At 42.4% G+C, this 72,089-nt stretch overlaps 1 protein-coding gene across 3 annotated transcripts; it reads left to right on the top strand.

Moving 5' to 3' along the window:
- Nucleotides 1-34,535: 34,535 nt before the first annotated feature.
- LOC147887774 (phosphatidylinositol-glycan biosynthesis class X-like protein) lies at nucleotides 34,536-66,725 on the top strand. Of its 3 annotated transcripts, none has more exons than XM_087393680.1 (6): nucleotides 34,536-34,668; nucleotides 34,800-35,151; nucleotides 36,372-36,614; nucleotides 43,743-44,196; nucleotides 60,132-60,304; nucleotides 66,240-66,725. In XM_087393680.1, exons 3-6 carry the CDS (start codon nucleotides 36,468-36,470, stop codon nucleotides 66,543-66,545), a joined length of 1,080 nt encoding a protein of 359 aa, XP_087249806.1. In that variant the 5' UTR covers nucleotides 34,536-34,668; nucleotides 34,800-35,151; nucleotides 36,372-36,467; the 3' UTR covers nucleotides 66,546-66,725. The 3 variants fall into 3 exon arrangements, with proteins under 3 accessions (XP_087249806.1, XP_087249807.1, XP_087249808.1); XM_087393681.1 differs by having other exon boundaries at nucleotides 34,542-34,668; nucleotides 34,773-35,151; XM_087393682.1 differs by lacking the exon at nucleotides 34,800-35,151 and having other exon boundaries at nucleotides 34,542-34,668.
- Nucleotides 66,726-72,089: the final 5,364 nt, after the last annotated feature.

Raw genomic sequence — 72,089 nt, 5'->3', positions numbered from 1 at the left:
AAGTCCATATCGACTTGCCATTAAACATATGTGGCATGTCTATATGGCCCTTTCCCCCCTAAAGGGGACCCCTTTGAATCTCTTCTTCACCAAATGATTAATATTGACATCGTTGTCCAATGAGAACTTGAACATTTATTCTTCAACATGATATGTGCCAACCTCAAGTGCTCTGAGTTCCCATATAAGCCAAAGAGTTGGCCCTCCATGTTAGGGAATTCTTTCGGTGATCCTCTTACAGTCTCAAATATTTCCTTTTCAGTTTTCCCAGTAAACACCATATCAATTAAACTTGATGGGAAGACTATGGCCTTCCCTACTATAGCACTAACTTCCAATCCAAGTGCAATCATCTCTTCATCCTTCTCCTTCGGCATCTATAAAAAAATACAAAAGCTTGTGAGATTGATGGATTATTGTTAAATACAATGCTTATAAAAGAAAAGTAAATCGTGATACCGGGATATACGTCCGCTGTTTCTTTGCGTAATCTTGTGAGCCATGAAGATCATCCATGCCATCATCTGCAATCATCTCTATATCATTACCTACATCCTCTTCATCATTATCTTTGTACTCTTTATCTTGGGATCCATCAAGATCATCCATGTCCTTTTATCCAATCCTCTTATAACCACCTCTTTCTAATAGTCGATAGTTAGATCAGCTTGCAAGTGAAAGCCATGCAAGCCTTTCTTTCAATAATATTGGTGGAATATCCTTTTTTGAGAATATGTTCAAAAAGATATCCCATCCACAATAAGGTGACCTCCCAATTAGGCACTTGCAAGTATTCTAACATAGTAATAAAAGATTTCCACTTTTGCTGGACATTCGTAGATTTTGGAGTGCTTAAGATCATGAGAGGACCTACAGATTTCTTGCTCTTCTAGCATGAGACAAACTCTTGGAAGTCCCTCTTACGTTATCCTATAGTGAGTGGTCAGGATATGGAATCCGCATGCATAATAGGAATGATTTGAGGAATTGGATCTTTAATCCACATTCTCTCTTGGTTATCTTTTTTGCATAAACACCATTGTAGATCTTGAAATCACAGGCATAGACTTTTTCCATAGTGCTATGCATCTCTTCCTTGTTTTCCTTAGTAATCAAAATGACAATACTGTAGATTCCCACTCTAGTAATGGTGGTATATAGTATTCTATTGATGAATTCAACAATATCTTTGGAAGAAACCTCATCGATGAAGAATACTTGGGGCTTATCCCAACTTGATTCATCAAGTAGAAAGTCCTCATCTAAAACTTTCCTATACACTACAACCTTTCTAGATTCTAAAGTGATCTTCACATTGAATTGAAAGCCATGGTTGACATTCCTTGGTATTCTCATTTGGTGCTCATTCACTAGCTTCTCAACATACACAATCACCTATGGTGGGATATGGGCTCTTATGAACAAGATAACTACTTTGGACCCATCTCCCTAGTTCTTCATCCATTTATGTGCTTATGCCTTTTCCTTAGCTGTGGATAAAGCGGCTATAAGCTTCATGATACTAGGGTCAATATTCATTGACAAATAGGGATATATCTTTTTGTGAGAAAATATCTTATCGCACTATCCACTGCATCATGTTTCACCTGTACATTGATGCACTCCTCCTACATTGATGACAAAAAACCATTCTTTCTTGAGGAGTTTCTCCACTGCCATGGTTACATAGGTGTCCGAAAAATATTTTACAGGCCTTCACATTCTTGTTGTCACCTCTTTTTTCTCAACATTTGACTTTTGTGATAGAAACAAAGGACCTTCATGGGTCACGTCACCCTTCTCGTATGCATAGTAGACCGCGACAATTTGTTGAAACACCTCATCGGCAAAAAAGTAATACTTGTGTAGTCTGCATACCTATCTCTTGCTACCTTGAAGCTTGTGAGAGATTCTTTCCTTTCTTGACTTTCCCTTGGTACAACTACACTTAAACATGTATAAAATTGGACAATGTGTCTGCATTTGCTTTTGTGGCAGTTTTCTTCAAATGTGTTGCTAGAGGTGTCATCCATAAACACCTCACGTTCATTAGGATTTCCAATGTCGAGGTTATCCTATGCTTTGCAAAAATATCATGATTCAGTCTTTCAGACTCAATCAAATATTTTGTTGGGTGCTTAAACATACATATTGTGGCTATATAAAAATTAAAGGGAAGAGCCTTTGAAATTTCCCATGGAGTCAAATTCTAGAGTCCTTTTCTTGTCTAGTGAGTTCATTGCAAGCATACAACACTGACCATCAATCAAATCAAATTTACAATGCAGTAAGAAATTTTTCTTTGTCTCTTTTAAAATTCTCTCAGATTTGCTTCTTCACCCTATTTTTGTGGGATTTGTCAAAGGTATTGTGTGAAGAATCGGGTGAATGTCTCCTCAAAATGTGTAGGTGCTTCAAAGATAACTCCATTGTCATGGTTGCCTATCTTTGGACAATACATCATTGGACCCACGACTACATTAAAGACCACCGGTTTCTTGCCATCCACCAAAGCCTTGAATATTAGCATAGCATAAGATTTATCAAGATTCCCATTGTTGGTAAAAATGCTTGCTACCTCTACATCTCGAGCATTTACAGCATAGGGCTTTTGTCCCCCATATACATCCCACATCATCTGCTGTGATTGTCTCATTAAAACATAGATTGAGGTTCTTTATTGACATGATCTCATCTTTATTTTCCTCATCCCCTTGATTTGACCTTAATTCCTCTTTCTCTGCTCTGTTCTGTTCCACTTTCACCTATAGTTTCTTGTTGATGGAGGAACGTTGTCTTTTTTTGGAGGTAGCCTTTGGAACTATGGCCCTTGCAGTACTAATATTTTGCCTTTCTTTTCCATTGACAGGCTGCACCAACATGGCCATAGCTTGTCCTTCCTCTTCTTCCATCTTTTGTAGTTGTCTTGCACTCAAGGGTTGTGTTGCTTCTTCATTTTCTATCCAATTGAAGCATTTGCTTCTGCTTCTATCTCAAAGAGTTTGCATGTAGACCCTTGATGTGGGACTCCTTGACTAGGATAATTCTAAACCAAAATAGCATTCCTCTAATCCTGCTTGTGCCCTCCCTGGTCCATAACTAAATTTGTATTCTATCTCATGTGGAGATCTCTTAAAGTACTCAGCCATAATATTTTGATATAGCCTACTTTCCTCTACACTCATAAATTTGCTTCATTCATCCATGAAAGCCTCTAATGGAGCTTGTAATTTTGTAAAGTTCAATGGTGTAGGAGGTGGCATTGTGAATCTCCTTACATCTCTTGATAAAATAAACTGATACCGCCAAATGTTAGGTTGTGAAGACTTCACAAAAATATCTAAGAATGGTTTCTTTAGCTCCATAGTGATTCCCACTACCATGCTAGAAGTTATATCTTTCTTGGAGAAGCTTGCATTCCATGACTCCTCATTTTGCTCGATATCTTTCCTCGACATCGTAAGATGTAGCTCAATTTTTCTTTGAAGAAGAAACCAAACTTTTCTTCCCATGTCCATGTGAGTCCACTTCTCTTAAATGTTACAGCGGCATCTCTTCCCATTGAAATGTAAGGTGGTGGTAGAGACAAATGCTCTAATCTCTTCAATGTGCTCCATAATAGTTTCAAATCCTACATGCAAAAATAGTGAAGATTTTAGATAGATACAAGGTATCAATAAAAATAGCCAATAAGGCTTTACAATGAAGTTATGTAAAGTGTAAAATGAAAGACAATGCATTTTGACCATCATACAACCGGTGCCAACTACAATAATATCTATAATGTGCCGACCGTTACAATTTTATGTGCCCACTTAACAAAAACTTTGAAAACTCTATAGTGGATGGTTGCAAAAATAGCCTTGAAGGATTTACAAGCCTCATATATGTACATAAATTCAAAAAATATAGCCAAACTCTACTCAATGGTTCAACAACAATCTATCAACTAAAACTTTGAGCATAGGGTTATGTTATGAGTGTGAAACTGCATATGAGCACAGGATTGACTCCGATTAGGAACTAGTCTGGAATCTTTTAGAATGTCTTTGCTTGGTTACTTATTAGGAGTTCTCTCCTCTATGCCCTCTCTCCTATACTGCATCTCCTCCTCTCCTCTCCCTCTCCCGCTGCAACTGCGGCTGCCTCTCCCTCCTCCTCCTTCATCCCACAGTCCCCTTCTATGCCCTCCTACACTGTTCTGCCATGTTCCCTCTCTCCCTCTCTTTTGTGTCCTCTCTCTTGTGCTATGTCTCCCTCTCTCCTGGTGGTTAGGCCAACCTTCCCTCCTTCTCCATCTATCTCTCCTCTCGTCTCTCTCAATTTCTCTCACTTAATTTTTTACAAAAATTAAACATGAACTTATGTCTTCATACCTCTCTAAAGGTTTGTAAATGGGAAGTAGACTCTCTCTCCCTGGCCTTCCTTGCTCTCCTTGCTCCTCCTTGATCCAATTGATTTAGTGAAGAATGAATGAAGGGAAGGAGGTCTTTTAATACTTTTATAGGGCAAATTAGGATTTTCCTTTCCCCATCTTCCTTGTGATTTGCTATTCCTTTCCTTTCTCTCTTCTCTTTCCTTCCCAAATATACTCCACAAAATAACCTAATAACAAAAACTGCCCAAAAATATGTTCCATACAATTTATAAATAGGCTCCACAGATAGCCTAATAAGAGCAATTGTTCATGATAGCCATCTATCCATCAATCCCATAAATTATGAGAATTGTACCAACCAATTGGTTTAAATCGCCGCCATTAAATATGAGCAAATCATGCCTTTTTGTAGCCGTTGGATCTAAAGAAGATCTATGAGTTTGCAAATGGAGCCTATTTTAGTAGTAACAAATAGATCTTCCTCATAAGGGTTTCTATAAAACCACCATGATCATGTAAAAAAGCACATTACTTACACCCTTAGATCCATTTTCAAATTATATGGACCGTTTAATTGGTGACAACTGTCCCTGCCTCCCCACCGGTCGCCTTTTCTAATTCTATGAATTGCTCGATGGGTGACAAGTGTCATGCTTCCCCCAAGCCAAAATTATTTACTTGGAGATGCTATGCTTTATAATGTTTTCAACAAATCATTTATTGCATGGGATAGAGATCAGTCTTATCCAGCACATGTCATCGAGAATACAAAGTGCATCTCTTTGGATTTTAGAGTGGGAGATATTTTACAAATGATATCATTTTCATATAAGAATGTAGTGGAAGGTCAAGTGTTGGGGTCTGAACAAGTGGATCAGTGGTCATTTGTGTAGATGAGGATTGTGAAAGTTACTAATGATGATATGGATGATAATGCAGCCTCATTGGATGGTGTCTATTATGAGGAAGAAAAGGATTTGAGATGGAGCATGCAACTTTTGAAGATTAAAAAGACACATGTGAGTTTCAATGATAAAGATAGGGTATGCTAGAATTTCAAAGGACTTAAAGAAAATGCCAACGAGCTAAGATTTGCCCCTTCATACATGGATGATTTCAATGTACTCAGCTATAGAAGTGACATCTTATCAGGAGTGTATGACTTCATTGATCCAAGAAAGCAAAAGATTTTAGAAGCGATGCCTTATCCTTGCCTTATTAGGAATGGATGCATATTGAGAAGGGCATAGATTTCAAAAGTGTTGTCCCTTGAAACAAGATGCTTTCAATGCACTTAACTATAGAAGTGATATCTTATTAGGAGTGGTGGATGAGTTGATTGGTACAAAGACAGCAAAAGGTTTCAAAAGTGATGTCTTATCTGAAATGGATGAATTCACACACATCAACAAGAGCAAAGATTTCAAAATTGTTGGCTTATCAGTCATGGATGACATGGATATTAATTTGAATGGCCCTACGATTTTATCAAAGGAAAGGATGAGATAAAAAAAGTATTGTTTGGTATTTGATTTTGATTGTGATAAGATCAAGGATGCAACATCCCATGAATACAAAGTGATAGATAAATCTGATAAATAGGTGCACAAATACAAATAAGAATATACAAAAGAAAAAAGAATGTGCATACAAATGCATAAAGAGAAAGCGAGTCCAGGTAGATCCAGAAAAGCAACCAAAGAGAATAAGAGTGATAAATGAAGATGTTATGCTAAAAGCAATGTGACTTACATGTTATAAGCATTGATATATACGCTCCATCAACTTACATGACATCAAGGGATGTAGAGAGTATGTGTAGCAAAGGAAAGGGAGCAAAAGAAATGAATGCCTACTCATGAGACTCTCTTGCTTTCTTCTAAATGACACAAAAACACCAAGTTCAAGACCAAAGATAAGGCCTCTTATAAATGGAAAAAGTATTTTCCATAATGCATATCGCATTATTACAGGATAATAACATGGCACATATGGGGATTTGTCTAATAAAATCAAAGGATGGAGTAAAATTTAGCATTCATGGTAGCACAGGTTGGACCAAAACAAGAGCCTCAACTGTTGTAGCAACAGCAATTTGTTTTTAGCACACTCTCAAGAGAGCTAAAACACAAGGACATGGAGACAATGGATGACTTGATAAGAAAATATGGGAGGAAAGTTGGTGGCCCCAAGGAAGGTACATTATGCTCCATGGTAGAAAGAATGTATGATTGAAAGAGCTTTATTATAAAAAGGTGGTGATGCCCTAATAGGTCATAGCAATCCACACTACTTTTGCTTTTTCTTAAAGGATGAAAAACCAATGATGTAGTGGCAACACTACTCTCATGATACAACATGGGAACTTGAAGAACCTTACAGTCTCATAACTTCTGAGCAAGGAAATATATCCAAAATGGGCTCCTATAAAGAATTCAGCAAGAAATCCAAGTGTGAAAAATCTTTTATTATATACAAAGAGGAAATTCTTCATAGATTAGCTAATTGAAGTGGCTGCTCATCCCCCTCTACTCTTTTTCCCTCCATTCCTAGCTACGACACCTCTTGAAGCTGCTACTCATCCCCGTCTTCTCTTTCTCCCTCCATTCCTAGCTACAACACCTCTTGGAGATTCTCTCCACCTTCAGTTGCACCCTCTATACCTTCCCCCCCTCTTCCTCTCTCTCCCTATATATCGGCCCTCTTCTCTCTCCCTCCAAGCTACACTATCAAGTCTGCTATTGCTATTGTTGTGACCTCTGTACAAGCATGGTGAGGAGACCATACATGTCCTATGTGTCCCATAGGAGCAAAAATGCACTTGGTCTTGCACCTACAACTTGAATGATTGGATATTCATGAGAGGATCTACCAAGGGTCCACATAAGCTTCACAAGAGCAAGAGAGGTGATCCTTTGCATGAATCCAAAGGGCCGCATCATGAAGTTCAAGCTTGGGAAGAAAGGATGACTTGCAAAGGTGCAACACATCTACATGGGGAAGGACATGCGCCTTCCTCCATCAAGCAATCAATAGACATACCATCGCATTGTAAGTTTGCATTTTGTGTAAGATTTCTAAGTGTAATGAGTCAATTTGAAATTGTATTTTGAAATAGCACTTGTGCATAGCATATGTATTTCCTTCATACTTTGAGGAGTGGGAACCAATTGAGTGCTTCTTAGGTAAGTTTACTGCCATTCATGAGGATTTAGGAAGGCAAATGCATGCTGGAGAGAAGTCCTCTTGTTTGAAATACAAAAATATCTATTGGTATAATGCCAAGTACATTACTCTTAGGACGACGTCCGGCTATGGTCATCTTCACAACTTGAAGACATGGATTGCAACATGGTGGACACAAGAACATTGCAATCATACAAGGAAAAGATTGCAAAGGATGTGGGCATGGCCATGAAGTTTACATTTGGCTCTAAATGGGTAACGTTGTCTTGGTTTATACCTCTGCACATTTTTGCTTCTTGTTTTCACAATATCCAGATGCACAGCACGTGGTCATGCAAGTGCAGACATGAGAATTCCCTTGAGGAATTTCTTGGGGTGAATTGGGGAAGCAGGTCAGGTGAACAAATGGGTGATCTGTTTCAATGCCTTGTATTTAAGGACAATGTGGTTGTCAAGTGTACCACATCTTCCACCAAATGTTCTATTTTGCTTTCCAATATAGGCGCTGGAATAAAACAGGTAGCAATTGGCTCCCCCTTGACTTTAATGATGATGATAATACAAGGCTAAGTTTATGTATTGATTCTCATTTAGGAGATGTCAAGAATGTGATCGTCACGTCACAATGTACTCTCAAGGACGTGCGGGAACACCTATTGGTCATGGAGGATGGCATGTCTAAGTCCTTTCACTTTACCTTAAATGGTGAAAAGGTAGGAAAGCATGCAAAGAAGCGCATGCATAGTGCCACTTTTATCCCTTCTGCAATATTGAAGATGGTAAACAATGTGGGGTGAAACAATTGTGGATTTTGACATTTTCCAATTCATAGTGGTGCAATTAATTTTAATGTTTTTAATGGTTTTGTTTCATGCCAATGTCAAGTTTTGCCCAAAAATATATAATTAGTTTTATTATTTATATTTAGAACATTTGGGTATATATAGGTTATAAAGTTACTGTAGTTTCAAAGTTTCACTATCATAGCCATAGTTCTCCTAGCTAACAAACTACCATGGATTTTGCTAGGTCTACCTTCCATGATTTCATCTCCCATACTCCATTGGTTGATAGAGAGGATGAGTTATTTTTAGTCTTTGATAAGGGCATAGATGTCCTAGAGGCACCTACTTGGGAGCCCGAGACGATTTTGAAGACCTCATCAAGTACATGCAAGACCACATCACGAGTTTTGCATATCAACTTGATGAGTCTACAAAAAGATGGGTCCCCATTGATTATTTGAAGTACTTGTTCAATCAAGAACCCAAGTTCATGAAGCATTTAGATCTCTTTCAAGCCTAGCTCAACCCCTAGGGTTTAGGGAGGTGGACACTGATGACCTCCTAGCCTGTGGGGATGTCAGAAACATAGGAAATATGTTCCTATCCTGGGAAATGGCCTTTATTTTCCTTCTCCAAGAGGGACAAATGGAAGAGGAGGCCTTGACCTCAAGACCTGACCCTGCCCCTGCCCTTTCCAATCTTCTTCTTATTTCTGTAGATGATCCCAATATCTACAATGAAGAGCCCATTGATAAAGAAGCTAAGGAGGGGAAGCTACGTTAGCCTTGAAAGTGCTCCAGAGACCTTCTAAACCCCATTCTACTTCTCAAATTCTATCCACATCGGGCACTACCTCTATTGACCCCACAATAGTGATATAGTTTCTTGCTCCCCTTCTTGTCGATGTAGAACAATACCTCTTTCTCCATGACATCGAGGTTATGTTTGGTCTCCAGGAGGATGAAGCTCGTGGAGTTCTATGTGGATACGAGGTGGACATGACATGAAAGAACCTAAGTCTTTGGGATAAGATGATTCAACAAAATAGGTTCTTGCTTTAAAACTGGCTAAAATCAAAAATGCAGACAAATCGATCTACTCTGACTTATTTGATGTTCCAGAAGAAGCCTCCACATCTCACTCTGGACAGTAGGAGGCCTCTGGATCCATCCTCATTGACAAAGAGGAAGGGATTGATCATGATGACTCCATAGTGGGTTATAGCCTCCCATTGCCCTATACTTGGACGCGCTGCAAAATTGTATGGCCTCCACTAGGCCTGCCCATGGCATGGAAGAGGTGCCAGCGGCGAAGGATGTTGTCTCTTGAGGGCTAGTGAAGACTGAGACAAAGGGCATAGTGGGGGTTGTCGGCATAGTTTTGGCTCCCGTATGGAGAATTATTTCGACGATGTCATCACCTTGGAGGTCTTCAATGAGAATAGGCCCTCCTTGCACCTGTTTTCCCTTATCTTGAGGACTTGCCCGACTGTAGGTGTAGTTGTAGTTGCATGAATTCATGCAATTGGTGGTCCTCATATTGGTCGAGTGGCTTGTTTCCAGTTGCACTTGAGTGATAGGAGTGGCACTTGGCGTTGTCCTTGCTCTCTTGGGCCTTGTTTCAGTCTCTTCTTGCTCGGTCTATACTAGACCAGTGGTGGATTTTTTGATGAGGGCGAAGACAACTGGCAGATGTTGCAAGTGATAGAGGACCAGCATGTACAACATGGGATTGCCAATGACATCCCTGTGGGTGTAAGATCATCTCTCATCTAGTTGCAGTAGTGGTCGGCCTAGCTCGTCTCTTGGAAGTTCACCATTCTCAGTAAGATATTGGGCAAAACAGACTGATGATGGTTCATGTGCTTCACTTGAGTGAGCCATTGAAAGGCTCTTGCTGGGCGCTCTACTTTGGGCTTGTGGATGGTGGTGAACTATATGCGGCCCCTGCACTTGTGGTGATCGTAGTGACAAACCGTCCTGAGGGCATCAAGCTTCTTTTTCTGCTTAGAGTATTTCTCCCCAACCACTGGCAAGTTGAACATTGGCCGCACCATGTTCTGATTGATCTGGTAGTGGTGGGGATTGCCTGCTGCATCATGCAAGACACCAATGTTGGTGTTGTCATATGTCTTGAGGAATTTTGCTAGCAGAGTCATGTGTAGGTGGCATGGGAGACGAGTGGCTATCATGCCCAAGCCTACAAAATTGAGTGCCTCCATGACTGTTGGGTCCTGGAGAGCGGTGTATGCTGCTGCTGTGTGGTAGTGGAGGGTGTAGTCATGGCCCTTGTAGGTGAAGTGCGAGTGGATTATGAAAGCATCTAGCTCTTGGAGCCACGCTTCTCTAAGTGGCGAGTGTGCTTGTGATTGCACGATCTTATACTCACCTACAGTTGGTGTTGGGGTGCGCTTTCGTGTCTTCGAGGGAGGCGTGCCTGCTGTAATTGGCTCTTCTTGAGTGGCCTGCCTAGAAGTTTCTTCGTCCTATAGGTCTTCCACGAGTATCTCGATCGGCATGCGGATTGTGGCAGAAGGGGTGCTTTGGGAATCCAATGGGCCAGTGGCCTCTAGGTTAGGCAAGGGCGAAGACCTAGGTCAGCTTCGAAGTCGAAGAAGTCGTGTTCGAAATCCATCGCAAACAGGAGTGGAAGCTAAGTGACGAGGGAATCAGTAGATGAGGAAGAGTGGGAGGACATAAAATTGATGTTGGAATGTAGTGGGGGGGGCTAGAAACTATCAAATTTTTGGGTAAATTTTGACAGAGTTTTGGGGCAATAGCTATGGCGACAATCCAATGGGGTAGTCCTGCTTTTATAGATTTCCTATCCCCTCGACCAACGGGATACTGGTATGGTGACGGTCGGTGGTGAAACTCTTTTGGCAACGGTCGACACTGAACTTTAATGGTGATGGTCGACGGGATGTGGCCAAGGCCGCGACTAGCGTGGTACTCGAATGGCGATGGGGCGGTGCGATTTGGGATGGCGACGAGCAGCGATGCTTAGCTTTGGCATCAACTGATGGGATATCGAGCTCGCGATGGTCGGCATTGAGTTTTTGGTGACAGTCAACATTGTGCTTTGATGGCCACAGTTGGCATTGAACTTTTTTGGCGACGGTCGGAGGTGTACTAGTTTGGCGATGATCGGTGTGGTAGTGACTATGTAAAAGAGAGAAAAGGAAGGAAGGAGTGGGTTGGGGGGAAAGGGTGATGGAGCAGAGTGCACTAGTGTGGTGCAACGTGAGGGTGAGGTCAGTGTGCAAGAGAATGTACACTTTTAAAAATGCAAGAATGGACTCTAATCACTTAGTGCTGATCGTGTTTACACGTGCAGTGTGTTTGGCAAGGACTAGTGGAGTATGAGTCCAGCTTGTTCTTTACCTTAGATGCTAGGGGTACAGATGTGTTGGACTTCGTTGTTGTTGCTAGGTTCATCCTCTTGGGGGAAGCGAGCTATCATGAGTCTACCTGTGGGACCGACCCTTTCATCCATGAGTAAGACGGTGCCATTACCTTCAAGTGTTCATCCCCAGGGGGAGGTTCTTATGTAACTCTTCATGGTGTGGCTTGCAGAAGGAAGAGCTTTGGCTATCTAATGGTTATTGATTATTGTGGCAATACTTGTGTGAAGTAGGACCGCCCGTGGCACTAGTGCGTATTCGGTACCTTGAGGCTAGCCTACTGTGTTTGGTTCGTTGTTGGCAGGTTCTTGTGGTGCTATATCTCAGGAAGACAGGTTCTTGTGGTGTTGCCTTCAGGGTTTGAACTACCAATCTCTGGGACCCACGCGACTTTCTTGCCTTGGCTACCCAAGCGGGGGGTGTTGCTCAAAGTGTTGGTGGTCGATGAGGTGGAAACGGTGGGTGCGACTTTCTCCAAGTAGATGGGTTCGGAGGAAGCTTTCTTGGGGTGACTGGGGTTGCCATCGCAATTTTACCATTCTCTGAATGTCGGTCGTGATCAAAGTGACATTGGGTACAGAGGATAGCATCTTGTACCTATAGCTCTCGGATCTCTTAGGCGGAGGATGGTGGCATCGGTCATGTGGGCAATGGCATTGGTTTACCACTGCGGCAACGAGCTTGCTTCTCCTTTCGAGCTGGGCCCTTAAGTGGAGTGCTAGTGGTGGCTGGGGATTTTGGTTGGCATTGTTGCATTGCCTCATTGTCGTGGGTTGGCGAGGTCGGGGCCAAAGGGATAGGGCTTGGTCCACAAAGCAAGACTACCACCATTTGGCCACCATTGGTAAGCGAAGTAGTTCGGGCATGCCAGTCAATCTGACAATTGATGATGTAGCACCAGGTTCTTCCAATAATAATCTGTTCTTCGGAGGCCTTTGTAGGGAGAACATAAAAGAGTATATCCACAGCTTGGCTGAACAACCATTAGACTTAAGTTTACATAACCCAAAGTTTGTAGAAGTTGGCTGTTTATAGCCCTTATTGAGGCAACAATGAGGGTTAGGGGTACTTGTATCTTCTACCATACCTCTCGGGAGATGAAGTTGTGGCTTGCTCCTAGATCCACGAGTGCCTTGATGCGCATGCACGGTACCTATAGCTAAACAAGCAACCTGGCTGGATCTACTGTTAGCTCATCTATTAGTTACATCTACTCAATCGTTGCCTTAAGCAGGGTCATTTGTCTATGCTGTCGGATCTTAGCATTACGAATTCTGGCTTCCTCGATGGCCTGGCGCTTCATCCTTAGGCTAGGGTAACAATGTGTTGCCACTTTGTAGGAGGTCCTGTAGACCCATAATGTTGCTACTATGAGCTTATGCTCCCAGTCGGTATGACTGGCTTCTACCGTACATGTGATGATCTTATAGCATGTCTTGTTGGAGCTCTCAGCCAAGCCATTTGCTCTAGGGTAGTATGGCATTCACTTTCTATGAATGATCATAAATTTGCTTGTCAAGATTGCTATGATTTCGTTCAAGAAGTGAGTTCCTCGGTCACTGACTAACTCCAACGGGCATCCAAACCACGTAATGACTTATTCATATAAGAATTTGGCGGTGGATCTTGCATCATCCTTTACCATGGCTCTTCCTTCTACCCACTTAGTGAAGTAGTCGATGGCTAGGATGATGTATCATGCCTCAATCCCCTTTGCTACTGCTGGGCTTATGGGACTAATGAAATCGATGCCCCATTCTTCGAAGGGTTGGTCGGCTAGAATTCTGGTCAAGGGCATCATGTCTGCCCTGTGCAGGATTTGGATACGTTGGCAGGGGTCACATCATTTGATGAATTTGACCACGTCTCTGAAGAGTGTTGGTCACCAGAGACTATCTTGCAGCACTTTACATGTTGTAACATCAGTAGCAAAATGACCTCCTATGATTCTTGAGTGCCCAAGCACCTCGATGTATTCATGTTCACACATGCATCTTCGCATTATACCATCCTTGCCCATGCAATATAGTTGGCTTGCAATCAGCTGGATAGGGTGCAGCATCCTTAATAAGTTTAGGGCTCTATCTTTTTTGAGGTCCTGGCCTAGGGGTAATCCTTTGGCCAAGTAGTGGCTAATTGCGGTGGCCCATTCAAGAATGATGTCGAGGAAGAAGAGGGAAGTGTCAGGGAGATCATGATCTACTCCCGTCGGAGCCTCACCGTTCGGGATCCTCTAGGTGGTCGGCTAGAACATGGGTTTTGCCTTTACGTACAGAGACTGTGAAGTCGAATTCTAGTAGGATCAACATCCATCTAGTGATGCATCCCGTCATGCAGGGTTTATTGACCAAATATAGCAATGTTTGATGGTTCACGAAGAGGACAAACTTGTTAGCTAACAAGTAGTGCCTGAACTTCCTTACTGCATAGACCATGGGGAGACCTCTCTCTCGGTGGTAGTGTAGTTAACCTCGGCCTCATTTAGTTGTTAACAGCTCGCAAAGTATACTAGGTAATCCAAATTATGCTCCCCAGGTTGGGCTAACACACATCCAATGGCCAAGTTAGAGGCATCAATGTGGATGTGGAATATTAAATTCTAGTCGGGTGACCTCAACACTGGTGCGGTGGCTAGAGCTAGTTTGAGGGTTTCGAAGGATGTTCGGAATTCTTCGGGCCACTCAAAGGATACTAGTAGCTTGTATAATGGGCGGGCTATGTTCACATAGAACAAGATAAATCTCTGGTAATAGCCCGTATGGCTAGTAAATCGTTGGACTCCCTTGGCATTGGTGGGGGGCCGGTAACTCCAAGATGAGTTTGATTTTATTGTGGTCCATCAAGATTCCATTTCGGGACATTATGTGACCCAGGATGACACCATGTTTAACCCAAAATTGGCACTTAAGGGGGTTGAGGGATAGGCAGTATAAGTAGCACTTCTTGAGGATGAGCCTGAGATATTTTAGGTGGTCATCCCATTTCGAGTTCACACAGATATCGTCTAAGAAGACTTCCACAAAGTCCCTCAGATATTCCTTGAATACCATAATCATACATTGGAAGGTAGCAGGGGCATTGGTTAATCCAAATAGAATCACCCTGGATGCATATACACCCCATTCAGTTGCGAAGGTGGTTTTGTGTTGATCTTGGGGGGCAATCTACACTTGGTTGTAACCTAAAAATCCATCTAGGAAGCTATATGCTTCCCTTCTGGCTACCCTTTCTAGAACATGTTCCATGAATGGCAGGGGGTAGTGGTCATGCCTCGTGGCAGCATTCACCTTCTTCAAATCCACACATACTCTAATTTTTCCATTTTTCTTTAGGACTATCACAATGGGTGATACCCAGTCTGTATGCTCGATCTCATAGATGAATCTTGCATCTATGAGTTTCTGGATTTCTTCCCTCACTATGAGTACGTATTTAGGTTTCAAAGGGTACGAGCGTTGCCATACTGGCCTGACATCATCCATCATGGGGATTGCATGCTGCACCATGGCAGCAGGTACCCCTTTCATGTCCGTGTATTTATAGGCCATGCAGTCCTTATATTCCCATAGGAGAGCTATTAGGGCATTCTCCTCGTTGGGAGTGAGGTCATCAGTGACAAATACGAGTCGTGGGTCCTACCCTTCCGGGGCTAGGATTACTTCCTTAGCCGGCCCATCATCCCTTGAGAACAACCATCCTCTTGAGTTCTTTTGGCCTATTGGTATAAGATCTTGCGATCCTAAATAGTATAGGCCTTGTAGTGGGTTGGTACCTGTCATAGGTCTTCTTTATCCTCAATCTCCTCCTCTTTTTTTACTGGAGCAGTGTACTTTTGGGCCTTATCCTTGCCTTTGGATGCAGGGGATTTGGGACCTGAAGGGGGCTCTTCCATTGTACTTATAGAGCCGGCAAGGCTAGTTACCCTACTTACCTTGTTTCCCCAATTGAGGGAGAACTCGTGGTGAGTAGTCATGGTGCCTACATAGGTCAGCCAGTGAAGATCTGATTTTACCCTTACGGTTCCCTTGCTTACCTATCGGGGTTTGAGCATGTTAAACATCCTTAGGGGAACTACTAGGGTCATACCCTCGAGCTCTGGAGTGGTGATCTGGAACCCTACCCTTTCCGGGACATCTATGTGGCTAAGATGTGCATCCAGTTCTATGAGAACTCTGACTCGGGGAGAGGTGCATACCAGAAATCATTAGACTCCTTCTCATCCTCTTCCTTATCATAGGGTTTTACGGAGGTGGTTTGGGCGGTGGTGTTAGACTCTATGGCAAAAAGGTGTCCTGACAATGGGTGGGCCTTGTAGGTGTGCAGGTCTACTCTCATGGTCTGCTCCTCATGCATAAGTAGATATTATCATTGCGCCAGTCACGCACGAGTCCAGACATTCGCAAGAAGGGTCAACCTAGGATAGCTTCATAACTTGGATGTCGAGTGAAGTCCATGACCACGAACTTGACAGGGTATGTGAATCCAAACACCTTAATGTTTATGCCACTCAGCACTCCCAGGGGTTCAGCGGTTCCTCGATTGGCTAGCTTTACTCTACCAGATGGGTCTGCTCGAGTGCGGGTTTTCCCCATTTCTCCAACATTCCTTGGTGTAGACACTCACTCCTGCTCCCCCATCTAGGATGGCTTCCACCTTCCTCCCACCTTCTAGTTTTGGTAGACTATGGGGATAGAGGCATTTGTGTCGTCACCCTCAAAATACTGGCCTAGCTTGTCGATGGGAATCTTGGGTAGGTTTTGCCCCTTTTCTAGCATTGATTGGTTGGGCTTCGGGCTCTGGCCAGGGTCGGAGGTAGGAACGGCCTGTTCATCCAATTGGACAGAGCACACCATAAGATGGGATTTCCTCTTAACAGAGACGCGATTAGAATTTTCACATCTATCGATAGGAAAGCAACCATCCTGGCGCTGTTGTAGGGTTCTGGTGAAGCTTCTTCCTCCATGGACAACATGTCATTGAAGCTGTACAGGTCTCCTTTATCTTGGAGGTTATGTAGAACTAGTTCTTCTTGGAACATCTTCTACATCAACTCTGGAGCTTCTGATTGCTCCAAGCTGAGGTGTTCCTCTTCCTCCACCCTTTCTGGCACCCTGAGCGATTTCGCTCCTCAGTGTCCCATCAGGTGGGCTGGATGGATAGTATCTGACCCCCTACTAGCCTTCAGTCGATGCTTGAACTTATCTTGGAAATCCTACACCAAGTTTTGGGCATCCTTTATGTATTGCTTTTCTAAGTCAGCGGTCTCTTTATAGGTGGGTGCAGGTGCCAAGTCCTAAGCCTACACTGGTTTGTTCACTTCTGGAATCAGGGGTACCTCAAGATCACCCTAGATGGAAGACTGTTCGGAAGCAAGGAGGTGGCAAGGGTAGTTGTTTTCTCATCGGGGATGAGCACCTAGTCAGACCACCGTCCCCTACTCAAATGGCCTTCTTAGATCGAGTTAGAGGATGTGGGGAAATCTCAGGACCGGGAAACGGGGATACCTTCCCCTTATTTTTGAACTTCCTCATTGCCTTGCTTAGTGCTTTGGCTTGCATCCTCATAATGACTTGTAGTGGCACTGCAACTACATGGCCTTGTTCGATGCTAAGCAGATTTAGGCTGGTGCTCTTTGGCGGGGTGAGTGGAGTGGTTGGTCTTCTCATGGGATAGTCCTAGAATAGATGCTCCGTTCCACATCCCACACACAAAGGGGTGGGGTTGGTTGTGGTCGGGGCGGTGGGCGTATGATCCCTGTAAGGACAATCCTTCAAAAAGTGTGGGCCCTGGCATTTGAAATAGGACACCAGAGGGTTTGAAGTGCCTCGTTAGGTGCATTCACTTGCTCTATGGGGACCCTAGCATGTATAACATTGGAGCGGGGGTCTCTGAGCAATCACATTTAGATCTCTTGCTCTTGCATTTACGGGGGCAGTCTGGAATACGGGGACTTGTTGATCCTCTGGCGGAGGGTAGTGGATCAAGGCACCACTTCCCTCCTCGTAGGGGTAATAATCATGAGGTCCATGATCAAGATCCGTTTCCTCCCAATCTTTGGGCAATTCTTCAACCAACACTTGATTGACTCGGGTGATGCGAGGTAGCAAGGGTTGTGGACCTAATATGGGTGGTGGAAGCAGGGCTGGGTACTGACTAGAGCTAGCCCAGGGCCACCTTGTGAGATCTGGGTGTTAGGTGGGGCTGTTAGGGCTAAGGGGGTTGCATTTGATACATGGGTTGGGGAAGGGACCTCGAAAATCAACATTGGGAGTTATCATGGTTTACCCACCTATGGCAGTGTGCACAGTAGAGTGCCGGCCTTGCCCTTAGGCACGGGCTCTCATTGGAAGGGTGGTTGCTATTGCATACCCCACACCAGACGTTGTCTCTCCATGGAAACAAGTGGGGGTTGCTTGGCACCTCCTTGGAGGTTCATGTCCTCCATTGTTGGCCTAGTTGATCCAATAGAGTGGAGGCCAACTCACTCACATCCAAGCTCTTAGGCTCGTTAGCCTCCTTCTTGCTTGACTCTACACTCGAGGACCTAATCGATGGGGGACCTGAGGCCTTGTCCAAATCCACCTTGTCCATCATGTTGTCACATATACGGATGGCCACCTTGTTGCATAGACCAAAGGAGGTGGGGTTCATCACCATGAGGTGGTCATGCAGCTTCAGATCTGCTAATCCGATAAGGAAGTGAGGCAATAGTCATTCATCACTCATCCGCTCATAAGGCTCACAGCGGGCATTGCGGTGCTTAATCCTCGCAATGTAATCCCTCAGGGATTCCTTGTCATTCTATTTTGCCCCATACAATTGGTTGATTGGAGCTCCATTTATGGCCGTTGGGGGCAAATCCCATGATAAATGCCTTTCTCAATGTCTCCCAGTTGATCTTTTCTTCTTATACCACTGGCCTGCCTTGCCATCCAGGCTGAGGCCGAATGCATTGGCCATCTCGAGGTCACCTAACGCACCAAAGGCTTCATAAATCTGCTCGAACCGTTCCACGTGGGAGACCGGGTCTCCTTCTCTGAGGAACTTGGTCATCCTTGGAAATGGCTATGGGATGGCTTCTTGAGGGATTTGCCATCCCTGCAGGGAACACTGGGGCAAGTCGAGGTGGTGTTGCCCCCCTTCCTAGACTGTTCAAAACCAAAATACACATTGCCTCATCGATCAACATCATTTGAGCAACTGGCAGGGGTGGTATGGCTGTGGGCTTGACGGGTCGCAAGGCTAGCCTTAGGCCTAGCCTAGGCGATGGTATCCATGTAGTTGCTGGTGTCAGCATTGGGACGGAAGTACTCATGCTTGCATTCATTGGCGCAATCGGTATAGACAGGAAGGGATGGACCCTCAGAGGTGGTGGGTCCTAGGGCATGGTAGCGCTGGTTCCATGCAGTGGGCGGTAGGGTGGGAAATGAGGTGCCCCATAGTTGACGAAGGCTAGTGGTGTTGGGGCTATTAGGGGATCATAAGGCATTCCACCTTGAAAGTTCCTAGTATCTCCTCGACTTAGATCTTGTCTACGAGATTCCCTCATCCATGGATCTTCATCATCCATGTTCTCCCACTGAGGGGGTCTGGCATAGGCAGAGGGACTTGGATTGGCAAAGGTAGTTTATGTCCCAGTCTGGCCTCAGGAGCTATTTGCTGTTGGCCTTCCCTTCCTCTGAACATGCCGACAAAGAGGTTTTCCATGTTCGTCGACTCTGTTCATCCTAAGCGGCTGAACATGTTAGAGAACGTACCTCTAAGCTTGGATACAATCGAAGGTGCAGGAGAGTTGGGAGAGGCTACACTTGCGAATGGGGCTTCCGAGGCCCTTGGACCCAAGGGGTCTTGCATCCCTCCTTCAAGGCTTTCTGTTTCATCTGAACTAGATGGAGTTTCTAGATAGGGACCTACAAATAAGTGGAGGCTCAGAATCAAGCTTTCAGACTCCCAGCTAGGATGGAGGGTGGGTTGAGCATAGCTTGAAGTGCTTTCTTCTGGCACAAGACCCTTTGGCAAAATCCTTCCGGACCTCAAGTGCATGTGGGATGCCTCTAGCTGGGGACACCCAAGCTAAACTGAGGTTCTAGAATTTTCTTTTAATTCCTTAGCTACCCCAGAGGTATCGCACCGGTCGACGGGATAACTCTATAGCACCAATCGATGGGCTATGGATATAGTAACGGGCGGTGTAATATGGTTTTGGCAATGAGAGGTGGTGCAACCTTTCAGTGACAATCAACGAAATAAGAATATAGCACCGATCGATGGGATAGATGTATCGTGACGACGATTGGTGGGATAATGATTGCCACGTGGTCGGTGTAGATGATCGGAATGTATATCCCCACAGGCGTAGGGATACCAGATACCAACAGGCTGCAGGATAGGGAATCAACGAGATCTTACTAACTCACTGATTGATGAGATAGTATAGCGATGGGCGTGGGGATCAAAACAGTCGATGATAATCATTGGGATATGCATATAGCAACGAAGGTGGGGTAAGTGTAAAACATTGGACGATGGGATCAAATAGCAATGGGCGGTGTGATGGGAGTAACATGATAGGCAGAGAGGAACGATTATAACCACGGATGTGGGGGTGGGTTCACCACACCGGCGGCGGGGTAGTAGAATAGCAATGGTCGATGGGGAACAACTATAACATCAGTCAACGGCTATTAGATCAGTGTAGAAGTAACCTTAACATGTATTAACTCTAGGCAATGGGGTAAACTATAGTCAGAGGTTAGGTCGACGGGGAAGCACTACAGCACTGGGTCAATGAAGGTTGACCGATGGGATATGGCTAATGCGTCTGTCGATGGGAAAATTGCTCGGTGCCATACGACTACAGTGCCGACTCAGCGAGATAGTCATACACAATTTTGCCGACTGAGATTTGATGATTCCTAATGATTTTGCAGTTTTTGTTCATGATTTTTTGTGATGGGGGGATGCTACACTACCTAATCTACCTACTCAATGAAAAAAAACTTGGAAACAAACAACTTTTTGAAAGCTAAAATGCAAAAACTCAAAAAAGGCGAGTTTTAAAACATAAAACTACTTCAAAACTTGACAAAATTCCTTACTTTTATTGTTTTTTGGGGTGATTTGGTCTTTTATACATGTCACCTTTTGAAGGGAGGGCCAACCCTTTTCTTTTTTAGCACTCTCCCTAACATTACAACCAAGGGCTCTTGGGCCCGTAGGGTGCCAAGGCATATTGCTATTCTTACCGACTCTCCCTACTAGTGGAACTAGCGCTTGTGTTAACCATATTAAAGCACTTGGGAAAAGCCTGGCATTAGGAGGTGGTCCTAATCGGTTCCCAAATAGCGCTTGTGTTAGCCTCGCACCTCCTAGGCTCGGGTGATTTGGGGCTCAAACTCCCTGAGCGCCCGAGTCTCACTTGCGGCTTTCTCACATACACAATGGGGGAATACACATACAGGTGGAGGCTGAAAATAGTTTTCCTCTTCTTAGTTGTGAAAGCCAAAAGAACTCTAGTACAAAGAAATAGAAGAACCCTATATGTGGGTCTCAAACCAAACTCAACTAACTAAGGTGGCATACTAACTGAGCCACGAACTAGAGTAGATAAGGATAGCTGTCATCCAGCTATTATTCATGGGCGGTGTACCAACCGCATCTGCAGCTAACAAGTCGGTGACATAAATGCACAACAGTCACCCTGGCATATCGTGAGTGGAGCTCGATATCTCAACACTCCCCCTCGAGCTAAATCCCAATTCCTGCACACCAAGCAGGTCTCTGAACTTGCGCAGCTTCTCTGCGCCTAATGCCTTCATGAATATGTTAGCTACCTGATCCTCTGTGCTGACATAAACTAGATCAATAAGACCTAGTAAAACCTTCTCCTGCACAGAGTGATAATGCACCTCAATGTGCTTTGTTCTAGCATGATAGACTGGGTTATTTGCCAAGTGTATACTGCTCATGTTGTCATAATAAATGACAACTAGCCCATCTATAGACTGATGCATATCATAAAGTAGCTTATGCAACCAAGCTACCTCACATGAAGCCATTGTTGCACCCCTGTACTCAGCCTCTGTGCTTGACAAGGCAACTGTAGGCTGTTTCTTGCTGCTCCAGGTGACTGCAGCACTCCCAAAAGAGAACACATATCCACTGGTAGATCGTCTATCAGAAGTACTACCAGCCCAATCAGCATCAGTGTATCCATGCAACTGTATCTGAACCCCAGCCTCATAAAATAGTCCATACTGCAATGTGGACTTCACATACCTGAGTATGCATCTAGCCGCATCCAAATGCAATTTCCTTGGAGCCTGTATAAACTGACTTACCAATCCAACAACATAGCTTAAATCTGGCCTGCTGGAGTCACTTGGAGCAGCAAGAAACAGCCTATAGTTGCCTTGTCAAGTACAGAGGCTGAGTACAGGGGTGCAGCAATGGCTACATGTGAGGTAGCTTGGTTGCATAAGCTACTTTATGATATGCATCAGTCTACAGATGGGCCAGTTGTCATTTATTGTGGCTTAGGGTTTAAGGGTTTAGGAATTAGGGATTAGGGTATAGAATTTAGGGTTTATAAATTAGGGTTTAGGGTTTAGGAATTAGGGTTTATGGTTTCAAGGGTCGAATTAGGGTTTAGGGTTTGGGGGTTAGGATTTAGGGCTTAGGGTTTAGGGTTTGATTAAATTTCTAAACAAGATCTAGATTTTTAAATCATTAATAAAGTAGATTATTGAGAAGAGACTAATGTTCTTTATAATGGTTATTACAGCTTGTTTACAAAGGAAACTCACAAAGGAGATGGCTACAAAATTTATTCAAGAGATGGAGGTGATTCTATGTTGCAAAAGAGAAGTAGTTGCATTTGCTACAATCCATGAAAGTGATCCAAATTCTATTTGTCACTTTAGAAGACTTGGCGAAGATAAGGTGGCAGTTATCGTATCAAGGATTCTTAGTGCACATGTTGAGCTAAAGCATAAGTGTGGGGATATGGAAATCCTTGGAGATGTTATGCCCTATAATACTTCCAACAAAGCATTTATTGCATGGGACAGAGATGAGACTTATCCAACACATGTCATCAGGAATACAAAGTGCATATCTTTGGATTTTAGAGTGGGAGATATTTTACAAATGTTATCATTTGCAAATAAGAATGTAGCAGAAGGTCAAGTCTTGGCATTTGAACAAGTGGAACACTGGACATTTGCGCAGATGAGAATTCAAAAAGTTACTGATGATGGTATGGATGATAACTCAATGTCATTGGATGGTCCCTACTATGAGATAGGTAAGGATTTGAGATGGAGCATGCAATTTTTAAAGATTGGAAAGACTCGGCATGTGGTTTTTAATGATAAACATAATGTATACTACAACATCAAAGAATTGAAAGGATATGCCAATGTACCAAGCTCTACTCCTTCAAAGATGGATGATTCCAATGCACTCAACTATAGCACTAACGTCTTATCAGAAGTCGATGAGTTCATTGGTACCGAGAAAGAAAAATATTTCACAAGTGATGCCTTATCCGGGGTGGATGAGTTCATGCACATTGAGAACTTGGGCAAAGATGTCAAAAGTGATATATTTTCAAGCATGGATGGCTTCATGGATACTGATAAAGTTCTTGGAGTCAAACCAAGTAACTATGGAATTATGGAAATCATGCACGATAGTATAATCAGTGATGTTCTCTCTGGAGTAGAGGAGTTTCAAGACTATGGAGTTATGAAATCCATAGAAAGTGCATCAATGAGTGATGTTCTATCAGGAATAGATAAGTTTGAAGATCATTCTGGACACTCTATCACCACTGACTATGGAGTTATGAAATCCATAGAAAGTGCATCAATGAGTGATGTTCTCTCAGCAATAGATGAGTTTGAAGATCATTCGGGACACTCTAATGCCATTGTGACAAGTGGTTCTACGATTGTATCAAAAGTAGCGATGAGATCAACAAAGGACTATTTGGTATTCGACTTTGATTGTGAAATAGTTAATGTTACAAATGGTTTGACGAATGTATCAAAAGCAAGGATGACATCAACAAAGGAATATTCAGTATTTGACTATCAGAGTGATAAGATCAAGGATGCAACATCTCATGAAAAAAACGTGACAAATAAATCTTACAAGGAGAACTACACAAATCCAAATAAGAATGTACAGAAGGTCCAAAAACGGACATACAGATGCATGAAAAGACAACGAGTCCAGGTAGATCTAGAAAAGAAACCAAAGAGAATAAGAGTAATGAATGAAGATGTTATGCTAAAAGCAATGCGATCTACATGCTGTAAGCGTACATGTATGCGATCCATTAACTTACATGACATCAAGGGTTGTAGAAGACATGTCTGGCAAAGGAAAGGAAGCAGAAGAAATGAATACCTACTCACGAGATTGTCTTGCTTTCTTGTAAATGATAAGAGAAGGCGAAGTTCAGGACAGCAGATAAGGCCTCTTATAAATGGAAAAAGTATTTGCAATAATACATATCGCATTATTACAGGATTATCACATGGCACATATTGGAATTTGGCTAATAAAGCAAAGTATGGAGTTAAATTTAACATTCATGGAAACATAGGAAGGCCCAAAACAAGAGCCTCAACGGTTGCGGCAACAGCAATTTTGAAAGATTACATTAATGAAAATACTTTATCGCAACCCCACCTATCAGAAATGCATCTTCCGATAGGTTTGACCAAAAAAGAAGTATTTAACTTTATTGGAGAAACACAGAGGCAAAGAGGGCATGCACCGGCATCTTTTCATACTTTGTATACTCTTTGGAAAAAAAGCTTTGGACATGTTAAAATCCCAATGAAGCAAAAAATGTCAAAGTGCAACGACTGTGATGATCTAAAGCGAGCACTTGAGAGTCCAACATCTCCAGAACAAAAAGAAGCTTACAAAAAAAAGAGAGAATTTCATCATGGACTTGTTCGACATTCTAGAATAAAATATGCATTTTGGAAGGAGCAAGCTATTTCTCACCCAAATGAGTACATGTGCGTTATTGTAGATGCTATGGATCAAAATACAACAACATTACCTCGATTTGTTAACACTCCACCTAAGCTACAAGGCAAATACTTTTTAAAGACACATCTATGTGGAGTGTTAGTGCACAGATTTAAGTTTTTTGCAGACATATGGATTGATTCCTTGCATCTACATGATAGCAATCAAGTTGTAACATCCGTTATGAAGGCAATTCACAATGTACATAGAAAAGGACACCTACCAGCAACTTTGAGAGTACAAGCAGACAATTACGGACGAAAGAATAAGAATGTACTCTTCTTTGCATTTTGCTCAATGCTGATCGCTCATAGAATCTTCAATGAGATTGAAGTTGGGTTTTTGTTGGTTGGGCACACACATGAGGATATCGATCAGGTATTCAGCATAGTTTCAAGAGAACTAAAACACAAGGACATGGAGACGATGGATGACTTGATAAGAAAATGTGGGAGGCAAGTTGGTGGTCGTAAGGAAGAAACAATATGCTCAATGGTTGAGAGGATGTATGATTGGAAGAGCTTTATTCTACCTTTCATACAAAAAGGTGGTGATGCCCTGATAGGTCATAGCGCTCCACACTATTTTTACTTTTTCTTAAAGGATGAAAAACCAGTGATGCAATGGCAACACTATTCTCTTGATACAAAATGGGAACTTGAAGAACCTTACTCTCTCTTAACTTCAATCCCGAGCAAAGAAATACATCCAACATGGGCTCCTATAAAAGAATTCAGCGAGAAATCCAAAGGTGAAATAGAAGGCTTAAAAGCTTTTATTACATACAAAGAGGAAATGCTCTCGAGATTTCCTGATTGGAAGCCCTCTTGGAAGGAACACACTACTGTTGTAATTAGCAAGACCTACCAATTGATAAAGGACCTTGCAGAAATGCGAGAAGATGATATTAAGGTAGAACGGCCTTTATTTTGGCCAAATGTTGGTAATGACTTGCGTCCAGCATGTGGTCTCTTTGAAAATGAGTTTGAATCGTTGCTCCCACGTCCATATTATGGACCCAAGAAGAGAGAGTTTATGCCACAAATAGACATAGATGTCTATTGTTTTGTTGCACTTCGACCATCGGCGGATGATGAACACGAGAACGTGAAGTTTTGGGTTGCGAAAGTAGTTGACGTAAGCATGGATGACCGGGGGAGAGCTACAACATTTACAGCGGTATGGTATGAGCCAAGGGGTAGGAAGGAGAACCAAGATAACAGTACATTGTATAGTAGTTGTCTGAAAAAGGAATGGGTCCCAAACCATGATGCAATTTCAAGACTTTCCACAGAGACAGTCATAGTATCCTGGAAATCAAGGTCAAAGAAAACAAAGAAGCACATGGGGTATGATGTAGAAGACAAAATAAAATTACCGCAACCAATTATTACGCACATTACAGAGTTCATAAAGATGCTCGCCCAGGAGGAAGTAGAAGGAGATAGCGCAAATGAAGAATGCCCATGATAACACCATTCAAATATCAAGAAAGAGTGAAGGTGGTGGTGGTAGTCAGATGAGAGTGAATGAAGATGGCACCCAAGCGACAAGTGACGACAGAAAGGACATTCTGAACAAGCAAATGTTTGGATCGCTCATTTCTGTGATAAAAGGACATTCAAACAAGCAAATGTTTGGATCGCCCATTTGTACTAAACTCATTGTAAAGGAAAAATTAAATTATTGAAAAGGCCACAGGAGATCCTTTGTACAAAGACTCATCCAGAGCAATATTTGTTGTAAAACTTATGACATGATAATGTAAAATTGCAAGCATAGCTATTGCTATTTTTTGGAGTACAAAAGAGGCTTCCATCATGTCTCATGTCTATATAAACCTTTTAATTCCTTGAATATTCAAGAGTGTTATAGTTTTCTACATTGAAAGTAAAAAGAGTCTTACAGGTCTCTTATGTATACATTTTTAAAATGTTGTGAATCCTCAATAGCATGGTTTTTCATGGATTTAAACTAATAACTCGGATTTTTTATTTTAAGAATATGATTCTTATAAACAAGAAATACAAATTTAGGATTTAATAGTAGTTTTTGCATTATTTGTACAACATTGTAGAGAGATATTTTGAAATGTATTATGTGAAAATGATAGTGCCAGAAAGTAAACTTTTGATTCTCGAATGACAGTTTCATAAAGTAAACTTTTCATTTGGGAAGGATTTTAAGGAATAGTCCAAAAGTAGACATATGAGTCCAAAATTAATGAAATAAGTGTTAAACCTACAAATTCACCAGAAGAGGATAGCAAAATTAGATAAAAGCAGTGGAGCAGGGATTGAATGTGGTGAGTGTGGGTGAAGAGGCCTTTTATAGATTTAGCACAAATTTCACACACGATAAGTCATGCGGTAAAGCAATTAATCACGAGATACCATGTGTTAAAATCTACCACGTGGAAGACAGGCAAGAGCCATCCAAGCAATAGGGTAACTGCATTTAGATACCATGTGGTATATCCAAATCATCTTGTAGCATCTTGAGAACACCCCATGGTATATATTGAAGATATCACATGCTGTTCTCAAGATTGTAGGCAGTGTATCACCAAAGTTAACCTCTTTCTTACAGTTGGTGCAAAAATTTTAGTTTTTGTATTTAAAACTTTTAAATGATATAAAACAAAAAACCATATATTTTTAAATAAAAAGTGTACCTTGAAAATCCCAATTTTCAATTGTTTTGAACATTATGTTAGTTTTTTTGCCTAATGAGTTTGTGAGCTTAGGTTTTTTATTTTGAAGATTATTATGCTTCAGATCACATCTTGATATGTAGCTTTTAAATCAACCCAAGGTCAATTGTTGTCAATGTCTTTTAATGTCTTAGTGATAACCACATGATAATGAATTTCAAATCAAACCAAGATCGATTCGCATACCTTAGAATGTGTATGTGCGTGTTAGGATGTGTGTGCCTTAGAATGTGTGTGTGTGTGTGTGTGTTAGAATGTGCGGATCATCACCAAATGATAATAGTTTTCAAATCAGCCCAAGATTGATTTGATAATCTTTGTGTGTGTGTTTACAATAAGTGTGCAAACCAAATCTCTATATCGTTGAGCTTTAATTCAACATATTGATTCAATACAAATCAAATTCTAAGCATTACTTTGTAAAATATTATAATGCTTCACATTGTCATGCGATAATTCAATTGATTAGTAAATTTCCTTTTCTAGTGTTGCTTTTATAGAAATTTCCAAAAGTCTAAATATCAATCAAAATAATGTGTTTGATATAAATACCCCCAGTATAATTGTCGAACCTTGTGAACTTTGTCATCATTAATTGAAGGAAGATCGTAACCTACCACCATCTAACACAGCATTTTGTTAGAACAATATATGCTATGATGGGAAGTATACATGTGTGTGTGTGTGTGTGGCCCATCCCCAACCCAGAGGATAAGACCACATAGTGGGGAGTAAGCCCACCATGTGGAACTTACTCCCCACCTATTGATAATAAGTGAATAAAAGTAGGTCTATATGATAAGTGTCAAAATGAAAAAATGATGCCAATAGTAAATGCATAAACCACTTCTGCAAAATAGATACAAAAATTAGTAAAAAACAAGGTAGATCACAAAATGACTAGGGATTATCCATGCTAAATAATTATCCAATGGATGTGAATTAATTGTATAGCACTAGCCCGACCAAAGGCTAGTTGTGAAATCAAAGTGTGGGTTTAAATTAAAAAGTCCCATCCATAATTGAGCCATATAATTCATTCCATTAATTGGATAAAAAGTTAAAAAAAAACATATAAGGAAAGAATGTTTGAGACATCCAAGTTGAAAAATGCAACAACTAGAGTTTGCAAAAATTTCCACCAAAATTAAGAAGTTTTAATAATATTGAGTTTGACAAACACAATATTAAAAAATGATGTCAAATCCTCAGGCAATAGTCCAAGTTTCGATGTGAGGGTCCACTTACCTGCCACCATCCAAACAAATTAGGTGTTAGAACATCATAGTTACGTTTGGGTAGACATGTTATGCATGTTTTCCCTGGCTTGTTATCGCTTTACCTAGGAATATAGACAACCATATGGATTCTTAGATAATTTAAAAACCGTTTAAGTCAAAAGTGGAGTAAGGAGCAAATGAGAGCATGGGTTGAGAAGGGATTAGTGGAGGTATGGGAGGATTAGTGTGCTTGGTGTGTACACACACAATTGATGAATCCTTTCGGAAGTCCGACATCCGAGGTCGGGGTCAACTTACCTGCCACCATCCAAGAGAAAATAAGTGTGAGAACAAAGTAGCTTCTAATGGGTAGACAGGTAATGCCTGCTTACCTTGGCTTGTTATCGCTTTTACCAAAGATCCACCCTACCATCCTGATTCAAAAGTTGAAAGTGAAATGTGTACGAAGTAAAATATGTGCTTACGTAGTCAATAGTATAAGTGTAAAATCTTATCCATTTATTTGCTATCACAAATAAATGTACCTAATGAGGTAGCACCCCTAGGTTAGAAAAAGATATACCATTTACATAATAATATAGTTAGACTATACTAATGAAAGCATACGTACACAATTATACTTTGAAATCCTTAAGTAAGAATTCCAAAACAAGTGCTCAAAGATGACTTTAATATAGAAGGAATGCATTTACTACACTCATAGAAGGAATGCATTTACTACATTCATAAAAGGAAAAAATTAAGGGAGTGCAAGAATTATCGAGGCCAACAACGAATTAAAGGAAAATAATTCATTAATTGAATTCCAAACCTAAACTTGATTAAAGGGAGTGCAATAATTATTGAGGCAGACAACTAATTAAAGGAAAATAATTCATTAATTGAATTCCAAACTTAAGCTTGAGGTGTGTGGAGTAAGCCTTGAAGATTGAAAACATATTATAAGAAATTGAACAATCAATTAATCTTAACAAGTGCACTGGTAAAGAAGAAATAAAAGGGGTTTAGAGAAGAGTTTAATGTATATGTAAAGATACATATAGGCCTATCCTGATCAGCATTTTCCATGATATATCCCATAAAATTATGCCAACCTAAATGTTATTATGAAAAAATGTAGCTATATATATAAATTCTCTAGAAAGCTGAGACAAAGAAGACTGGCAGCAAAAACTATTAGACACATAAGAGCGGTTTGTCTAACTTGAAGGAGTATTACAGCTCAAGCATCACGCAACCTTGAGGTGACTAGGAGGAAAAGCCAAAGAGCCCACAATATAGTATAGAGACCATTATGATGTACACAAGAAAAGATACTCTGTGAAACATTACACAGATAATTGAATGTACAGACAAAGTATATCTCTATAGTAGCCAATTAGCTTGATGTCGCACCAATAACCCGCTTCTTCCATCATTTGAAGCACAGAACTTGTAGCCACAAATAGCAAAGAGAATCAATACTTGCAGAGTCAAGTAGACAGAGATCCTGCAAGTCCATGCAATGGAAACATGCAACGTAGTAGCCCGTGAAGGCAGTAACCGGGTCAGCAATAGATGCCACCATGCTACCGCCAAGCATTAGAGGCAGTAATAAAATACTAGACACTCTCATACAACAAGGTAGTACGCCCCTGCAATTGTGAGTGAATGCCAACGTAGGCAACTACCAGCATGTACACGAGTGTCTCATGGGCCTCTATCTAATCTCCTCTAATGAATTAATCATACATTCAGTCGGACACCATGCCCACAGGTAGGTAACATAAAAGAGAAGTGACAGTACGATAGGTGAATTGTCGGAGCCACAAAATTGACTGAGCAGATGGAGACAAAAACGAGTCGGGAGTAGGGGTCCGAAGAGGAGGGAGTCTCAGTAAAATGAAGCGAGGCGTCATGCACAGTATCCATGAAAGCAAAACTTCGTAATGTAAAGCAAGGTGCAGCCAAGTCAAAGAATCAAAAGCTCCACAAAGTAGCAGCTAAGGTGCAACTTAGCAATGGCGGTGCTGCCAGCAGCGACTCCGGGTAAGACAATGACGGTGCTGCTAGCAACTCCGGGTAAGACAATGTGAAGAAAACCAAAAGTAAATCACGTGAGAAAATGGAACAAAAGCAATGGACCGCCAGTGCCAAAGCTTCCAAAGTGGAATCTGTGCATGTCGCAATTCCCAGTACGTGTTCCTATGAAGACGTAAGGGCTCATATTCCCGCTACAAGACTACCAACGTAGAACCAAGTCGTGGAAAAAGTTGGAACAGTGAACAAACAAGCCATGCAAGTAGGTAAAGGAAGAGAGCTTTGATGACGACAAAAAAACTGCAAGGCAAAGAAAATCACAAGTGCGTAGAGTGGAGAGTGGAGCTGCCCAGACTGATAAGCAACGTGGGGGCAAGCTCACTGTAATGACGACAAGGTAAGAACGACCGAATAAAACGTAAGGCAATGCTAGAAGAGGTAGCAAAGTAAAGCCCATGCATTACCAAAAAATCACGATTGTGACCTGTCGTCAAGCCATCCATCCATCTAAAATAACAAGAATGTGTGAGACATATAGTGAGGTTCCAGCCGAGATCACAGAGTAGTGAAAACATTGTATGCTAAACAAAAAATCAATGGAATCAAGTGGAATCGAAGGCCTTAACTAAAAAGAGGTTGGCGATACCACTCGCATTATTACGAGATTACATAAAAGAAATAAAGTATCAGAGAAAACAAACACGCATGGAGGTTGAAAAACAAGACCAGTGGCATAACGATAAAGCGCACAGAACCAGCATATGAATAGGTGAGTATAAGAGAAGCTAGTGCAACATAAACACAGTCAAAGCAGCCGCCTACCTGTGACAACGCCATAACGTAGTGTTGGGTTGAAGAGGAAGCGTAAGTCACACCAAAAGCCCAGGGAGACAAAGCCAATAGCAGCGAGCAACCGTATCAGTGGAGCAAGTATGACAAGGACGAAAGGCTAGGGTAGTCACCAAGCAAAGAAGAGAGGGAGATGCTCAAGGGCCGTGGCTCGTAGGTAGCATCCACCATCACCTACTAATCACAGTGATACCCACCTATCTCCAAGGAGTTTTCATGTGCATTCCATAGCACCAAGCCTTATCCAACCCCACTCAAATCAGTAGTAAGGTCCCTATATTAATCTATAAAGCTCATTAAATAAATCTAATAATATCATTTGCTAATGTGACACCCCACTCTATATAGGACACAATATATTTGTATGTGAGAACCAATAAAAGGACCGAATAATATGCCAAGAAATTATGACACAAGAGATAATTTTATCCAAAATAAGTTGATTTAACCACACAAAAGAAAAGGATTTTATTACATAACCGTTCATGCAACATGCCTCAAAGATTTGTTATAAAGGCTGAGTTTGCACCAAAACCACATAAAACTTATGCCATTAGTCTAATCACAGCATCATAGGATGTCATATAGTTGATATAGAAAGAAACAACCATACTAAACAAAGCAAATTTTCATAAATGTTCCATGCCACAATCAAGCTGATAGCCCAGCCTTATCAAAGTAAAATCCCTCCGTTAGTTATTCATCCTTCAAATTGCAAGTGTCCACAAAACTCCCGAAGTAGCGTCCTCAAGGAGTAATTACAAAACTCAAGCTTTCATCAAAGATCAAAACCATCATATATCCTTATAATAAGGGATGCTCCAAGGGTTTCTTGTAGTAGCAAAAACATTTATTATAAAATCAAACCACTCATACATCCATAGCTTGCCCATGAGCTAACTAATAGTTGAACAATCCAAACAAATCCAAGGCAAGTGTATCTAAAATATCCATGTAACAATCCTAGTGATAGACACCTTTCCTCAAGTAGGATCATCTGATAGATACCTCATCATGCACAGTGATGGTAGCTTGCAAAGAACGTAAAAGGCACACCACAATGTGCACCATCATTTAAAACACTTGCCATCTGTAAGTGTAACTTGGTAAAGAACAAGGAAGTTGTACTTGTGTGTGTGTGTTATGAGAAAGAGTGTGTGTGTTTGTATGTGTATGTGTGTGTGTGATTGTGTGAGTGTGATGATGGGAGGATGATGGCATAAGTGTGTAAGAGTATGTGAATGAATAATTGTGTGATTTTATATGACTATCATGAATTGTATTTTAATGCATGCATAGCTACGCATGTAAATTCACATGTGTTTGCTTGATCTCTTTATGCCATTATTATATTTCATTGCAATTCAATTTGGCATGCAATTTTGGGCCAAATAGGTCTCGCTTGAAGAGCTCAATAATTGGAACTATGGAAGGGGGATTATAGTCTTAAGGCCTTATGACATTGTGGTACTTTTATGGGAAATGGAAGATTTTATGCCAAGGTGGCAAGTGGTCTCCTACCTTTTCTTTGCATTTTTTTCCCACAAAACCAAGGAGGACTTGAGCTCAATGGTTTCGTGGAAAAAAGAGTTTGTGAAGCATTTAAGGCTGAAAATGACATAAATTCCACGCTTTTATTAATCATTATGACATTCAATGTGGGAAATTTGTATTTCCCACCATGTCATTACCCCTTTATTCTTGTAATTCAGTTACATGTTCTGATAAACCTTCTATGCTCTTCAGAAACCATGACTACAAATTTATTGTTTAGGTGCATTGAAAACAGGCACTTCTCAAGTCACCTTACTTGAGTACTGTCTCCCCTTGATCGTTCTTGCTTGCAAAGCTAAAGATGCAACATCCACCATTCGGTGCAACATTCTTTGGACACAATAAATCTGTACTTTATAAATGGACGTTCTCCAAGGAAAAAAGTAGGGGTATATATTAGTCCAATGGCGAATCTAGAACCTTTTAAAAGTTGCTTGGGCTATATTTATGGCTAATAAGTTTTTTCATACAATCTTTGAATTCAGCCCCAGCACAAGTCATGTAGACCCATGTATAACCTTACAATTTTCAAATTCTAGCTTATCAAAAACCTATATACGAATAGTATGCTTAATAATTGCAATTCTTACTAGGGAAAGTTTTGACTAATGACTTATGGCCAACCTATATATGAGTAATATGCTTAATATTTGTAACTCTTTAACTTTTATTAGGGAAAGTTTTGCCCAACGACATATGCTTCCATAGCTGTGTTCCTGAAGATTAGACCAACAACATACAATTCCATAATCATATTTCCCCCTTAATTTTTATCTCAGTGTTGTTTTCTCTAGAACTCGATAGTGTCTCTTTACATGTGTCACCTTCACAAAGTTTGGTTTAAAAAAACCCAAAAGTGGCGCGATTGAAGCAAAGATTCTAAGGAGAGCTAGAAGTCTCACAGCCATCCATGGCTTCCCTCCCATTGCAACCTTTCATCTTCTCTTAGCCTCCTCTAGATTCCATTTCCCCCCTCCTCCCAACATTGGGCCTATGCTCCCATGGAATGCAGCGTAAAAGGGCAACAATAGTCTCTTTGTTTGCTGCTTCCTCGGACCTAATGGGTTTCAATCACTCCCCCTCTATTTAGCCCCAGTTTTGCTGGAATCTCCCTCGTCTCTTGAGGGTTTCAAGAACACTCAAGAGTTGAATCTTGGTGAACAAGAGTTTCTGCATGTTTGCATGTTTCTCACAACAACACGTGGGTCCCCTAGTAGTTTTCATAGAGCTTGTTCATGCTAAGGGGCAGGTTGCAAACCAAGTGGTTGTTAGGTTCGCGTGTAGTGGTTTTGGAGGGAAAACCTGGGGTAGGTGGGTGGAGTTGCAAACCAAGAATTTCAATTGGGATGGTTTGCAAAGAAAAACCAGGTTTTCCCTCCAAATGAACCCAAGCTTGAATATTCCGAATCCGGAATCTAGAAGATTCCATTGGAGCCTGTTCAAGAGCAGCAGCAAAAGACAATAAAGATCATTATGAGCAATTGAAGAAGGTGAGCTTCGACGCCATATCTTCCAATTTCACATTGTGTCTCACCGTCCGAATCTAAGATTTTGTTCTTAGGACCCTAATCTTTGCGAAAATGATCGGCTCCAGCAAATTCTTTTGTTAATTGTCCGACAGTCTTTTCATAGAGGCGATCGAAGCTGATGACATGGGAAGAATCGCGTGCTGGTGTTGCTGGGGAGATGCTGTCATGAGCCGGCCGCAGGGGATTGAGATCTGGAGCTGAGATGCAGCAAAGACCAAAATGCACGTACCGTGTGGCAATGTGAGAGACGGGGAGAGATGTATGCATAGCTTGGAAGCCATACTCTACAGCTAGAACGATGATGCAGACACGGCCATGAAAACTGCACATCCTACAAAATAAAATCTCAGCTGAAGCTGCACATTATTTATAGAGGTCGAACGATTCCCGCCATGAAAGCTGCACATCCTGCAAAATGAAGCCTTATCTTTTGAAGGCTCCGAGGTGATACACATTGCACGAGCTTGTATCAAGGGCTAGAGCATTTACTTCGTAAACATGCTTGCCACCCCTTTCCTCCCCCTTTTCCCTTTTCTAAATCCTTATCCTTTCCTTTCCCTTGGCTAGGGCAATATGTATCAAGCTTCTAGAAGATGGGCCACACGTTTAAAATATAAACTTTTCATTGTTGTCCTTCCTTCAATATCACACAAACAATCTAGGCTTTGTGCGTGTACCTCTCAGGGGAGAGGGCTTGAAATAAAGTTTTGAGCACTTGACTTCAGAGATTGCTCATTCATCTATTGAATTTAATTGTCTGGCCAGATGGTTTTGGAAAGCATTGCTGCCGACAGAGTAAAACAGTTTATTAATGAGCATCGAGGAAAGGGCTGGGAGAATGATCAGGATTGAGGAAAGGTATTATTGCTGGGAGAATGATGAGGACGAGTAGATTGTACTACGTCATCGCTGACGAGATTCAAAGGCTGCTTAGTAGCCCCATCTCTTGACTCCTTGTCCTCTGTGGCAGATTCTTGGAGAAAAATTGTGGCAATCTAAGCAGGCTTCACGTAGAGTAGGATAAGTGAGCACACATGCCATTAGAGGGAATGCCATTTTTTTTGAGATTGTTACAACAAATATTGGCAAGCTTGCTAAAGTGGGCTTACAACAAGCAATGCGTGATTTGTTTGCCATTTTTTCCGGAATTAGTTAATCAAGGTTGTCTCGGTTTCTTTGTGAATGTTGTTCTCTCTGACGTGGATTTTTGAGACTCCAAAGAGTAGGCTTTTACTGGCAAAGTACTGGAGCCTTTTTTAAGGGAGGCTCTTATGAGGAATACACTTTCCTTTGTTAAGGATTCAGTACTTCAAATATCTGAATGGTAAAGTGTGGTATATGCTTTAAGTTTTATCCTATTTCTGGTAGCTGTAAGCTGGTCTGTGTTAAGACTTCTGTTCAGTTAATTTCATGCTTGTTACTTGTGATCTATTATTGTTTCTGTTAAGGCTTACACGAGGGGGTAAAATATTGCTTATGCTAAAACGAAAAGCCCTGTGTGGTTAATGAAAATTTGTTAACGGAATTCTTGGATTGGTGGAAAATAATTATTCCATTTTTGCAAGGTTTGAAAAGCATTTTGAAAAGTGTAAGCTAGATTTTTAGTGTTTGATATAAATTCTTCTGCCTTTTAAGTACCTGCATGATGTTCTTTTGTCTTGCAGGAGGAATTTGCAGACCTTCATTTGTCAAATGTTTTGATTTTCATTACCCACAAGATTCTCTATTTGTTGGACGAGGAATTTGCAGACCTGTTGGATATGGAAGACACCAAGATTATCACATTGGTGTTGCTGCTGCTTTTATTTTGCAAGAGAGATCAAATCCTTTTAGGTGGAAGATCAATTGTTATTGGAACCATGGCAATATTCATGTCAGTTGCGGCAAATGATGTCAAAGAAATGAATGTAAGGGCTCTTGACTTTCCTGTTCATCATACAGATTCCATGGGAGCGTAACGTATACCCATTCTATGAAGTTAAAGATGATTGGTTTCAATATTTGGCAAAGCGACTTGTGAGGGATTATGCTGCACTTCTTCATCCCTTTGGCTAAAAAATTGGGTCATTCCTCTTAAGACACAGCATCTTTCTATGGCACCTTACTCCATGTCTGTAAGTTGCAAGTTCTTTGTGACCGAAATTGTGACCAGAAATATGCAAGGGGGAATTCATTTCGTAAACTCAACGCTGTTTTGGAGGTGTACATCATCTATTCATATGGCGAAAGGTCTAAGAACATTTCAAAGAAATTTAGGGGCTTATGTGGCTTCCCTCAAGATACATGTGTAGAGGGAAGCAATATTCCTATTGTGATACTATTACGACCCAAAACCTGCGTGCCAAACTATACTCTAACTTGGTATCACGGGTGCTGGCAGGCGAACCCAAGGGGTTCCCGCATGTCGGCTGGCTGCTCAGGGGTTGTGATGGCAGGTAGAAGGGGAGCGTAGGAAGGTGTGCAACAGGATAGGGATAGATCGCAATTTGGGTCAGTTGCTTTTCGGGGGGGCCTGGGGGCTTAAAAAACAGCACTACCCCTCCGTTTTTGGAGGGTGAGCTTTTGGAAAAGCAGGGTTTTTACTAAAAGCTTGCTAAAAAAAGTGCTACCCCTCCGTTTTTGGAGGGTGAGCTTTTGGAAAGGCAGGGCTTTACTAAAAGCCTGCTAAAAAAAGCACTACCCCTCCGTTTTTGGAGGGTGAGCTTTTGGAAAAGCAGGGCTTTACTAAAATCCTGCTCTCCCGCTATTAGTACGGCCAAATTGCCTTCTCCCATAGCTTGTAGATTGCACAGAATTCCAGCCCTCTACACCTTCATGCCCGGGAGCCAGAACACTTGCACGGCCTGCTATAGCACTTCGTACGGACAGCCAGGAGCGGAGTCCCAGGTTCCATAATCTGAGCTGAATCGTCAGCTCAGCTCAGCTCAGCCTGCTTACCTTCTTCATCGACCAGCTTTCCCCTCTTCCATCGCCTCCTTCTTGGCCAGTTTCCACTTCGTTTCTACCTCCTAGCTCCGAGGCCACCTGCTTGTTTCTCTTCTCTAGCCTATCTTCTTTTCAGATCAGATTTCAGTCATGGCTGATTCTGTAGACCTTGAGCTTGCGATGGGAGACCAGGATTTGAACTACCATGCGGAGGATGACCAGGGTCTCTACGATGATCTGATTACGAAAAAAGCCTTCAGTGAATTCACCACTGCTCTTGATGGAAAGTTTGAGCAAGTTAACACGAATCAAACGGGGTTGACACAGCAACTCCAAGGGATTCAGTCTACACTCACACTTTTGACTAGCATTGTTCAGGCGCTCAGGCATGTGGATGCCATGGCTTCAGTGTTAGGTCCGAACATCACTCCAGATCCTTTTCCCGGAGACCAGAAGTCTCGTACCAAGGAGGTTGTTGACACTTCGTTGCACAAGTGGCAAGTACACTTCCAGTTTCACCCTTATTCAGATGACAAGAAAATACAGCTTGCAGTCGGGTTTGTCAGGAAAGGCTTTATTGTGGTCCAACCCAAGCCTGCAACATGGAACGAATTCGAAGGGGTCTTAAGGAAAGAGTTTCTGAAGGAGGAAGATTACGATATCGTAGGCAAGCTCAAAGCCCTCGATATGTCCAAGCTGAATTTGACTTTTGAGGTTTATCTTCAGAGGTTTTGGGATTTGCAGACCAGAGCTACAAAGATGGATCCAGTGACCTTGTTAGGTTTCTTTGTGGATGGTTTGCCTGACTCCTACAAGTTACAGATCAAGAACAACAAGTGTACCACGTTGCAAGAGGCCATGAATTACGCACGTATTTATGATGATACCATGGCTAGTGCAAAGGGAACCACAGTTGCCGACACGGATGGGAAGAACAAGCGGAAGTTCTTCCAGTCTACCACTGGTACCGGGGAGTCGAAGTGTATAGACAACGCCTCCAAGAAACATTTGACTCAGGCGAAGAATGGTCGTGCCCGTTTTCTTCGTACCTTGAAGCTAAAGAAGGAAGGACGTTGCTTCTTCTGCGAGGAGCGGGGCTACACTAAGAATGATTGTCCTAAGCGCAAGAACCAAAAGCAAGCACCGGGACAGAAGCTCCAGGCGGGTCCGGGTACCCAAGCCAAGGGAGCTAATCAAGTTTCGATGACATGTATTTTTGTAAATGTCATTACCTGCCCATTTTCTTGTAATTGCACTTTTAATACTTCGTTATTTGGTTCCCATGATCTTTTCCGAGTTTATGGAGAAGTTAGGGACCAAAGAGTTTACATTCTCTTTGACCCGGGCAGCTCTCATAACTTTGTTAATTACAAACTTGTGCAGAAGATGGGGCTGTCCACGATACCTAGCGATCACACCTATGAGGTGCAGCTTCCAGCTGGGAAGTAGTTTTGGGATCGCAAGATTGAAGCCCTTTCTATCCGGATTCAAGAATACACAACGGCTCTTACGTGCTATGTCATGCACTTGGAGCATGTGGACTTGTTAATCGGACTAGAGTGGTTTAAAACCCACGATATTCGGATTGGATGGAAGGACCATACTCTTTCTTTTTTGGATAAGGACACCCAATTTTGTATTCAGTGTGATAACATTCCCTCTTCTCAGGGACCTATTGTCTCTGCGATGCAGCTTCGGAATATATTAAACACTTCTCATTATGATGTCTATCAGTGTGTTTTGATTCCGCTTTCTTCATTTGTTGTCTTTGTTAATAACAAGAATGATTTAAGTGTGTTTGAACACCGTGAATTGAGAACGTTGTTAGATGATTTCCTGGATGTATTTCCTGCTCAATTGCCGGAAGGTTTACCTCCAGAACGGGCAGTAGATCATCGCATAGGGGAGGCTTAGAGCTAGGCAGGCTTGATTCTCGGGTTGAGTGGCAAGGGTACGAACCAGTTAGAGGTCTTCGCTATTTTTGGCGCTTGGGACCTGAGTCTATATAAGGGGCCTAGAGGTTCAGTTCTCAGGGAGCCGATGGCAGCAAGTTTCGTTCCCAGGTGCTAGGTCTGATCCTGGATTGAGTCGCGGACGCACGCCTGCATCATAGCGTAGCCCAAGGCCCAGCAGCAGATCCGCGGCTTCACAGCGCCACTTGGTGGTATGGGACACCAGGCTAGTTAGGATCTAGCTGGGAGTTCGTGCCAGTAGCTCAGCTTGTGGCTCGGAGGGGACATCTCCTCATTCGGGATCACATCCCGTAGATGTCATGGGGTGGTGAGCAGCCTGCTTAGTTTCCTCACGTTGTGTGTATTCTTGTGTTTGCTTGCAGATCAGAGGTTTCAGGAGTGCTGGGGACGTGTCAAAAGGTACGTCAGTAGAAAAGACCACCGCATGCTACCCACAGAGCCCACATATCCCTAGATGGATCTAGCCTGCCACATGTCATCATTTGAGGGCATCACCTAAATGCATCATTTTACCCCTCTCTTGGGATAATATTCAATTCATTTGCCGCTTGGTACTTTCAATGCATTTAGGTCCCTTAGCCTTAGATTCACCTAGTCTTGTGCCATGCCACCCTCACCAAGAACCTTGACATTAATTCCTTTTGACCATTTACATGAAGCCCAAACAAATATAATACAAACATTGATTTCTTAAATTCTTAAAGGAAAATGTCCACTGACACTTCCGATGTCATGTTACCTCAACTTGAGTGTAACATTCCTTCCCTCTTCAGGCATCAGTGTCCTCGATGATAGAGTCTGGGAATACTCTCCGTAACCGGTATACAGATTCTCAGGTAGCTTTTGATAGAGGTAAACCATGCCATGCAACCAATAGCATGGGTATCTTCTGATTGCATACTTGCATTGTTCCTCGGTCCAAGATTCTTGCTGTTTTGCGTCTTGCATTATCCTCTATCTCCTGAAACAAAACAACACCCTCGATTACTGAGTCACCAGTATGTAAAAATTTCTTTAAAGGAGAAACGTGAAACACTGGGTGCACTTTACAACTGTGAGATAAATGGAAGCAAGAGCAAGAGTGAGCAAGAAGAGAGTGAGCTGAACGTAGGTCACTCCCAAAGTGTACTGAATGAAGTGAAGTATAAGAAAGAGATGTGGGGTTTTGTCTAAGTAACAAAACTCTATCTAATCACTAGCCGTAGTTAGAGATTAGACTGTGGTTAGGGGAAAAAACCTCTAAGAGGGAAAAGTGTCCTTAACCCACTTATTACATTACATTGGCCGTTGACTAGAATATAATAATAATTCTAACACCCCCCTGCAGTGCCAATGTGGTGTACAAGGTAGTGATCAATCACCAAAAGGAGATAAGTTTAGGGCACTGTGAAATGCCTCAAACTTCTCACGTGGAAGTGCTTTGGTGAAGATGTCTGCAACATTGTCATGTGTTGACACATAGATCATACTGATCTCCCCTGCATGCACCTTCTCTCTGACATAATGATAATGAACCTCAATGTGCTTCGTGCGAGCATGAAACACAGGATTCTTTGGCATTGCTATAGCACTCTGACTATCAGTGAGAATTTGAGAAGGACCCTCTAATAAGAGACGAAGATCAACGAACAAACGTCACAGCCAAACACACTCAATTGTCGCTGTGAAAGCTGCCCTGTACTCAGCTTCACACGAGGAAGTAGCCACTGTAGATTGCTTCTTGCTCAGCCAAGAATTGCAAGCTTTGCCCAAAAAGAAACAATTACCACTAGTGGACTGCTTGGTATCATAGTCTCCAGCCCAATGCGCGTACCAAGCATATTGAAGTTTACTATCATTATGTTCGGGAGCGGTTGTCAGCAAGAGACATAGAGTTGTCCTATCTTCCCACAAAGGACAACATCGCAAATATGTTTACAAAGGCACTTCCTCGTCCCAATTTCGAAGTCTTTCGATAGGCTTTACACTTGGTTCCCTTTGTTACATGATCTGACATTCCTTGTACATTCGTAGGTGGCTATATCCTTTTGGATGAACATGTGCCACCATGACCTGAAACTACCAGGTATTCTGAGATGTTTCCAGAGTACTTCAGCCCATCCCATGGAGGGGGGTTTGTAGGCCATCTTCTGGTGGTTCTAGTGATGCCCTATAGGCCATGGTGTGTGCCTTGTAGGCATAGTGTAGGCACTTATAGTGTTAGTGCCTTTTAGGGCACATAGGACACTTAGTCCTATGTGACACCTAGGACACTTAGTCCTAGGTCTAGGTACAAGTACTTTGTACTTGTGTGTTTTTTAATCTATCTAAGACTTTGACGTGAAGGCTGTTCTACTTCGACTCCTCCGTACCTGCACTCTCTCTTCTCATCGTACCTTCAACTTGTCCTATCTGCTGGCTATCTCTAGACTCGAGCCCGTGTGCTCCACCTCGAGCGTCTGTAGACTTTCTGTCCAGAATGGTTCTCTCTACCTTACTGCCTGTAGATCAGCCTAGGTAGGCAGCACTTACTAGCTCAGTCTGCAGCCCTCTTTAGGTCTCCTTCACCTCCTAGGAAAAGGCCCAAGGAAGCCCTGTCTGCTGCTCCTGTCTGCTGTAAATCTGCTGGTCCAGAGAATGAGATATGAGGGCACAAAGGCCCTTCTTATATAGGGCACAAGCCCTCCAGAACCAACCGACCAGCCAGCCCTAATTGGGCTGACTGGCTGGTCTGTAGCAGCCCTAATTAACCGACCAGATGGTTGGCTGGTTGGCTGCCTATCCAGTCCTATTTAGGGCCCTTTGCCAGCCCTTTGTTCCATGCAGGGCCCAGCCCCTTTGGACTGCTTACCCCGCCATCTGCGAACCCTGTTTGCAGGCATTAGACCTGCCCAATACCTGCTGCAACAGTGTGACTCCATGCTGCTACTGATCCGCAGCCCTTGTTTGGACCCTGGCGCACCCTGCACACCTTCCGTACACTGCCCTGCAGCAGCCTGTACTGATCCGTACAGTGGCTGTACCCTTGCTGAAGTCATCCGCCATGTGTCGCCATGTGCAGGGCCTGTTTGTACCATCTGTTGCCCTCTCTCTGGGCACACCTTGCCCTAGGTCTCCCTCCCCCATCTCTCCTTTGGGGGCTTACAGATGGGGAGGTGACCTTTCCAACACCAACTTGGGGTTAGGAATAACCTAGGGATGTAACCAGAGCTAGCATGGATGAGGTCTGTAGATTGATCTTGCTAGCTAATCTGTGCATGGCTGAGCTAAACGTGGCAAAGCATGGCCCACAAGTAAAGTAAAGCTACTTTGGGTGTGCATGCTAAGGTTAAAGGCTCATTGCTACAGATAGCCGCTGTATAGGCTAGGGGCTCATTATTAGGGGTTTGCGGAGTGCGCTCCTAAGAATGTAGACCTGTTGGTCTGGGAGCAACAACTAGAGAAAAGAGCCTGTGGTATGGGACACATGTCTAGACTTTGAGGCTGGCTGGCTCTCCGCGGTGGTCTAGACCTCAGCCTCGGGGGTTGCTCGATGTACTGAGCCTATGGCTGGGAGGTGAGCTGCTAGCTCTAACCCTAATGGGTTGTTTACGGGTGCGTCCCGTGGTTTTGTTGGACTGTGGTTCAAAATTGTACCTTGCCAGTGTCTTACCTACCAGACCTAGCTAGGGGCTGTTTCACCTTGGTGGATGGATAAACCTGTCATATGAGAGAGAGAGAGAGAGAGAGAGAGAGATTAAGATTAACGTTCGCGGAGACCTCACAAGTCTATGGGACAAGGTACACACCAAAAAAGTTGCAAATACATCCAGATATCCAGAGAGTTGAGGGAGTGCTCAAGGCAACTCAGCCCCAATTATTTAGATGCATAACTAGCTACTAATTCTATCTTAGAAAAACAGCTTGAATAACATCAGTTTAAGATTGAGAGTCTTTGGGTTTGGATTTAAAATCACGAATCAAGGCTTGTCCATCACGATATATTGCCCATTTTCCAGCTTGCGTGCATCCTTCCCTGTAGCAAGTTCAACATTCCTTTGTTTGAGCTGAGTCGGAGAGAGAGAGAGAGAGAGAGAGAGAGAGAGAGAGAGAGAGAGAGAGATTTATATTTCACATTGACATAATTTTTTTACTTTTGATGGATGGTCATTTTTGCAGGTGCGTCATACTAGCCTGGTACAGGGCAGAAACATTGATAATTTTGTCTTGTCAACATGTGCTTCCAATGTCTCCAGCCCAGTTTATTCGGGCATTGCTAGCACCTTGGAAAGTTCTGAAAGTGTGAAGTGTGATAAGTCCATCCCAAATTATTGCATTGCTCCCTTTGCCAATCATGAGTTGCCTTATTGTACCAACTTGCAGTTTAGTATGGAGTCTGGTGATTGGTTCGATTGCACTTCTTCAGTCCCATCAGAATTGCATAGCTATGAAGGATTAGAGGTCATGGAAGTGGAACGAAAATTGATTGGCAATGGTGCTCATCGTGAACTTAGCACGTCTTTAGCGATCAGATTGAGAAAAAATAGCATATGTCAAGTGGTGGTGGCAGAGAAGCTATCATCTGGTGTATTTGTTGATGTATTTGAGTTGGAAGGCCTTGTGGCTCGACGCGGTAGGACTGAACTCTAAACTTTTTATAAATAATCAGTGTTTATGCTTGGTGTGCTTCTTGAGCTGAAACCCAAGCAAGTGCATGGAAGGAAACACTTTTTCTTTGAACAGTTGGACTAGTTATGGGTATACAATTTTAGCAATTTTAGTGAAGAAAAGTTCTAACTTCTACTCCTTTGAAAAAGCTCCTTGTTATGAATTGTAAATGCTTCATGCATGCTCATGTGTGTGATTATGAGAATTCAACACAGTATTGGCCCTCCAATGCAAGGTGGGAATTCAATGTGTGTAGGCCATCCTCTGGTGGTTCTAGTGATGCCCTATAGGCCATGGTATGTGCCTTGTAGGCATAAATAAAGACACTTATAGTGTTAGTGTCTTTTAGGCCACATAGGACACTTAGTCCTATGTGACACCTAGGACACTTAGTCCTAGGTGTAGGTACTTGTACCTTGTACTCTTTAGTTTTGGATAATCCAAGTTTGACGTGACGGGCGTTCTTCTGCGACCCTTTGCTACTTGCACTCTCTCTCTTCTATCCGATCCTACAGTGGTATCAGAGCTCAGGGCTCGACTCGTCTTCCTGCTGCAACTATCCGTACTTCTTTCGTACATCTGTCCGTACATTTGACGTCATACAACAGTACCTGCGCCATCGTACGTCCGTACCTTCACTCATACAAGATTGTACTTGCATCGTCGTACGTACGTACATGCGTACGGAAGGTGTTGCAATTGGTTCGTACACTCATCGTACAAGGTTGTACCTACGTCGTATAGTGGTCCGTACTATACATGCGACGTACAGTCACGTATATGCGTTGCTGTACATCCGTACAGATCTGTACCAACATTCCGTACTTGCTCGTACAGGTATCGCACTTATTCCGTACAACAGTACGTGCATCGCCGTACAGTCGTCGTACCTGTGATCCGTACATTGTACCGTACACTTGTACCAACCTACATCTGTACAAAATATCGTACCTACGTTGTACTTCCGTACAATCGTCCTTGCAACTGTTCCGTACAAGATACCTGTTGTATTCCGTACGGGTATTTGCAGTGTTGGGGCTTTTGCAAGACATTGGTAGATTTGGGGTTTTCAATACCTTTCATTTTCTCTAGTTGCAACTTCTTGCAAGAACACTAGAGTTTTGGGATTTGGTGTGCAATTTCTTTTTTGATTGCAGTACATTGGGTCAAGTTGTAGGACATTGAGACACATTTGCAGGACATTGGGTCATTTTGCAGGACATTGGGTCATTTTACAGGACATTGGGTCATTTTACAGGACATTAAGTCACTTTTGTAGAACTTTGAGTCAGATTTGCATACATTGGGTCACATTTGCAAAAATTTCAGCAAAATTTGGGGCTTTTCTGCATTTGCCCTCTTTTTGGCCTATTTGCCCTCAATAAATTTGGGGCTTTTGTTAGATTTGCTGTTTTTGCAGTGAACATTGCTTGTCACAGTCACCTTTGGGTTAGATCTGCATTTGCCCTTTGATTTGGGTCAGAAATTTGTAGATATTTGCTGTCATTTTTTGGACAGCCAGCTTTTTGCAGTGATAGCCTTGAGGCTTTTGGGTTTTCAGGTCTTTTTCAGCGTATCATATTTGCTATGGGTGGGAACAATCAAGATTTATTTGGAGTTCTTCGTGAAGATGATAAGTTGGATGGCACCAACTATCCGATGTGGTCTTATCTCATGAAACATATTCTTGTTGCAAAGCATTTGTGGAATATTGTTTTTGGGGCTCTGATCTGAGGCCAGCCAATGCTACAGTGGTTGCCTCTACTGTTGGTCCTTCTGCAGGGGGTACTCCTCCTGATGCCTCTTCCTCTAGCACTCCTACTGCTGCTCTTCCAACTCAAGAACAGTCAAGATGGGATGCAAGAGATGCAAATGCACATTCATGCATTGCTTTATCATGCAAGAGAATCATTATTCCACACATCCGGTCTCGCAGGATAGCAAAGGATGCTTGGGATAAATTGGCTTCTCTCTATTAGATTCGCAATGAAGCTCGTGTTGCATATTTGAGAAGGCAATTACAGGAAGTCAGTATGAATGAAGGTGAGTCTATGGATGCATACCTGACAAAGGTTAAGGACCTCATGGAACAGCTTGCCAACATTGATGAGGTGGTGCCAAATTACCAGCTTGTTAGTACCACATTGAATGGACTGCCAGATACATATCAAGGGTCTGCTACAACCCTTCGATTAGTGGCCATGGGTAATCCAGACCACTATTCTTTTGATCAGCTAGTTACTTTGCTTTTGCAGGAAGAGCAAAGTAGAGCTAACAGACAAGCCATTATTCCTGATCATGCATTTGCTTCACAACAGACAGGAAGAGGCAAGGCTTCCAAGCCTATGGGCAAGCCAAAATCTGCGCATAGCAGCTGCAATTCCTCCCATGCATCTAAAAATACAGCAGATAAGTCAAAGAAGAAAAGATGCAACTATTGTCGCAAGCCTGGACATGACATTTCAGAATGCCGGAAGCGCATTGCTTCGGAGAAAAAGAAAGCAGGATTGACAGTTAATGCCTCACATGCTATTGAATCCCATGAGCCAGAAGCTGCTTCACATGCACATGCTCTTCAGGATGATTGGGCATGGGCTGTCCATTGCTTATTTGATTCCTCCAAAGCTGATGCATTCTTTACTGCTAATGATGCTCAGTCCTGGTACTTTGATAGTGGTGCTTCCAAGCATGTTACATCTTGCAGATAGTTGTTTCATTCTTTAGCTGATGCACCTCGAGGGGGGATTGTTACATGTGCTAATAATGCTTCATATGCTGTAAAAGGAGTTGGAGATGTGCAGCTCACATCCATTTCAAGCCATCCTATCACTTTGACAAATGTTCTTTTTGTGCCTGGAATTGAAGTCAACCTGATTTCAATTTCAGCAATTGCTACTTCAGGTTTCATAGTGATTTTTGATGGCTACAGATGCCTAGTTTATGATCTTCGTGATGACAATGCCATACCATAGTTCTCACTGGCACTTTACAAAAAGGGCTTTATCACCTTGATCATCATTCAGCTGCACTTTCTATTGAAGCATTGGCTATTTCAGATTCACAGCTTGCTGAAACTCATATTTGGCATGAGAGAATGGGCCATCTCAATTATAGAGCTCTTGCAAAGCTACATTCACAGCAGATGGCAAATGATGTATCTCAGACTCACACAGTTTCCAAACATGTGTGTGAGGGTTGTCTTTTGGGTAAGATGCATCGATTTCCTTTTCAAAAGAATTGTCCAAAACTCTCACAAAGGAAATTGCAGCTAGTACACGGTGATGACTGTGGCCCAATGAGGACAAATGCCATTGGGGAGTATAAGTATTTCATGACTCTCATTGATGATTTCACAAGGTATTGCTGGGTATATCCTTTAAAAGCCAAATCTGAAGTTTTCTTATGCTTTCAGAGATGGATGAATATGGTTGAGAATGAATCAGGATGCAAGCTTGTCACCCTCAACACAGATAGGGGGGGAGAGTATATGTCAAAGGAGTTTGATGCATTTCTGTCTTCACGGGGCATTATTCACTCATGCACTACTCCTTACACTCCTCAGCAGAATCCTGTTTCTGAAAGGAAAGAGAGGTCCACAATGGAGATGGCCAGATGCATGCTTAAGGCCAAGTCTTTGCCCAATAAATTTTGCCTTGATGCAGTAATGTGTGCCAACTATGTGCTGAATAGATCACCTACATGGGCATTGAAGACTGTTACACCTTATGAAGCATGGAAAGGCAGGAAGCCTTCACTTTCACACATGAGAGTTTTTGGGTCTCTTGCATATGTTCATGTACCATCTCAGCTGAGACATAAGCTTCATGACAAGGCAATCAAATGCATATTTATTGGTTACAGCCAGGAGAGCAGAGGGTATCGGTTATATCAACCAAATACTGGGAAGATTATTGTCAGTAGAGATGTAATCTTTGCTGAACATTCAGCTTCTCCTCTTGTGGACTGCAAAGCAAAGCCAGATGTTGACATGTTTGATGACTTTGAATCTTGGTTACCTCTGCCATCATCAGAAGAGGATTTTGACCAGCGACATGAGCCTCCTGCAGGCCCTCCACTAAGCAATAATCAGCCACAACGTCATGCTGATTTGCAGGTTTCTCTTCCGGCACAAAATGATCCCACTATTCATGATGCAATCATTGAAGAAAGAGCTGTCAATAGACAACAAAGGCAAGTTCCCAGATGGCTTCTTGATACATTGAGGGACAACAAACAAGATCAGCCTTTTGCTGCCCGGACAAGATCAGGGAATAGACAGCATGGTCACTTTCTTGAGTTTGCACTCCTTGCTACAGCTTGCAATGAAGAGCCTCTGTGCCATAAAGATGCTTTTGACAGCAAAGAGTGGATGGATGCAATGAGAGCTGAGTTACAATCTATTGCCAAAAATGACACATGGGAATTAGTAGATCTCCCTCCCAGCAAGCATGGCATTGGAACGCGGTGGGTCTACAAATTAAAAAGGAAATCTGATGGCAGCATAGATTGATACAAAGCCCGCCTTGTTGCAAAAGGGTATGCCCAACAACAAGGCATTGACTTTGAGGAGACATTTGCTCCCACATCCAGGATTACTACCATTAGATGTGTCATTGCCATTGCAGCCCATCATCATTGGCAAGTGCACCAACTTGACATCAAGACTGCTTTTCTTCATGGGGATCTACAGGATGAAGTCTATGTCACACAACCTCCTGGCTTTGAGGTTGTTAATTCTGAAAAAAAGGTATGCTCGCTTAGAAAAGCCCTTTATGGTTTGAAGCAGGCACCCAGGGCATGGTATGCCAAAATTCATGCACACTTACTATCCCTTGGTTTTCAGAATAGTCCCACAGAACCCACTCTTTATGTCCGTGGGAGTGGATCTGATTTTTTACTGCTGATTTTATATATGGATGATATGCTCATCACGGGCCCAGATACTCAGCAAATTGCAGCTTTCAAAGCTGATTTGCAGCAGATTTTTGACATGTCAGACATGGGACGGCTCCATTATTATTTGGGCATTTTGTTTGCTCATGTTGAGGGGGGTATCATGATGTCTCAGTCCAAGTATATTGGACAGCTCCTTGATCGTTTTCAGTGTGAGGATTGCAAGCCAATCTCTACTCCAGTGGACCTTGGCTTCAAATTCTCAGCTCATGATGGGAGCCCACCATGTGATATCACTCTTTATCAGCAGGCTGTTGGATGCCTTATTTATTTATGTCACACCAGACCTGACTTGCAGTATGCAGTATCTCAGCTCAGCAGATTCATGCACATGCCCAGTTCACAGCATTGGCAGGCAGTGAAGAGAGTCTTCAAATATCTCAGAGACACTCAGGATTTAGCCCTCTTCTATGGTGATCAAGGTTCACTTACCATGCATGCTTACACGGATAGTGACTGGGCAGGATGTTCCGACACCAGAGTGTCACATACTGGCAATTGTTTTTTGCTTGGCAATTCATGTATCTCTTGGCTTAGCATGAAGCAACCAACAGTTGCCACGTCTAGCTGTGAGGCTAAGTACAGGGCAGCTTTCACCGCTACAGTAGAGTGTGTTTGGCTTCGACAGTTACTTACAGATCTTGGTATTTGCCAGTTATCCTCCACTATTGTCTTCACCAGAGTGCTTTGGCCATTGCGCGTAACCCAGTGTTTCATGCGCGTACCAAGCATATTGAAGTTCATTATCATTATGTTATGGAGCGGTTGTCAGCAGGAGACATAGAGTTGTCCTATCTTCCCACAGAGGACAACATAGCAGATATGTTTACAAAGGTACTTCCTCGTCCCAAGTTCGAAGTCTTTCGACAAGCTTTACACTTGGTTCCCTTTGTTACATGATCTGACATCCCTTGTACCTTTATAGGTGGCTATATCCTTTTGGATGAACATGTGCCACCATGACTAGAAAATACTAGGTATTCTGAGACGTTTTTAGAGTACTTCAGCCCATCCCATGAAGGGGGGTTTGTAGGCCATCCTCCGGTGGTTCTAGTGATGCCCTATAGGCCATGGTATGTGCCTTGTAGCCATAAGTAAAGACACTTATAGTGTTAGTGTCTTTTAGGCCAGATAGGACACTTAGTCCTATGTGACACCTAGGACTCATGTCCCTTAAGATCAGTCAAGGACGTCTTACTAGGCACGTGATTGGAACCAAGTTGTATGGATGGTACCAAAAAGACCTAACAACGCTGTCAAAACCCCATCTGGAGATCCAAGTCTCAACATAAGGCCGTCCTTATAATCACAATGCCAAAAATACAGTTCATCACATAGCCATGTACAATACTAATAAATTGTACACAATTATGGCACCACCAATGCCCAACTAGTGGTATGACTATATCTGTAGATGTCCTTGTTCATAACACATTCTCTCTTCTTGACTCGTCATTGTCAATTTGAAGCTAACACTGTTAGTCTTCCTTCCATGCATGGTTTGGAAGCCTCTTTCTCTTCCTTATTTTACAGATTATTTTCTATTGTTGATTCTTTCCTGATTTTTATGGAAATCCTTTTTGATGGTAAGTTGAAAATTGGGTGAGAGTGATGGTTTCCTTTTAGAGTAGTCAATCATATTGTTGGAAAGGTGACCTCCCCATCTGTAAGCCCCCATATGAGGAGAGCATGGGGGGGGTGAACCTAGGGTTTGAGAGACTGACACATGAGCAGCAGCATGGCTGCCATGTGGGCAAGAATCAAAGAGAGAGAGGTATCCCGACAGAGGGCGCAGCATGGTGGGAGGCTGGAGGCAGGTACACGGCCTGCATGGATGCACATGGTGCAAGATGGCGAGAGAGCCTGCAAGGGGAGCCAGCAGCCAGGTTGGCCTGTTTGGAGGCTGGTAGGGCTGGTCACAGCCAGCCTACCAGGGCTGGAACAAGGGCAGACTATGGGGCTGGACCCCACAAGGTTAAAGGGCATATGGCCCTGGTTTTATAGCCCCACAGGGCAGTGGGGAGGCAGGGCACAAGTCAGCCTGCATAGGGGCTGTGCCCCTGCCTTGAAGTATGGGCCAACGGCCTTGGAAAAGAGAGCCCCAAAAGGGCATTTATAGCAGACCAGGGCAGGGCCTGGTTGGCCTGTTTGGGTCGGCCATAGGCAGCCTGTCTGGTCTGTTTTTGCAGCCCCTTGGAGGCATATAAAAGGAGGGCCTCCAGGCCCTTATTACTGATCATCTACATTGTGCTGCAGACCTAGCTCACAGGAGGCTGCCCACCTAGGCTATACCCAGGTAGAAAGTCTACAAACGCTCGAGGTGGAGCACGCGGGCTCGAGTCTAGAGATAGCCAACAAATAGGAGGAGGACCTTGTGGTAAGATCAGAGGAGCACACCATTGGTGGGACTCTGGATCTATCTCTTTTGTATTGTGTCCATAGCTTTGGATGGAAATATATTATTTTGGTGGTTTCTATATCTGGCTGGTTCATTGTCTATTGATGAGTATGCACATTGAGTTAAGAAGTCTGTGATTCCACACCCCACACCACACTGTGTGAGCTCCTGGGCTATTCTATCAATCTTCCGCTGTGCGGACCTTGTGTTGGTCGATTTCTAACATATATAAGCCATAATCCTTTTAGTTTTTTCCCATCAATATGGATTTCGTCATCCTTGCAGGGACAGGTTCTCTTGCCTTGTGACTTTTTTGCCAATAATTTGGATCTTAGAAGGAACTGGGGGGAGGGGCCATGTGGATCTGTTTTGATTCTGTTTTGGGTGGTCCCTAGGACAATTCTTAATATGTTTTGTCACAAGGCCAATACAATTCATGTCTGGCTGTCCTCTTTGTAGTGGCTTAGTTGCGTTATAATTTAGTTGTTTGGACAGCTGGTAGCAATGGTTTTGGGCTCTCTGGTTAGTCTAATTCTGGATCCATACTTTTTTTGGTGTCCAGGTTGACCAGTTTTTGTAGTAGTGGTTTGTTTTTCTATGGGTTGGGGGTGGGCGGGAGGTTTGGGGTTGTTTGGGGGGGCTGGGGAAAGACAAAAAAAGACCCAGGAAGGCCATGGCTCCTGGATGATATAATTAGTACATCTGAACAAATGGTAGACTTGAGCCAATGAATTGGTGTTCTTCAACTACAGTGCCAACTAGCCACCAAAATCAAATCCATAACTTGGTAAGGGCTGTCCACCTACCACATTGCTATGTTGTTCAACCACCAGCTGGCAAGCCCAGCGAGTTAGCAGATTTCTTTTTTTTTGTTGCTCTGTGGGTCAACTTTGTAGTAGAGGGGTCAGTTTTTAAATCAGCGAGGTGATGATTTGACCTTTGGCCATCGTTGATTGTGAAAGGATATGGACTTCGACATGAGAAATAAGGAGGTGGACGGTGGACTTGCAAATGATAACGAGAAAAGTATGCACTTACCCAAAGGCCAACCAGCCTCTAAAGTTAATTTGGGAAAAAAAGATCCCCAAAATGTCCAAGTAACAAGGTGAGTGTCATATGTTTTGATCCCTATCAAAGGTATGCATACCTCATCAATTTTAAGATAAAGTTCAAATCCTCTCATAATGAAACATATCCTACCCTCGTGTTGTCCTTATTCTCCCTTGGGGTCTTGAGTGCCTTCTCAAGGATAAGAAGGGCTGATGGCATTGTGAAGGACATTTTCTTATACTTGTTGTTGGGTACTCCTAGGCATACCACTGATTGGATAAATGTTGTTTAACTTTATATTGATTCCTTAACCAATGCCAACACACAAGACCACCAAATTTTATTAAGTTTTTGTCAAAACCACTTCGATGATGTCATGTGCATGGATGGGTATCTGACGTGTCAGAGTTACACAAGACTAGCTCAAGTAGCCTGGGGGGGGGCTTAGGGCTAGGCAGGCTTGATTCTCGGGTGGAGTGGCAAGGGTATGAACCAGCTAAAGGTCTCCGCTATTTTTGGCGCATTGGGCCCGAGTCTATAAAAGGGGCCCAGGGGTTCAGTTTTTCCGTGTGCAGGTGGGAGCAAGTCTAGCTCCGTCGTGCAAGGTCTGATCCTAGATCATGTCGCGGACGCGCGCCTGCATCCTAGCATAGCCCAAGGCCCAGCAGCAGATCCAAGGCTTCCAGGCACCACTTGGTGGTATGGGACATCAGGCTGGTTGAGGATCTGGTTGGGAGTTCGTGCCAGTAGCTCAGCTCATGGCTCGGAGGGGACATCTCTTGACTCGAGATATTTTCTCGTAGATGTTGTGGTTGGGTGGTGAGCAGCCTGCTCAGTTCCTCACGTTTCTTGTTGTTCTTTTGTTTGCTTGCAGGTCTGGATTCTTAGAAGCTTTGGGGTCGTGTCAGCTGGTATCAGAGCCAACTCTTGAAGTATGATTCTCTGGGGATCACGATGGAAAGGGGCTATTCCTTCAGGTATGTCCAAACTCAAAATTTGCCAAGAAAAAACTCTGTATGCGCTTTGCAGGTAGAAAACCTGTGTTTGTCAGCTAAAGATAAACAAGATTTCGTTTTTGAACATGGATAGTGCCAGAAATCATTGACGCTAGGGGAAGATGATGGGGAGTGTAGGAATCGCCCAGATTTTGGAAAGGAGTAGGACATCGCATAGATGACAACGCAAACATGGCTGACGTAGAACCTGAGCAGAGGAGCGATGGATGACATAGAACTTGAGTATAGGAGTGATGTAGATGCGCTTGATTCAACGGGGGTGTAGAGATGGCGATGATTGCTAGATATAGGGCAGAGCTTGGGTGTAGAGACGCAATTAGGAGAGGAGCGATGGAAACTGCCTAGGGTTCCTAGCTTTCCGCCGAAAGTGAATGCATTCCAATTGCAAGGGGGGGCGAATTTTGGACAGCTTTGAATAGATGCTTTCCTGAAAAACAGGACAACTTGAAAAGACGAAGCTTGATGGCTTTCTATCCAATTTAGGTTGCCCCAAAATCACCAGCCCCCTTGACTTTATAAATCGTACCTTCTCCTTGAATTGGCACAGATTAGGTGCTTTACCAGGCCTTCTCTTCCACGATTTTGACTCAGCCTACTGCCTATTTTTCTTGCTGGATCGCACACCTCCCATGACTCCAGCTCTAATGGCTCGCATCCATAGCTCTTTGGCCAGCAATTTGCTTTTGCCTGCTTTCGTTTCCGAGCCGTAGTCCTCTACTGCTTCTGCTCTTCCCAAATCGCCATCTTTCTACCTCTCCTCCTCTAGCCCTCATGGCTGATGTGAATTATTCATCCCAAGATGAGGCTCAAGTGGACGAAGAGGTTATGGAGATGCAAGAAGACACGATGACCAAGGTTTGTATTATGATTTGGTCACGAAGGCTACTTTTAACACTTTCCTAGCCTCATTAGACTCCCAGTTTAATGTGGTTATTGAGCTGTCCCAACAGATGCATAGAAATCGTTCACTCTCATGTCAAGCACCGTTCATGGTCTTACCCATGTGGATGCATTAGCCTCGGTGTTGAGTCCCAATTTCACTCTGGAACACTACTCTGGAGAACATAAATCAAGAACGAAGCAGGTGGTTGACACTTGGCTCCATAAGTGGCAGATACAATTCTAGTTTCATCCTTATGCTGACGACAAGAAAATCTAGCTTGCGGTTGGTTACTTATCTGGCAAGGCCCTCCTCCAGTGGAAAGAATTACAGCTGAAGCCCATCAGTTGGAGTGAATTTGAAGAGAGTTTCAAGAAAGAGTTTCTAAAGGAGGACTATGACATCATAGGCAAGCTTAAAGCCCTCGATATGTCTAAGCAGAACTTAACCTTTCAAGTTTATCCCTAGAATTTTCGTGATTTGCAGGCCAGAGCTACTTAGATGGACCCTGTGACTTTATTGGGATTCTTTGTGGATGGATTGCCTGATTCCTATAAACTCCAGATCAAGAACATTAAATGCACTACTTTGCAAGAGGCCATGAATTATGCACGCATATATGATGATACCATGGCCAGCTCAAAGGGAACCACTACTTTAGATACGAGTGGGAAGAACAAGAGGAAGCTCTTCCAGTCATCTACTAATACGGGGGAGTTAAAGTCGGTTGACAACGCTTCCAAGAAGAACTTGACTTAGACAAAGAATGGTAAAGCTCGTTTCTTGTGCACCCTCAAGTTAAAGAAAGGAGGACGTTGTTTTATTTGTAAGGAGCGGGGCCACACAAGGAACGACTGTCCTAAGCGCAAGAACCAAATGCAAGCGCCAAGACCAAAGCTCCATGCAAGCCAAGGAACCAAAGCTAAGGGAGCAAATCAAGCGTGGATGACATGTATTTCTATAAATGTCATTACCGGCCCACTTTCATGTAATTGCACATTTAATAATTCGTTATTTGGCCCCCATGACCTTTTCGAGTTTATGGAGGAGTGAGGGACAAAAGAGTTCTATGAGGTGCAACTGCAAGCTGGGAAGCAGTTTTGGGATCGCAAGATTGACGATCTCTCTATCTGGGTTCAAGACTACACAGATACTCTTACATGTTGTATTATGCACTTGGAACATGTGGACTTGTTGATCGGAATAGAGTGGTTTAAAACCCACGATATTTAGATCGGATGGAAAGATCACACTCTCTCTTTTTTGGATAAGGACACCCAAGTTTGTATTAAATGTGATGATATTCCCTCTTCTTAGGGATCTATTGTATCTGCAATGCAACTTTGAAATATATTAAATACTTCTCATTATGATGTGTATCAGTGTGTTTTGATTCCACGTTCTTCATTTGTTGTTTCGGTTAATAACAAAAATGATTTAAGCGCGTTTGAACACCGAGAATTGAGAACATTGTTAGATGATTTTGTTGATGTATTTTCTGCACAACTGCCGGAAGGTTATCTCCAGAAAGGATAGTAGATCATTGCATAGATTTAGTTCCTAGGGCTCAATCTTTTAGTATTCCACCTTATAGGATGAGCCAACTTAAGGAGGACGAGTTAGCTTCGTAGCTTCAGGATTATTTGAACATGGGTTATATTCGCCCAAGTAAATCACCTTGGGGTGCATGTGTCCGTTTGAGAAAGAAGGATGGCTCGTGGAGAATGTGTGTAGATTACAAACGATTAAATAAGGCGACAATTAAGAATAAATATCCTCTTCTTTGCTCGGATGATTTGATAGACCGGTTGGCCGTATCCTCTTCCTTGCTCGGATAATTTGATAGACCGGTTGGCTGGAGCGAAGTATTTCACTAAGATTGATTTGCGCACCGGTTACCAGCAAATCCATATCTATGCAAAGCACATAGACAGAACTGCTTTTCGTACTAGGTATGGTCACTACGAATTTCTTGTATTACCTTTTGGGTTGACCAATGCTCGTGCTACTTTCCAGCAAATGATGAACGATTTGTTCCGAGATTATTTGGGCAAATTCGTTGTTGTGTTCCAGCATAAGCTATATGCCAAGATGAGTAAACATGACTTCTTCATGAAGGAGATCATTTACTTAGGGCACAAGATTTCCTCAGAAGGTATCAGCATTGATCTAGATCGCATTCAAAAGGTTTTGGAATGGCCCATACCTTAGACAGTGAAACAACTTCGTTCCTAGGATTTACGGTCTTTCTAAGAAAGTCCATGCGTGATTACTCTAAAATCACAATACCCTTGACCAACATGTTGAATGGTCGCGGACGCAGGTTTAACCAGCCTATATCTTGGAATGAGAAAATGAACAAATCTTTTGAGACCTTGAAACAAAGTATCAAGGAAGCACTTGTTCTTACACTGCCTGATCCTACCCGGCCTTATGTTTTATAGACTGATGCAAGTGACTTTGCGATCGGGGCAGCTTTATTCCAAGAGGACAGACTAGTAGCTTTTGAAAGTAACAAGCTAGATGACACTCAATATCGTTGGCCCACACTAGGAGAAGAACTGAATGCAGTAGTGCATGCTCTCAAGGTTTGGAAACACTACTTGTATGGTTCAAAGTTTCTTTTGTTAACTGATCATCAATCGATAAAGTATGTGTGTGATGGGTCGGAATTAAGGGGAAGAACGGCTAGATGGGTAGAGTTAATGCAAGACTTTGATTTTGAAATACATTATCGAAAGGGTTCCCTAAATGGTGTGGCGAATGCCTTAAGTCAGGTCAAGTTCGTAAATGCTATGTCATTTACGAAAATATCCTCAGACCTATTTCAATCCTTGAGAGGGTTTTGCGCAACTGATAGTCATTTCAGTTCTTTTTGGCAGAAGGTCCAGAATGGGATCTCCATGGTTGACCAGAACTTAGGAAGATTGTGCTACCAACAGTACAGGCGGTAGGAGGTCATTGGATGATTAGGAACGGCTTGCTGTTCTAGAATGAAAAGATATGTGTGCCAGATGTTTCGGATCTTCGTTCCAGGATTCTCTGGGAGTGTCATGATGCTCCTAGCGCTGGACATCCAGGGGTACATAGGACTTTGTCTCTTGTGAAACACACCACCTTGTATTGGCCTAAGATTTGTGCATTTGTTGAAAGCTATGTAGTAGGTTGCCGTGTTTGTCAGGTCACTAAGGCAGAACGTCTTAGAAGTGCAGGTTTACTACAGCCATTGCAAATCCTTGGTAATAAATGGGAAAGTATTTCCATGGACTTTATTACGGGCTTCCCTAGAACGCGCAAGGGTCATGACTCCATTTGGGTCATAGTTGACCGTTTGACAAAGATGGCTAGATTCTTATCTACTAGATTGACCGTATCAGCTATTCAGTTGGCTCACGAGTTTGTGGACCAATTGTTTAAGTTATATGGTTTGCCTTCAGACATAGTTAGTGACTGGGACATTGCTTTTGAGAAGTTGAAAACTACTAAGTATGAGTTCCTTAGATCAAGCACAATCCGATGGCAGTATAGAAAAGGTCAACCAGTTGGTTGAAGATATGTTTCTAAGAGGTAGTCTTCATAAGAAGACCATCTCCCAATGATAGAATTTGCTTATAACAGTGCAAACATTCAAGTACGGGTTACAATTCTTTTATGCTTATGTACGGGTTTTAACCAAAGTCACCAGTTATGGTTGGGTTCAAGGGAATAAACAATGATGTTGCAAGGACATTCTTGCAAGACATGCAAGAAATGTTGCAGTTCACCAAGGAGTCTATTAAAAGTGCCCAGGATTGAGATAGATTTAATGCTAGTAGACATCGTTCACCCAGAGAGTACTCTGATGGAATGATGGTATATTTACGTATTCCCAAGGAATCTAAGAGCTTAAGTACTGGTCTGGTTCCAAAATTATCCCCTAGATACTATGGTCCGTTCAAGATTATTAAAAGAATTGGACCAGTTGCATCTAAACTAGAATTGCCTCCTGATGTTAAAGTACATCCAATTTTTCATGTCAGTAGACTGCAAGAGTTACTGGGTACTGATGATCAGCTTGCTTCTCCTCAAGAAATAATAGAAGTTACTGAGTTGACTTTTATTCCATACGAACTTGAGAGTATTCTTGAATTTTGTGAAAGACAGATTAGGAATAGAACTATCACGGAATACAAGGTCAAGTGGAAGGATCATGTTGAGGAGGACGCAACATGGGAGCCATGATCTAACCTCCAGAGGACATCTCCAGGTTTTCTTACGAACTCAGGAGTGAGTTCTTAGAGGAGGGGAAGTATGTCATGTGCACAGATGGGTATCTGACGTGTACAAAGGTACACAACACTAGCTCAGGTAGCCTGGGGGGGGCTGAGTGCTAGGCAGGCTTGATTCTTGGGTTGAGTGGCAAGGTTATGAACCAGATAGAGGTCTTTGCTATTTTTGATGCATTAGGCCTGAGTCTATAAAAGGGGCCCGGGGGTTCAGTTTTCCAGTGTACAGGTGGGAGCAAGTCTAGCTCCCTCGTGCAAGGTCTGATCCGGGATGGTGTTGCGGACACACGCCTGCATCCTAGTGTAGCCCAAGGCCTAGCAGCAAATCCAAGGGTCTCCAAGCACCACCTGGTGGTATGGGACACCAGGCTGGTTGGGAGTTCATGCTAGTAGCTCAGCTCGTGGCTCGGAGGGGACTTCTCTTGACTCGAGATCTTTTCTCGTAGATGTCGTGGTTGGGTGGTGAGCAGCCTGCTTAGTTCCTAACGTTTCTTGTTGTTCTTGTGTTTGCTTGTAGGTCCGGATTCTCAGGAGCTCTGGGGTCGTGTCACATAGTATTGGCTTCTTGCCAGGAGGTTAAGCTAGTTGATGATATACTACAAGCAAACTTGAGTGGAACTGGGGATATTGTCAATAGCAAAACTACACCTTGCTTTTAGATTTTCCACGTAATCAAACCTCGGCAAATGTGGGAGGGTTTTTTGACACAAGACTGAGGGAGACCAAACAAAACATTATTCATGGGGACCTCTTTGAGCCCCAGGGCAACCTCATGGTCAATGTCATCCTCTTCACCACTGCAGAAGGGATAATGTGGGTTCTTTGAAATTCGATGCCTTGAAGTTAGTGACAATACTGTTTTTTCAGACCATCCAAATGAAGCAATTAACCTTGGGGGGCATTTTGTTGACCACCCGCAGGCAACTTTTTATTTCAGATTTCCCTTAGGGTTAATTATAATTAAAGTCTACTCGAGCTTCTGCATTTACAGCTCGCAGTTAGGAGATGATTTTCATATACACATGCTGATGCTTTGTTGGAAGCATAGATTATTACACTTAGCTATTGTTAAGACGAGAGTGTATTCTTTGTTTCTTGGGTGTGTATCTCATACATAAAGCCTGCATAGGGGAAACTGTCTTTATGATTTTTTAATTAAGACATGCAAGGCTTCAAGGGAGCTGCTGGTTGGAAGGCTGCTTGGACGAATCACAGATTGTCACTTCTAAACTAAGTACAATGTGGGAGTTGTTTATCAGCTGTGCTTGGAGTTTGTCTTGTTTTGACCAATTTGTCTCTTGAGATTGGCACACGCTGATGCTTTTTTCTTGATTACAGTATACATGGATGCTCGAGTCTATGGTGATCACAATCTTGAGCTTCCTGCTCTCCATTCATCTCGATCCATTGTTGTACTCCATACATTTATCAACAACAGTAATGCAGATTCAGAGCAGTTGCAACCAATGTTACGGGCAAAAGTGTCACTGCCATTACATGCTCGATACCCGGTAAAGTAGAGCTTCCCTGTGTTGATTTTCCTTCTGTAGTAGCCAATCTTCCCTTTCTTTTACACCGATAGAGGATGCGCTAGCTGACAAATACACATACTTTTTTTTTAATAGTAATATCCAGTGCTGTATTTATATGCTCATAAATTTACAAGATGGGAAGTCTCCAAAATGGAGAGTATCCCAAAGATCAGAAACATAAAAAGAAAAGCTCTATGCAAGAAGCGTCTATATCACCCTCATGGCAGGCATCATATGACAAATACACATACACATACACCTGTATGTGCACATGAATGTCTGCATCTGATCGAGAGGACAAAATGTCCGTAAGACGCAAGGAAAAATTTCAGTGTTTTTCAGGGGGAGAGAGGAAGGGGTAGGGGAGGAGGAAGAGTCAATTAACTAATTCAATAATACTTGGAAATTCCAGTCATTAACTCCAAGTGTATGTATTCACATAAGGGAGTGAATGCACACTTGCATGAAAAGCTGAACTTTTACTAAACGAATTCGGAGTGGATTAGGATAAATGTTACATGATCTTGTGATGTCATAGTAGCCAATTCATGCTACGGGAGAGTTCATGGTTCTAACTTTGGGAATGTCTATCTCATAAAGTCACAATATTTGTTAGCACTGCCTTCAGGCAGCGCTCTAGGTACACATTTGTTAAAAAAGTGTCCCACACACTTTGTTGCCACGTGGCCCCCTTCTATTTTGGTTCTTTCTCTCTCCCACACACACTCACTCACACACACTTTCTTTCTTTTTTTAAGAACTCTCTCTCTCTCTCTCTCTCTCTCTCTCACACACACACACACACACACGGAGTTTGCAAATCATTTGAACTTTCCTATACACAGCTTCCATCACATGTGTTGCAAATTAATCATTTATTCATCTTGACAATTGTTTTCCTTTGACAGAACCAACTTGAAGGCAGTGCTCACGAGTACCTGTACTCACTTGTTTCTCTTGTACATGATCAATTTGGACATGCTCTTGGATTTGTGCACCCTTGTTTGCGCTATTACTCCATTGATAGTATGATGTAGTATTAACCCTAAGGGGGGGATACCTTTGGGTTAGGAGATAGGAAGAAGACAATTGTCTTTACTTATTTGGTTTACATGGCCTAAAATTTGGTTAGTGCCTAATTAGGATAGTTAGGAAAATTAGTAGCCTAGGTGTGCTAAGTGTATTAAGCATTTAGTGCATTTATAGAAAGTGATCACTAGGTCTAGGGGTGGAAGTGGGTGCACCCACTGCTTGTAGGGTGCAGGATGGAGAGCTGCAGTTTTGAGTGAAAGGAGGCCTTCGTATGTGCAACAGAGAATGGGGTAATTGAGCGCAGCGCATGTGAAGCGTAGCTGGATCTGCATGATTGCTTGTGCACAGACCGCTTTTGGTTTGTTTGCGTGGGCAACATATGCAAAGGTGATGTTCAATTACCATTTGAACACAGAAGGATAAGTGTCGAGGGCTGGTACTCTCGTTTATGTGCAAATAGAGATGCACTGGCGCCTAACACTTCTGTGTGCATAACCATCTTTGTGTGTTGATGTGTAGCAACATTTCTATGCAAATGTATGTGTGCCAATGGCCAACAACCCCACGAATGGAAACCTAAGCGGGCAACAACTGTATGAATGCTGAAAAAGAGAGGTCATCCTTCGTTTAATGGTTGATGGATATCTCTTCATCAGCTCATGCTTTGTTAAAGGGTAGCATATCATTGAGGGCTTCTAGCAAAGGATTGTTGCTTGTGCGATTGCTCATTGTTGAGCGCTTTTGGCAGAGCATTCTCGGTAAGTATCTAATACCTTGCATTGATGAACTCTTTGACTAATTGCAAGAAGCTAAGTATTTTAGTAAAATTGATTTACAAACTAGGTACTCTTGTGATGATGTACCCAACACTAAAGGTTATTTTCTGACACACTGGACATTGCTTTCGTATTGTGTCAGTCTTGCTGCACACACATGCTAAATACGCATGAAGGAAAGAAGGTTTGGATTCAAATATATACCACTATGTGAGTTCCTTTGCTACACAACCCTTTCCCTCTAGGATCTAGGGACTCTTCCGTTGCATTGTTTTGCTCTAACATCATGCTATATAGAGGGAGGGATGTTCCCACATCTTATTTTGCATTCCGTAGGAAAGAATGGTTTATTGTCTAGGAGAAACTATATAAGGGTATTGTGGTATGGAGGAGGAGAGGTCCTTATGGGGATTTAGGAGGAAAGGGCCATGTTTTATCCGAGGAGTTATTCCACATATGCTGGTTGTGGAGAACCATTAGAGGAACGGCCATGTTTTGTACTTAAGGGGATGTTCCATTGTGGAATGGACATTAGAGCTTCTCAAAGAGAAAATAACCTTCTATTAAAAATTTTAAAATCAGCCATTCAAATCAGCATTCCCAAGGGCACTGATCGTGGGGAAAGGGAAACACACAACTGGCTGTCAGCTGGTTTTTGGAGTACCCAACTCATTGCCTAGGAAAACTCTGGGCGGGCAAATAGCGACTTGCGAGGGAGGAGGTCTATGAAACCAGTGGATATCTCTCGTAGTGATGATATAAAAGATACCTGCAAGCCAAGCCTTGCAGAAACGCTCCCGCCTTTTGGCATTCGCTCTAGAACCTGGAGTCCCATGCTGCCAAATGGCATGCAGGTGTAGATAATATCTTGCCAGATGGCGATCATGGGAACCTGATGGCCTCCCATCAGAAAAAGACAATGGGTAACCTAGATGTTCCAAGCATTGATGCAGGACACTGTCTCCCATACACTAAAGGGCATAGGTGGGATAGAAATCCCTAAGGTTAGGGATGTTGTCCCCAATGGAAAGATCTGCCATGACAGCGAGAGCATTGTCTGGTGGTTTGTCAACTTTCGGGTCAGCGGACCCTACCTCCACGAGATTTGCTTCTTCTTCTTCAATCTTTTCAAGTTGTCTGAGGTATCGATTGGTCGTATGGACAGGTTTCTTACAATAGATACACTTGGCCGGTTTGCTAGCAAAGTGTTTACTGGTGCTGCCCTTTCTTCTAGTTTTGGACTGATGGGTGTGTTGCGATGACAATCATTGTCCATTAATACAGCAACCATTTCTTCATATTACCTCGCATGAGAAACTTGAAGGACACCAAGAATATTTGCGTAGGTGGGACTCTCTTCGAGACTATTGAGAAGTACAACCTTCTTATCATCATCATCATGAGGAGCTTTCAAGGCAGTAAGGTGTTTTACAAGGATACCTAAAGCACTGAGATGGTCCTTCAAGGTTGAATCCTTAATGGAGATCTTATAAAATTGTTGCTTGAGAAAGTGTTTGGAATTATTAAGATCTTCTCCAAAAGATCATTCAGTGTCCGAAACCTCTTTTGCTGTACTATCAAGATCGAGATGATGAATATTATTGTTTGCAAGACCCAGACCAATAATGGAAAAAGCTCGATCATTTTTGTCATTCCATGCAATCAACGCAGCTGAATTCCTTCAGGCTTGGGATTGGTTCCTTGACGACTTTCCACACACTGTACTGCATAAGGACTGGGCGTACCTTGGTCTGCCAATGCGTAAAGTTTGTATCAGAGAATTTCTTGATCTGAGAAGCAAGACGGGGAAGTTCCATTGGTGGAGATTGATAATATGTCCCGTGAACTAAAGTGTCTTTCTCAGCATCGATGGGCCAGGGTTGGATGAGACTGCACTCATAGATCAAGAACGAAGCCGGCAGCAGACATATATATGACTTAACACAAGAGTTAGACCAATTTTCGGAGAGGCTGAGCCAGCAAGTTGACCTGCTGCACTCAAAGTCCTCAAAAAATGAGGTCAACACCTTGGTTGACTGCACATGAGATAAAGGGGGTTTATTCAACTGCCATGTGTCAATACATTGGACCTTTGGAAACTGGCTTTTTTCTCAGTTGCAGATATGAAGAAAAACGATCATGAAAATGCTGGCTATTCCTTCAAAAAATGAGATTGTGAAGGAATCATGGGGCCTTGCAGTGAGTTCTGGAGTAGGCAGACTAGGTGAAGTAGACGCTTAGATGTGTACAGAAAGTAGATCTTGATTCTTGGATGATAGAAAAACTGGCAAGGAGCTGGGACATATGTGTTGGGAAGTCCATGCAGCAATATGGCGAAACCAAGAGAACTAATGCTCGCAGCAATGAGGCAGGTCGGGGAGCAGAAACAGCGCTGAGTCGCTCAGCATGGCTTTAGGAAGAGCAGCGAAGAGATGATAACCCGTCCAGCATGCTAGTATATGATTTCTGAGGACACCCAATCTGATAGAACACAAGGACTGATGCTGTTGGCCCAGAGCTTCATCTTTCTCTTAGTGAATAAATTTATCAACAGCTCGTCACGAGAGCGAAACATTGCCTGCTTTTGAAACAACTCGAGCACCTTCGTATTCCCAAGTGGCTGGGCTAAACGACGCCATTATTTCCAACTCGGATTTAGGCAGGATGAATGCTTCAACTCTATCCGGGAATCTTCTTGTATAACAATCTCAAACATGGTATGCACGCAGATCGGTGTCTTCTGAAAAGACAATGACGTAGGGGATCAGGCGATGCTTTGCTGCAAGAATCATGAGCAGCTGATGATGGCGCATTTCTTCATCATACCAACACTGTTGCACACATTGTTGGAGAGGCACGAGTTCAGGAGAAGGACCATATAAGGAGGTTGGCCTTCATCGCATCCATTCCTGACGTCGTCATATGTCTTATGGCAATCCTGATTCTTGGCTTTGCCATTTTGCAGTCATTGGATGCCATCTCTAAGGCAGAAAGAAAGTGTGGAGCCAGTGAGATGAGGGATGTAGATGATGTTGGGTGTGGGCTTGTTGGCTACATCATCAAGGTCTGTGATTGGATCTCATCTAGAGTTGTGATTGCTAAAGGAGACTTAAGAGTCCCTGCTCATGGCATGCAACAGGCTGTCGTTTATTGCATCGTGCCACTCACCAGTACTCTCTCATGGTCTGTTCCTTATCTGGGTGCCCTTGTTTGGCACCAGTGTACCAGCGTTTCCTAAGCACTTTGCACTTGTCATCATACTACTCATTTTGGGGAACAGATTATTTTGGTGGCTCTTTGTGGATTCAATAGTGAGTGCTGTGCTGGTGTATGGATACAGCACGCGAGAATCGAGGTTTTGGCATCGAGTGAGGGTTGATTGTGTGAATGGTGTCAGGTGCATGGTCGAAATCGTACTGATGGTAAGGTGGAAGTGTTTGGCTCTTGGCATAAAAGGAATAACTCTGATGTGGTCAATTTGTGTGGTGAAAGCAAGACCCTCCATGAACTATGCTCCAGTCTTCAGATCTGGCCATCTTTGCAATCCATTGTATGTTATCAAAAAGCATGGCTCCCCCAGAGATGTGTAGCTCACTATGGTACGTGGATTCTCATGTGTAGGCAAGCACTGCAGGTAGGCCCCTGTAACTCATGTAGAACCACCCTTGGAAGGTTTCTGTGAAGTAGCCTTGTGAGGATCATGAAGTCCCAGCAGGCAACAGATAAAGTACTCCTGGTCGCTCAGGCATCATACCCCTATTTGGTCAGGGTTAGTTTTCTGTCCTGAATATTGACTTTCCCATCCTGGTATGCTGCCAATTCCCCTTCTGTTTGGGCTTCTATTACTTCACGCAATCTTCTTCTGTTGTACCTGCATTTATGTAAGGATCTCATCTATAGAGGATACGATCTTAGTCTGAAAGAGGTTGTGGGTGGAGAGAGGGAGAGAGAGAGAGAGAGAAGGGGGGGGGGGGGGGGGGAGAGAGAGAGAGAGAGAGAGTCTCTATTGCATTCAGGTACAGAAGCTGTTTATTTATGAGGTTTAAAAATTATAACTATAAAGGGAGCATTCTAGAAGTTTTGACATGTATATTGTTCCTTTGCAGCCACTTAGCTTGGCTGGTCATGTGCCTGTAAATTTCAGCCTTCCCTACATCTTATTCCATTGTTCAGACATTGACAATTTGGCATCACCTGTGGATGGGAACAACATTGCCTGGACATTACTATCTTGGAGGGAAAAGACCACCTTAGAATCAGCAGTTTTGTTGCAATGGGCAGTTCCTGCTGGAAATCCTTTACATACACAATTTGTGGCTGTTACTACTGCTTGTACTGCAATAATTGGATTGGTAATCTTACTGGTGGTATCAAGCTACTCTCTCAGTTATTCACAATATAAATTGGCATAGAATGATTTGAATCTCAGCATATTCTTCTTTTTGAGCTTGAAAGAGCATGCACCAAGTGTATGCATGTTCATGTTTGATAAATAAATAAATGTGTGTGTGTGTGTGTGTGTGTACAAAGTACTAAGTACTTACATATATCTATGTATATCCATCGGTATATATCTATATATAAAGAGGTATATGGATATCTATGTATACGTACATTTAGACTTCACAAGCAGTTGTAGCTTGAATGAAGAGATTTTGGACTACCTTTTGATTAGCCTTCTCCTTTAGTGCTAGCCTTCGTCATGGTTGAGTCTGCTCTTCACCTTTGGAGTGCCGATAGAAACTCAGTACGAAGACTTTGTATAAATGGATGCTCAAGTATGTGTGGGTGTGTGGATTTGTATGTGTGAGAGCATATTTTTATACTATGGTCTACACCCACTGTTGGGCGTTGATGACGTCAGTGTGGATGTCATAGTAGCTAGTCCTTGCTATGCATGATGGAGTTTATGGTTTTCAACCTTGTGAGTGACTATCATGAGATTGAAACTGCACTATGTTGTGTTTTTAAAGGATGAGTTTGGGAATGTTCCTGGATTCATCTAGGTATACGTACGTATGTATACCTCCATACATACATACAAATGTGTGTGTGTGTGCGTGATTATGCATACACAACACACTATTAAACCATTTTGGCCTTTCAGGCTTCGCTTGGAAATTTTTCTAGAATGGTCACCTCCATGTACATAATAATGGTCTACTAAACTTTAATTTTGGGTAAATTTTCAACAATACATAGATTATCTCCACACCAATATAGCCTAGTAAAACTAAAACTTTGGCATGGTGACCTTCACTCAAAAATGATCTAGTAATTTTCAAAATCTGGTTCAATTGCAACACTAGTACCTAGGTCACTTGCACACCTTAAGTGTTTGACATTAAAAATATGAGTACATATTGCATGGAGTTTTAAATGATGAATTAATTAAAGTAATTTAAGAGTTTCTTGAATTATGCATATAAAGGTAGTGGAAAGGTACGTAGTATGTGTTCCCATACATTGAAAAATGGAAAATTTTCATTAATTAGTTCTAGAGAAGAGAAGAGGGGTGAAAAAGGAAGAGGGAAAGGGATAAAGAGGGTAGGGAGGAGTTTCAATTGAGAGGGACCACTTAAGAAGGGGGTATTAAAGAAGAAGGCACATGCTAAAGGGGGAGGGGGAAGAGGGACCATTTGAAGGGGGCCTTAAAGAAGAAGACACGCACTAAAGCGCGAGGGGGAAGGGGGACCATTTATAATATTTTAGTTAGCACTAGGTATGCTCTTCTATTCTATAGCTTAGTGGTAGGGCTCACATGTGGGAAAGACAACATTGTAGGTTAGAATCCTACCCTCTTAAATAATGTGCACTTCTCTTTGATAGAGCTTAAAATAAATTAATTAACCCAAATAAATTATTAATTCATGGACAAACATAAGTTAATTAATCTCCATGGTCCAAAACAAATAGAAATAAAATAAAGTTGAATGAGTATGCGTAGACTTTGTTTTTATAATCGAATTCTAGAATTACGTCTCGACTTGATGGATCAAGTCACATTTAAAATGAAATTAAAACTATGTATTCGCTAAACGCCACCACGTCATTGCTCCCATAAAATGCCATATCTAAACCCTCATCTAGAAGGAATGCCTGTTTTAAAAAATAGGCTCAACAATTGAAGAAAAATACAGCTTGTTGCTTCCAGAACTAAAAAATTTGAAACTCAATCTGAAACTTGCATCTCGAAATCTAGATTTTATTTTATAGGATGTGAGTTGCACTCCCATTGGCTCTTTGAGCAATTTATGGCATACAATCCAACTTAATGCTCAAATCAAGAACTTTTGTTATTTTATGCAACAAGTTGTGTTTTACTCCAACTGATGACATGGCATTACCAGTGATGACATGGTAGACAGTCAGGTAATGCGTCATGATGTGGACAATGATTGTTAATGATGTTGTGGCAACAGAATCAGCCTTGTTGACTTGTCGTGCCTACGTGGTTGTTAGGATAGTGTTGCCATGTGGTAGCATATGGATAAAGCCTAAGGGTGTGGTAACTCTGAGGATAGAGTTGATGAGGTGGCAAGAGGATTTCCTTGCCAATGTGGCAAGTGGGGAGTGTTGCTGATGTGTCAACAAGGATAGTGGCAACTGGTTAACCAATCCTTGCTATGATAAAGATGCCACGTGTCATTGGTTTGGTGGAGAGAAGATGAGGCCGAAATCATGGAGATTCCCCAAAATCTTGATAGATTTTGTCTGTGCCTGCTTCAACAAGAGTTACATGCAACAAATCTAGAGCCGATTTGTTGCGTGAGCAACAAGTTATCCATTGCTCAAATTAAGGAGAAATTAGTAATTTGAGTAATTGGTTGTATTGCACTTAGATCATTGCTGATGTAATAGGTTGACTCTAGGTTTGTATTATACACAACTTGTTGCACAAGAAAGACCTTGAGTGCAACACAACTTATTGCTTAAATCAATACAATTTCTTAATTTGAGTAAAAAGGTTGGGTTTAAACAACTTCTTAGCGGAAAAGCTAGTGTACTGCTCAAGCAACGGGTTGGGCGTAATACCACCTCTTGTCCTTATATTTCTAGATTATGTCTTGAAAAAACAATCACTTTAGTATTAAAAATTTCTAGAATTAGGGTTTAAATTTTTTAGAGAAGTTTATGATCTTGATGGGAGATGAGATTATGGGAGATGAGATTAGCCAAAGGCAATTACAAATTCACTAAAAAATTTCACACACTAGATTTTAGCAATCAAGGCCATTCAATAAAATTCATTTCTTACATGCATGCCATTGTTATGTGATTAGGAATGAATCTTGCAGCAGTGCATGGCGATAATAAAAATGAGAGCTAATGATAGACAGTGGATTTTAAAAAACATCATGTTTGTCATGATAACTCTCTCAGACACACACACACACACACACACACAACCATGTGTCATATATAGATATATAGATTTCTATGAATAGATAGATAGATATATTACATGCATCTCTCTCTCTCTCTCTCTCTCTCTCTCTATTTATCTATCTATCTATATATATATCTGTGTGTGTGCGCCCGTGCGCATGCATGCATGTGTATGTATGTACACACACACACACACACACACATGTATGTATGTGTGTGTGTGTGTGTGTGTGTGTGTGTGTGTACATACCTTGCGAGTTTTTCAAAGCCTCATTACGACAATCTTTGTAAAAAGCTTTTCAAATATAAATACAGTCGTTTCACCAAAAAAAAAAAGTGTGTACATACATACATACATACACATGCATGCATGCGCGCTCACACACACACACACACACACACACACACACATATGTATGTATGTATGCATGTATGTATGTAGAGAGAGAGAGAGAGAGAGATGCATGTAATATATCTATCTATCTATTTATGGATATCTATACATCTATATATGGCACATGGCATTGTTGCAACTCACATTTTAAATATTTGGACGCATAGGATATGTTCACAACGTCGAAGAAATATGGTTATAAAAACTTTTTTAAAAAAGCATAATGATTGAAAAGAGAAGGATCTTACTATGCATGATATACAAATTCTTTGTGTTTAGAGATTTAATGCTTGATCAAGGTGTGTAATGGAACCAGTTATATGTGGAGCGAAAGGTAAAATCTTTGTTCTTTTGGTCCAATTTAGAAATAAGCAACACTAGTTTAACTTTTTTGTTAAAAAAGCTTGATTCCTTTCACATAGATAGAATATTCCACTTATGCCTATATTATTCCTGTAGAGATTGAGTACTGTATTATGAAAGCACATGTCACCAAAGTGCCAACAAGATATGGAGAAAGATATGGTACCATTGCAAAAAGGAGATATATTGTAGGTAATGAAATACCTCTGTTGGCTAAAACGTGAAATATAGCATGACAATATAATTGACCCACAAAAGAAGAGACTAGCACATAAAGGGTAGCATATAAAGGGTATGCATAAGAATGCCCCTAAGACCTAGTGTTATTGGCTAGTGGTACTTTTTATCAACATTCTAATTTTGGTCGCAACCATAAAGTTATCGATGAATAGATCAAGCTAGACCTCATGGTTCCCCTTGTAAACATATGTCTTGATGAAAAGGTGACATGTGATAGATATGCCATTTCTGTAGTTTCATGGAAAGTAAATGTTGCAACCACCATTCAGGCATTGATGAATAGATCAAGCTAGATGTTAGGATTGGCCCTGTAAATAGATATCGTGATGAATATATGCCAATATGTAGTTTCACGGAAAGAACATGTTGCATCCATGAATAGATCAAGCTAGATGTTAGGACTGCCCTTGTAAATAGATATCTTGATGAATAAGTAACATGTAACATGCCATTATGTAGTTTCAAGAGAAGAAAATGTTGGAAGGAATAGAAAGCACTCTTTCTAATTTGTGAAAACAAAACATGTAGTTGGTATATCTTATTGACATCATACATGGGTTTAGGTCGCCATTAATAGACTAGATATTGAGTACAAAGTGCAAGGGGAGGATATTCTTTATAGAATTTTGTATCTTTATGATGTTCATTGAATAAACAATGATGAGGTAAAACTAGGATTTGACGTAGATTTTATAAATCAACGATTTATACATATTGCTTTATTTTTTAGGATAGAATTTAACAAACTCAAGATACCAAATGAATGCGGTAGTGAGCTGCCCTACCCCCCCTTCCCTTCCCCCCCTTCCTCTTTGACCCTCTCTTTCGCCTCTAGCTCCAAGCCCCTAGCGAGGGTAGCGTGCAGCACTTGCGACCTTCAACAAAGGGGTGTGCTGTTGCACGCCCCCCCTTCTACCCTTGCCAGCTCATGAGCCTCCTTTTGCCCCATTTCAACCTGGTGCCTCCAGCCCATACTCCCCGTGATCACCCCCTTACTCGGGCGTGGTTCTACAGTGCCCAGCCCTCCGTACGGCTAAGGTGATATTCAGTGGTAGCAAGGTAAGGGGGCACTACTAGGCGACCCCTCCTTTCTCGTTTTGGTGCTCCTCCAACATAATGGTAGCGTTCTCTCGCACATCCTGCTTCAAATAAAGGTGTCTAGGTGGCTCCTTGGACATCGACGCATCTTCACGCAACCAACCTTGGTCTTTTGGGTTGGCATTGAGAGACCAGCTAGCCTAGCCATCTCCTTTGTTGGTCTTACAAGCTCTTCTTAAGTGCGGGCAAAATTTGGAAGCACTTTGGGGCTGCTCCTTCACTTCAGCATATTCCTTCCCCTTTGAATCACGAATAATCCATCACTTCTTACGATAGTTCAGCAACTACTTCCCTTTCAGTGTTGGTGGTCGGGCACGTGGTAGTTCTCTCTCTCGGGCTGCTCCTTCACTTCAGCATATTCCTTCCCCTTTGAGTCACGAATAATCCATCAGTTCTTACGACAGTTCAGCAAGTACTTCCCTTTTAGTGTTGGCGGTCGGGCATGTGGTAGTTCTCTCTCTCTCTCTCTCTC

This window comes from Dipteris shenzhenensis, chromosome 22 (assembly GCF_047967505.1).
Source record: "Dipteris shenzhenensis isolate YYH24624 ecotype China chromosome 22, Dip_SZ_1.0, whole genome shotgun sequence".
Classification (NCBI taxonomy): domain Eukaryota; kingdom Viridiplantae; phylum Streptophyta; class Polypodiopsida; order Gleicheniales; family Dipteridaceae; genus Dipteris; species Dipteris shenzhenensis.
Note: the sequence above shows the minus strand (reverse complement) of the source record. Positions and strands in the feature narration are given on the sequence as shown.

Coding starts and splice junctions, on each gene's coding strand:
- LOC147887774 (XM_087393680.1), top strand. CDS start 36,468: ATGGAAGACACCAAGATTATCACATTGGTGTTGCTGCTGCTTTTATTT. Junction 36,615..43,742: donor ATGATGTCAAAGAAATGAAT/GTAAGGGCTCTT, acceptor TCATTTTTGCAG/GTGCGTCATACTAGCCTGGT. Junction 60,305..66,239: donor CATTACATGCTCGATACCCG/GTAAAGTAGAGC, acceptor GTTCCTTTGCAG/CCACTTAGCTTGGCTGGTCA.